The 72,089-nt window shown below is 41.6% G+C and overlaps 2 protein-coding genes and 1 pseudogene across 2 annotated transcripts in view; 1 reads left to right on the top strand and 2 right to left on the bottom strand.

Annotated features, from left to right (window-relative positions):
• The window catches only part of LOC147860262 (Major facilitator superfamily protein), a 4,370-nt gene extending 674 nt beyond the window's left edge, over positions 1–3,696 (bottom strand). Inside the window, exons 1-6 of the mRNA XM_087324748.1 lie at positions 3,508–3,696; positions 2,613–2,740; positions 2,292–2,513; positions 969–1,616; positions 676–873; positions 1–133 (exon numbers count right to left, since the gene is read on the bottom strand). The exon at positions 1–133 is cut by the window's left edge and continues 5 nt beyond it. Of these exons, the coding sequence (XP_087180874.1) occupies positions 1–133; positions 676–873; positions 969–1,616; positions 2,292–2,513; positions 2,613–2,740; positions 3,508–3,615 (1,437 nt within the window). The 5' untranslated portion in view covers positions 3,616–3,696. The remainder of the gene's footprint in view (positions 134–675; positions 874–968; positions 1,617–2,291; positions 2,514–2,612; positions 2,741–3,507) is intronic.
• A 40,189-nt stretch (positions 3,697–43,885) lies between these two features.
• LOC147860261 (uncharacterized) lies at positions 43,886–45,784 on the bottom strand (annotated as a pseudogene).
• A 12,685-nt stretch (positions 45,785–58,469) lies between these two features.
• LOC147860260 (LRR receptor-like serine/threonine-protein kinase ER1) lies at positions 58,470–60,718 on the top strand. The gene has a single exon (XM_087325005.1). The coding sequence runs from the start codon at positions 58,490–58,492 to the stop codon at positions 60,479–60,481; it is 1,992 nt and encodes a 663-aa protein (XP_087181131.1). The 5' UTR covers positions 58,470–58,489; the 3' UTR covers positions 60,482–60,718.
• The last annotated feature ends 11,371 nt before the right edge of the window (positions 60,719–72,089 follow it).

The raw sequence follows: 72,089 nt of genomic DNA, 5'->3' as shown, positions 1-72,089 counted from the left end.
TTGGTTTATTGCATCTCCCAATGCTGAAGCCCCAATAATAAACACTTTATCTGGAATACCAAATTGTTTATTCAAGCCACTCACGAGTATGACATCGGACAGAGTGATCAATGCCAGCACAATGTGCGTCCACCTATACAGTTACGATTCATGAGGATATAATTTTTTCCGGGTTCTCATAGGTCAATTTTGTTCTTATCAAAGAAGGTAAAATTATTGTAATGTATAGGTCCTACCATGCACACTTTCACATATACTGATTGAAAAGCTTTTATGGCAAAACAATTACCAAGGTAACATCCTTGTTTTGTATTTTTCACTTGTTTCATCACCGTCTCCGCCTCATCAGTACTAAGCTCATGAATTTCATTCACAAGTTCAGCACATTGAACATACGAAAAGAGCACCTTTTTGCATGCATCGATTCTTCTTTGTAAACGGAATGCTAGATGGGGGCAAAAAGGTAACCAATGCAATATTGAATAGCCTCATGATGGTTCCAGATGAATAGTCATTCTCCTAGTGTGGCTTTATTTTAGAGTTTTGCACATTAAATTGTGTATTTTGTCGGAGATACTAACATACGGAAGCTTTTGTGCTTATTAAGCACTTCACTACTCAGGAAAATAATTTGAGCACATTAAAAGTAAGTTTTCCAGGAAAGAACATACTGACCCGAGAATCTTCCTCAATGGCACATTCTTAAGATACTGGTTGTACATCAATGTTCCTAGCATCAAAGATCCCCAGCCGACAAAACGTGATGTCCCCAAGAAAGATGCATCCAAATGCAAATGATTGGTTTGGTAGTAGAACATCATTGTCGAAAGACTTGGTACACTAATTTGAGCCAAGAAGAACCATAGCATTGGCCTTGCCACATAATGCCAAAAATATATTAATTAAAAAAATGAGAGAAAAACAAGAAACATAAACAAAAAGAAGCACAAACATGAGAGACTCTTTACCTTCGGATCTCTGGTCGTTGTATGGTCTGATGGAGCTTAACAAATGTTTCCTTTATTTTTAAAATCCAAGATTGTTGTTGATCATCTTGTGATATTATTTCCGTGCTCTCTTCATTCTGTGCTTTGGCAATGTTTATGCTTTCTGGACAATGGAGCTCACATTCATGTCCTTCAGTAGCACTATCATCCTTTGCCATTTCAGATTCAACCTCCACCCAATCATCATCTTCTTTTCCATGGATTAAAGTGTATCGTTCCTCCCCATCCTTAGGCATCAACCCTTTATTTTCATCGGCCTCATCAATATTACATGATTGCAACAATCCTTTAAGAGGAAAATCATTATTTTTGCTCTTTCTATGGTCATTTACTATGATGTTAGAACTCCCATGATGATTTCTGTTAGCACATGCGTTATCCAATATGTCGACATCTGCAGTGTGCAATCTTTTGATTGCAGTTGCAAGCTTTCTTTCATCGACAAATGTGCATGTCACAAGTTGTAGCACTGGAAACATGGAGAAAAGGAGAAAAATCCTCTTTACACCAAGTGAAGAGAGAGCGAAACCACCAATCATGCTACCAAATATGCCACCTAATGCCATTGCAAACCATGACATAGACTGAAGGTCTCCAGCATATTCAGTCCTGCAGAACGAGGTCTCAGCTATACCAAAAATGCAGAACTTTCTTATATAGTCTGAATAGAACCAGTTAAATGGTTATAGAATTGTCTCTCCCTTCGTTCTTCCTTTCCTTTTCAGACATATGAATAAAGCCTTCATTATAAAACTACCTAATATCATTTCCTCCATCCAGTATAAACACATCTAGCAAGGTGAAATAGAATGCTTCCAAGAGTAATCAAAACCAGATCAAAATCCTTTTATAATGAGCTTTGTAAGGTTGTGCATAAATAAACTGTAAACCCTGTATAGATAAATACAAACACAAAAACTATGGGCAATCAAAGGATGACAGCAAAGAAAACAGAATTTCAGAAACATTGTGGTAATAATGGGAGCACGAAAAGTTATATATACCCACCCTCCAAACAAATAGTTTACCTTTAATATATACTATGCTGTGAAGAAATTAAAAGAATAGGAAAATTGAATCTGGCGCAGATGTTTGTGTAATTTTCATTCTTCCTCAAAAAGCTTATCTTTTACGAAGCTCAAAAAAGATTAACCTCCCTCTGTCACTATTCCTATCATAATGTCTATATATACACAACAATATACATGGAAGAACATGGACACACAACTTATCGAATATGCTCTCTAGTTTGAACATGTCAGACAAAAGGGAAATTTACTGAACCTCTCTTCTCTTGCAGCTTCTGCAATCATTGCATCAATTACAACATCCGCCATGGCTGTTCCAAAATTTTGTAACGTCAAAAGGCCAATCATGCATATCGCTGACATCCTCATATTTTCAAAAACTCCAAGTAAAACCCAAGGGATAAAAGAAAGAATGCTCGATAAAATAAGATAAGAAATCCGTCGGCTTCCATTGATTGGTATGCAATCTGACAAAATCCTAGCAAAACAAAGCAAAAAACAATAAAAAAACAAAATTGAGAGGAAAAGGATTTCATCAGTTCATCGATAAGAGTACAGTTCAAACCCATAGACTCACCCATAAAGTGGTTTGATGTTCCATGGCAGAAATGCTACTGTCATGGAGAATTGTGAGGCCGAGGGAGTAAGTTTAAGTTCATCTTTGAGTTGATAAGATATTGTCATCCATGGGAGTGACCTAAAACCCTGTTAATGATATACACTCAGAAGTGTACCACACATATATTACAAATCCATAATTTCATGCTTATTTTCCCTAGGAAATCATGAAGCTTTTTGTTCAGGTAATAAATCGTACGAAATTCCAAGAAGGAAACAACACATACACTATCATATGCATATGTCACCATGTATAATTGGTTCACGATGACTATCAAATCCCAATGGGCAACATTATAATCAACTCTTCTCAAACTAATTATGACGAATATAACAAAATATTCTCAGAATGCATACATATACATATATATATATGATTAATTGTATGCAATTATTCAAAATTAAGTCTATGATGAGTGTTGGGATGATGCATTGTAAAAACCATTTTGAGGAGAATCTAAGAACTCTAATGAAAGGCATATATATTTAGCTAAATTGTATCATATTATCAAATAAAGTGTGATTGTGGCCATAATTGTGATTAAATATTGATCTTAAATTTTGCAAAAAATCCAACAACATATTAAGGCGTACAAAACACATATATTTGGCTAAATTGTGTGAGATTTTCAAAAGAAACTGCAATTCCACAAACAAGAAAGTGGGAAAAATATTAGGAAAAAAGAAAAATTTCTTAAGACCATCATCAAAAGAATGCAACATATATAACTTTAATGGGTGAGTCTAAGAGATCTATACTATTTGTATGTTTTATGAGATTATTGAAAAAGGAAACTAACCACGAGAAAATAGAGAATTAACGAGTTTTATTTCTAGTTGTTTTTATGACTGACCTGTGTCCAATATATACAAGTGATGAGGATGAGAAATGGGGATCCGAAGTTGTTCGTCAATCTCTGGATCCATTTCATCGCTGATCTCCATCGCCACAACACCATCATTACTATTCTAAAGTACTTGAACTTTCATTGAACCCGTCCAGTCTCTCTGTCTCTCTCTGTATCTCTCAATGCTTTGTTTCTACTTGTGTCATATGTATACAGTATATGTATAATGTATAATGTATAATGTATAATGTATATGTATATGTATATGTATAATGTATAATGTATAATGTATAATGTATCTATATGTATTGTATATGTGTATATTTATATGTAATATGCATATATGTATACCGATTAATATGACGTATTTATACATTTAGACCTTCCTGTGTATTTGTTCATGGAAAATCTATGGTACATATAACATCAGGCACCATTTGAGATTTCAAGATACATATAAAATTGGCTCTAAGGTCTCCCAAATGCATTGACAGCTTCTCAACACATTGCAAATGATGTTTTTCACAAACCTCCTGCACATTTTATTTTTTAACGATGGTTTATCTATGGTGCATGACATCTTCGTTTGCGGAAAAAACTCAAGTGGAGTAGCATGATTTCCATGCTCCTCAACATATGTAGTGTTTACTGGAATATGTTGCTTTCATTCGAAGCTATTTCGATGGATCGAATGAAGTTCATGTTATTTTAGGCTAGTAGACACCTTGTTTAGTGCAGGATGAGCAATATTTCTTGGGATTTGGAAATTTCTACCAAAAGTTCATCGAGACTTATCCCAAGATTGTGTTGCCTCTCATACACAACTTGTACAAATGAACCGGTTGTTTACATTGACTTCAAATGTAGGCAAGGTGTATGACAACTCAAAGTGAGCTATTGTACACTTGTCTCCATTATGGTGATGCATGCTAACCTACGATAGTCTTTTATCATGAAAGTTGATGCACTCAGTTTTGGATTTGAAGTATCTCGCTGCATAACCAAGGCAATTGAGCAATTACATCTAGTCGCCTTTTTATTCATTGAATTCTAAAGTTGCAAAGATGAACTATGTTACGAGCATGACCATAAAGTATCCTGTGGTAAGTTATATTGTAGTATTCTACACTCTAATAGTTACAAGGGTCATTTTAAATACCAACTGACTTAGGGAAACTACCCTTTCCACTATTTACATAAATAGCCTAAAACCTAGTATGTCCAAATAGGATAGTGTGAATACATCCATTACTTCCCGTATTCGACACTCCTCTGTAATGGGCGTATACAAGAAAAAAACTGTAATCAAGCGAATAAAGAGAAAAGACGGATTTATGCAAAGGGTTGTTGAACAAGTCAGCTTTTGTTCGAATCAACAACATCCAGGAAGAAAAGGTCGAGTCGACCGGGGTCGGAAGAGCTAAAGCTAAATAAACTAGTCCAAAAGGGAATCCCAATCGGAGAGTCTGAAGTCAAGTCGACTATGTTGATTGTCGATTGTCCGAAACCATCCTGAATGTCCGACTCAATTGGAGTGATTCTTCGTTATGCCCATCTGGTGCCGAAGGGATCAGAATCAAGCCAAGTGATATCTCACGTCTATATGCTTCTAGGCGTTGTGCTGAAGGGTTAAAGCATGGGAATGGAAGCACTATTATAGCTAACATGTAGCTAAAATGGCCATAGCTATTTAGTTATTTGTTTAGCTAAATTTTAGTGGGCAAATCTTAAAGATCATTTACGAAATTTGTTTGATTGATTAATTAAATACATATAATTTATTATTGTAAAAGAATACGTGTGCAGAAGGAAGCGTATGCGAAAGACACAGAGTACACGGTTCGGAAGTACGACAACTCGGTAAAACGCAGAAATCACATAGAAGGAGAGGGAGAGACAGTGAGAGAGAGCATAACACGAAACTATATTAAAAAATAATTCTCTGTATATCCTCTGTACATACTTCGTGCTCGGTGAGCACCTTTTATACAAGCCCTGACTATTGGGCTGACACAAGTACTTGACCGCTCATAAATGAGCATCCTACACTTACTCCCAAAATTATTCCTTACGAGGAATAACATTCTAACGGCCTCTCAGTTTACACACCGCTACGGTCATATTGTGCGTACAGTTTTACGCACCCAGTCTACGCATTGGGTTACACACCCAATGTTGAGCTTGTTTCTCAATACTCTCCCTCAAGCTCAACTTGAGGTTCCATCTACTTTTCCCGGATCTTCGCTCCGGCCTCTCCTGGCTTCACGCCTCGTTCGCGCTCCTTGACCCGTTCGATTCCGTGCACTTCCACCCTTCCGGTCCGCTTGTCTGCTCATGTGGCCCTTCTCAGCTCCCTTGCTGTCGCGGTGTTCACGCCTCTTTCGTTGCCCTTTCCTTCGCTTGACCCTCAGTCAATTCGTAATGTCTGAATCGAACATTTCGATTGAATCGGTCACTATCAATTCAATTCCACTTTCACCCAAATTGGTTGTCTCCAATTCGTCTTCTATTTTCAGGCCCTTGACAACATTAGACCATGTCTTGGTCTTGGCCTTTACGCCCTTCTTGCCTGTATTTCCCCTTTGCTCGATTATCTTCGGCTCTTCCTTGCGATTACGGCCCATGTTTTCTTCTTCGGCTTCTTCAGCAGGCCCGAAATCGAATTCTTCATCCATCTCGGCATCGCGGTCACTGTAACCACTCCTTTCACGTTTACGCTCCTGTTGTCTCCCCCTCAAGTTCAGCGTGTCGAGGTGACGCAAACCCAGCTCACTCGAGAAATGCCGCAACTTGTCGAGACCAAGGGGCTTGGTGAAGATGTCGGCAATTTGCCGATCCGTGGGAACATACGCTAGTTTGACTTCACCAAAAAGGACACGCTCGTGGACAAAATGGTAGTGCACCTCAATGTGCTTGGTTCGGGCATGGAATATAGGATTTTTCACAAGGTGGATACTGCTGAGATTGTCACAATAGATCATCGTCGAGTCGGACACCTCCACATGTAGATCCCATAATAGGGTGGAAGCACGCTACGGTGTACCAGAAAAGTATTGTTTTTGGCCACAAAAAATGTCAGTCCTTTCGATACTATTAGTACTATTAAATAATTGAGAAAAAAAATCATAGAAAAATAAAATCGATTTTGGGGAGTGGGGTGAGTGTAGTACAAGTGTCATTTAAGACAAGGAATGGGGGGAACACGTGAGGAGATGTTCTTTCCATTTTGAGGGCTATTTTCCCCTCACGTCGTTTTTGGCACTTCTCCTCAAACCAACTCCTCTTACTCCTCTTACTCTATCCCTCTGAGCTCTTCATCTCAGACATCCATGTCAGGTTTCTGGTTTTCCTCCAATCTATGAGGTTTGTTCAGGTTTAGGGAGCATATCTCAGACATCCATGTCAGGTTTTTGGTTGAGTTGAGGTGTTCTGGTTTTGTTAGGGTTTCTGTTTTAGGACTTGAGTTGAGGATTAGAGACTGTTCTGAGGCCTCTTATAACAACCAATAGTGACTTCTTCGAGAATGATTTTCTTACTTCTTCCACCGATTGCAATTTATCTCACGGTGATTTAAGGCTTTTTCCACCGAGGCGAGGATCCTTCCACCGAATCGAGGCGACATATCACACAGATTCAAGGCTCCCTCCACCATTGGAGGTTCCTTCCACCAAATCGAGGCGGCATATCACACAGATTCAACGCTCCCTCCACCATTGGAGATTCCTTCCATCTATTTTTTCATTTTCAGTACCAAAGTTTTTCATTTTTAGAAATTTGTGAATAAAGAAATGATAATTGTCATCTTTGATCCGTAATTCTAATGTCCGAAACGAATTATTTCTCACTTTGCAGGTCACATTTAAAAACATTTGACTGTGATTTCTTAGTGTAGTCTATATAACATTAACTACTCTCGCAAGACACTTAATTTTTTTGGATAAATCTAGTGATCAAATGGGGATCCCCAACGAGAGTAAGTTGTCAAGTAACTCATGTATATCTGAAAGGACCAAGAGACGAGTGGTTCTTCACATAGTCCGTTATTTGGTAGAAATAACGAAGTGATTTGGTGAAGAGGATCGTAGGGATATTATATGTAGAGTGTTACACCATCAACGTTTGAATGAAGACATACAACGGGTACAATGAATGCACCTTCAGACCTCGAGCAAGCAGGAGGTACCCCCTATGGAGTGTCCACCCTCCTGATGAGAAGTAGGAGGTTTCCCCTTCTTCGTCAAGTTGTGCGACCAAAATCAGTGGTCTTGAGAGCTCATGTACATGTTGAACATTATGTAGTACTACTGTAGAGCCACTCGGTAGGTTAAGCACTATTGTGCCGATTCCGATTATAGGACAATGCTACGAATTTCCGACTTGAACTGAGTCGGAATGACGAGCCGAATATTGCCGAATTTGTGATCTATGAGGAGTGACCTGGTAGGACGCACCCGAATCCAAGAGCTATGTGCTCGATTCCTAAGTCGTAATAAGAACTTTTGTTTTGACTGAGTGTTCTATGAACAAAATATTCGGTTTGTCTGTCAATAGTTTGGCTAAAGAGCCGAGGAGCTTTATCATTCTCGACTTTGAGTGGACAACAATTGACCTTGATATGTCTGGGTTTCTTGCAATAATTGCAAGCTCTCGAGACTTGCTCTGGCTTTGCATATTAATCGACAATCTTCGCGTATTAATCGACGGTTCAAAAGAACTTCTCTCTCAATTGTTTGCTTGGTTGGCCGAACCTTGTACTACGTAGGCGTCGTTGGTCGAATCGTTTAAGAACGATTTTCTCCCAGCTGCTTCAATCAAAATTGAGCTTGTGACTTCAAAGTATTTTACTGCAACAATCAACACATTACACATTGTTGTGACGAAAGTTTCCCATGAAAGGGCAAGACTACTCATTAGCAACATTGCATTTAGTTCATTATCAATTGTCGTCCCCTGAGCCAAAATTTGGGAACTTAGGCTTTCATACTTGTTGATGTGTGCCTATACTGAGTCAGATTCTTTCATTCGAAGGTTGTAAAGGCACCAGATCAGAAATATCTTTGTGGTGGCGACCTTCTTTTCATAAGTGTCTGAGAGTGTCTTCCATAGTTGGAAGGCAATTGAACATGGTTGCATTGTGAAGTACATTGACTTCGACAAGTGCATCTGAATGGTGGCCTAGACAATTCGATCTAACTTTGTCCACTCATTCAGTTTGTACTCTTCTAGAGGATTCTCGAACTAGATGGGATCTATCTGACCTTTGACGATCAAATAGTCTTGCATTTGTTGCTTCTAGAAGTTGAAGTTCGAACCGTCGAACTTCCTCAAGCTCATCTCTGATGACCCAGATATTGATGTCATTCTGTGCCATTTGACTAGGCTCTCTTCGGAGTGAACTACAAACAGTGTTGGGGTACAACCCATTGGCGCACCTGATAAAAAAGCATATGCAAAAGCTTAATAACTATTTATTCGTTAATTTTACCAACATCGTCAGTAGAAGAGGAAGTGTTGCAAGCATAACAGACACCGCTAAAGCATTAGAACAACCGCACATCAATGAGCGTGTAACTCAGATTGAGGGAACGGAAGATATTGAGCGGATTGAATAACTCAACTCCCTAATGAAGCTTACGCTAAATACGAATGGCGTAGAGTTATACAATTGATGCGGCGTTTTATAATCTAGTCAGTTTTGGACATGAGTCAAATCAGCTTCAACTATCGGCGAGTTCTATCCGGAGTGACTACAGCCAATTGGCTGATTGATTACTGGATTGGATTTGGAATGGCAATTGGGTGCTAAACTTGCCCAGGGTGACTACGGTCAATGGAGGGACAAAGTCGACTGATCTTCCTGAATATCACCTAGCCGGATTGAGCATAATTAATTGCTAGTTCTATTCTGATTGTCAATTTCACAGTGCCAATCACATATTATGTGTCGTTGTCCAGGCTGATCCTGCTTTAGGTGACTACAACATCGAGAGGGACATAGCCGACTAATCCTCCCGAATGTCATCTAGCTGAATGAAGCAAGAGATGGGGATTGTTCCTGGGGTAGACTTTGCGTCGAGTGATTACGGCGAATGAGTGAACAACGTTGGATGACCTATTCGATTTTCTCCTAACCAAATGAAGCACAAGTATGGCCGTCAGATTTGGAATCCCACTTCAAGCAGTTACAATCATAGAGACAAAGAGTGGCTTACTCTAGAGGTGATTTAACACAATGAAGTGCAGACCCATGGTTGTTTCTTCTCAGGAGAATATGGTCTTGTGCGCATTGCTCGATCAAAGGTTTAGGCCAAACTAAGATCTCAGAGTCTATTATACCATAATGTAGTTGTTTAGCGAGCAAGCTCAATTGGATCCGGATTAGCTGAATAACCCAGAGACGGATCGGTATCCAGAACGGAGAACCGGATCGGTGTCCGGAACCAGGAGCCAGATCGGATTGAAACCGGTAGGCCGTTAGAGGCCTAGGGATCCAACCTAGTACGTAGGCATATTTTGGGGAGTCAGTGACAGTCGCTCGTATGAGCATTGAAGTACATGTCAGTACTTCTGTCAGTCCTTTATGGACTTGTATAAAAGTGTTCTCTTAGCACATTCTATGTACACAAAGGATTATTATTTTGGAATTGAGTTTTATGTTCTACTTTCTCTCTCTGTCTCTCCCGTGTATGCTAAATATTCTCGAGCTTCCATTGAACCTGTGTTTTCTATTCTCTATTGCTGCCCGGTTAAACCGGTTTTGTCAAGCTTCCGCATGCCAACTTTGACATGGTATCAGAGCGTGAGGGTTGAGACTCCTTTGCATCCAACAAACGTTTTCGAAGACAAACCCTAACACCCGGTGAAGAACAGTAGAGAACCAAAATGGACAGAGGTATGACAAGTTCGCTTCCCACAGAAAAGCTCGACCGGGGCAACTATGCATCCTGGTCATATAAAATGCACCAGTAACTGTTGCCCGGGGGCTCCACTATATATAAGAAGGTTGTATCACGTGCGTTCATGACATCATTTATAAACCCCTTATACGTATGTTTTTTACTATTTTAGTGACCCTTGTGTAGAAAAACGATTAATAAAAATACCCCTTATTGCGAATATATTTTTTGATAACCACCCATTTTAAATACCCTTACATATAAAATATACATGCACACATAGTTTCTATTCCTAGAAAGGATCAATGACCGTCTTTACAATTGATGACTCGCAAAATTATGAATCAACATTAGACATCATATGAAAATTCCTAGAAATGTTTCATCAAGTGCCACATAGATTGAAAACACAATGTTTAAAGTATAAAGTAATGCACACACAATTAGGAAACATTACCCAAAAACACTAGAGGTATAACATATATAAGCCACATATAAGTTTTTGTTTTTAGTTTATTGAGACGTATGAAGAATATAGAGTGATAAAAAACAATGTAATTTACAATAAAACAATCTTGAACTTGACATATATATCTCAAAAAACACACATGGAACAATCTAAAATGCATATCAATAATGAAATTACTAACAAATTAACATTATGTTTGGTTTCATGGATAGACTCATATGAAGCCATAACATTATTTTTTCTGAAACACATTGATCAAACAAATGGCAACCTACTTCATATTTCCATTTGAAATGTAAGACATCATCTATTCACACATTCTTACCCAAATCAAAATGAAATAAAATAAATCATTTTGTTATTGCAATGTCTACTTAAAAAACATATTATAATAAAGGTTGCCCTTTTAAAGACCAACTATATAAAAAGAAAACCCTAAGAAGTTCATTTTAGGATATAAATTTCATGTTGTTTCCATCTTCAACGTTGGACCTGTATTATAACCATAGTTCCTAATATTCGCGTACGTCCAAATTATTGGATGTACGCGAATGTTTGCAAACGTACACGTATGATACACGATATTCATTTGGTTTTTATTTTTATTTTTTTGGGGGTTTTTTTGGGGGGTTTTTTCTAACGCGTTATCGCGTTGTGACTCGTGAGGAGTGACGAGTCTGAGTCTGAGAGTCGAGAACTCTGAGTGATCATGAATCTGAACTGAGAATCGAGTGCGTTGAGAATCGAGAGCTCTGAGTGTTCATGAGTTGTAAGTTGTAACTAAGAGTTGACTGTAGAGAATCGAGAGCTCTGAGTGAAAATCAGATTTCTGTGAGGAGAAAATCGTGAAAATCAGATTTCTGTGAAGGACGAAACGAACAGGGAGTTGATTTCTAATTTCTAATTTCTGATTCCCGAATCCCGAATCTTGATTCCCGCTCACCTGCGGGCCGCCTACAACTTGCCGCCTTACCAATTTGTCTCGTTTTTCATATTTTAAAAAAAAATTTAGAGTAATAAAAATAAAAATAAATAAAAATATAGACGAATGGATTCCAATCATACTTGGAGCCATTTCACGCATGAGTATGATACGAATATTCACGTATGAGTATGACACGTTTGAGATGTATGGCTAGAACTATGATTATAACATGTAACAACAAACACAAGAAAACTTAATATACATAGAAGTAAATAATATCTTAAAGAAATCAGAAAATATATTTGGAATACCATAGGTTTATATTTGGTTTCTACTCTTTTCTCCTTTTCCTGTTAAAATAAAAGGCATAAATGTTAAGTTACATGGTATGTTTGTATGTGGTATGCATGTGTGTTGTATGTTATGTTTGTGTGTGTGTGTATGTATGTTCCATACATCATATATGTTTGTATGTGGTATGCATGTGTGTTGTGTGTTATGTTTGTGTGTGTGTATGTATGTTCCATACATCATATATGTTTGTATGTGGTATGCATGTGTGTTGTGTGTTATGTTTGTACGTGTGTATGTATGCATGTATGCATGTGTGTATATGTGTATGTATGTATGTGTTATATGTGTATATAGGTATTGTATGGATTGTATTGTTTGTATGTGGTATGCATGTGTGTTGTGTGTTGTGTGTTATGTTTGTGTGTGTATGTATGTTCATACATCATATATGTTTGTATGTGGTATGCATGTGTGTTGTGTGTTATGTTTGTGCATGTGTATGTATGTTCCATACATCATATATGTTTGTATGTGGTATGCATGTGTGTTATGTTTGTGTGTGTACATATTGTGTTATGTGTGTATATGTGTATCATGTATGTATGTATGTGTTATATGTGTATATAGGTATTGTATGGATTGTATTGCATGTGTATATAGGTATGTGTGTATGTATGTACATATTGTATTTTATTTTATTTAATTGCATTTTGTGTGTGTGTGTGTGTATGTATGTATGTACATATCGTGTTATGTGTGTATATGTGTATGTATGTATGCATTATATGTGTATGTAGGTATTGTATGGATTGCATTGTATGTGTATATAGGTATGTGTGTATTATGTACATATTGTATTTTATTTTATTTAATTGCATTTATTGTATGTATAGCATTTATGTTGTGTGTATGTATGTTCCATACTACATATATATGTGTCCATATGTATATTGTATATTCTACACGTGTGTGTGTATGTATTGTATTGTATTCCATGTGTATGTATATATGTGTGTACATATTGTATTGTATGTATGTGTTATATGTGTAAATGTGTATGTATGTAAGTGTATATATGTGTATATAGGTATGTGTGTATGTATGTACATATTGTATTGTAATGTATTAATTTCGTTTATTGTATGTATTGTATGTATGGCATGTGTGTATGATTGTATATGTTATGTGTGTGTGTATGTATGTGTAAATGTGTATGTGTGTATGTATGTACATATTGTATTGTAATGTATGTCTGGCTTGTGTGTATGATTGTATATGTTATGTGTGTGTGTGTTTATGTATTGTTGAGAATCAAGCTCAACTTGGTCTAGTGTGTGAACTCACCTTGAGAGTGAAGAGACACTCCAATGGTCAAAAGTCACCATTATGTCACCACTTTGTATTCTAGCATTTAGTATGAGTCATAGAATCATATTCTATGACACATAACTTATGAGCTTTCACATTCCCCATGCTCCATGAGTCTTGTAGTTAATGAAGAGAGAGGGTGACTATATAAAGCACCCTCCTCCCACCTTGTATATGTTGTGTCTTTCTCCTTTGTTAATATACTTAACCTTGCGTATACTCTGTCTGTTTGTGTCTCTCTCTATCTCACACACACACACACACACACACACACACACAATTCACACCTATTCCGCTTCACAAGAATCCATCTCTTAATTCTTTACATGGTATCAGAGTGATCTGGTAGGTCGATCTAGCCCATTCGCCTCATCGTGATCGTGTGTTGTGCTCCACGCCGACGACCAAGAACCGGCTCATCGTTATCGTAGGTTCGCTACATAGCTCGCATTCGAAGAGAGAAGAAGAAGAAGAAGAAGAATCGACATAATGAATACTCAAATGGGGAGCGCTCTCCCTACTGAGAAGTTGGATCGAAACAACTTCGCATCTTGGGAGTACAAGATGCACCAATACCTTGTCGGACAAGGCTATTGGAGCTACATCAAAGGAGCGCATGAAGACTGACCCGCCGAAGCGGCTCCCGGATACGCGACATGGGAGCAAGCCGCAAGCCGCGTGATGTATTGCTTGGCGACATGTGTTCACGATCACATGCTCGGCTACATTCGCGAAGCCAAAACACTGAAGGAGGCATGGGAAAATCTACGAAAGATTTTCACGGCAAACACGATCGCGAGGAAGCTTCAACTCTGCCAAGAGTTGAGCAACATTCAACAAAGGGACATGTCCATCACGACATACACCTTGAAGATCAAAGAGCTTTGTGATTCGCTCGGCTCAATAAGCGTAAATATCGATGATGATGAGATGGTTCAAATATGCCTCGGCGGCCTCGCACCATAGTTCAGCGCAATGCGAACCGCCGTTCTAGCACGGGAGAAATCTCCCTCCTTCTTCGAGCTCCAATCAATGCTATTGGTCGAAGAAAACCACGTGCGTACAAGGAGCAATGAGTCAGAAGGCCACATGCTCTACACGCACTCGAACAAAGGAAGAGGACGCAGACAGTCGAGAGGCCGATTCGGCCAAGGACAAGGCGGACGAGGTCCGACCTACGATAACAACTCCCAATTTTGGCCGCAAAACGGAAGCCAACAAGGAACCTTCGCAAGAAGGGGGAGCTTCCACTCCGGCCCGAGCCGTCAAAACGCAACCGAATGCGGATATTGCGGAAAGCTCAATTTTCTGGCCGAGAACAAGATGCAGAGGGAAGCGAGGGCGGACAGGGAGTAGGGTGAGGCTTGCTCGCTCGCTGCTCGCTGTTCGTTCACTTGCTCAGATGAAGAAAAACTGTTTTTTATTTTTTATTTAAAATTTTAAAAAAAAATAGAAAACGAATATATTTATATGTATTCGCATTCCTATTCGTATGGATTCGTGGGGTAGGCCCCACGAATGCGAATATTTCAATCTATGTATATGACAATGTACATGATACAATGTATATGAATGTGTGATGGTAATATATGCATATGCAATGTATGTATGTACATGTATGAATGTACATGTATGAATGTACATATGTGTATATATGTAATATGTAATGTATGTATGTTTGTATGTGTAACAATGTATGCATATATGCATACATGAGTGTGTGGATGTTTGTTCATAATATTTATGTATGTGTATGTATATATGTATGTATTGTAGTTTGTGATGATATGTATGTACATATGTAATGTATGTATGTATGTGTATGCATGTATGTAATGTATGTATATATGTGTATGGATGTATGTTTGTAAAACTTATAACATTGTAGGCATATGTACGTATATATATGGTGACATGTGGAATATGTATGTATGTATATGTATGCATATATATATATATATATGTCAATATACATGATTCAATGAGTATGAATGTGTTTGTACTATGTGCATAATATGTATGTATATATCCAATGTATGTGTGTGTGTGTGTGTGTATGGTCATATGTATATAAATGTATGAATGTATGTACGTGTATATATGTATATTTTTGGGATATTTTCATATTTAGTACATATGTATATGGCTTTGTATATGGATGTATGTTTGTAATATGTACGTAATATACATACATGTATCTAATGTGTGTGTGTGTGTGTGCGCGTGTGTATATATGTAAGTATTGTGGTTTGTATGGTCCAATATAATCTATATATATGGTGATATGTAGAATATGTATGTACATATGTAATATGTCTATGTATGTATCTACATATATATGTATATATGTAATGTATGTATGTGTAAATTTGTATATTGTGTAATAGGTATGGATTATATGCTATGTAATATCTAATTTATTTATGTGTAAGTATACATATACATATCTAATGTGTGTGTGTGTATATGTAAGTATTTTGGTTTGTATGGTTCAATATAATCTATACATATATATGGTTATATGTGGAATATGTATGTACATATGCAATATATCTATATATGTATATATGTACTTTATGTATGTGTAAATTTGTATATTGTCTAATAGGTATGGATTATATACTATGTAATATCTAATTTATTTATGTGTGTGTGCACGCGTATATATATATAATATATGTAACTTGTTTGTAAGTATGAAGATTTGTATATATATAATATGTAATCTTAGGTATTAATATGTATGTGTATATGTATATATATATAATATAATAGATCATTTATTTTTGTATGTATATATGCATCTATGTATGTATATATGTATGTCAATATATATGGTTGATTCTAATCTGTATGCAATATGTAATGCATGCATGTATGTATGTGTATGTACATATTTACATATGGTAATATATATTTGTACATATATTTATGTTTAGTCATATACATATTCATGGATATAGGTATATATGCATTTGTTATGTTTGTGTGTGTATGTATGTACATATTGTATTGTATTGTATGTATGGAATGTGTATGCATGTGTATATATATAATATGTAATTTATTTTTGTGTGTTTGGTTTGTATATTTGCATTTGTATATAATTGTGTGTATAATAATATACATGTGTAATATGTAATATGTAATTTTTATGTATGTATTATGTATATATGTATGTCAATATATATGGCCGATTCTAATATGTATGTAGTATGTAATGCATGTATGTACATATTTACATATAGTAATATATATTTGTACATATATTTATGTTTAGTCAGCATGCATGTATAAATTGGTGTAATGTATGTATATACATATTCATGGACATAATATTTGAATGTAGGTATATAGGATACATGCATATGTATGTATGTATGTATGTATGTATGTATGCGACTTCAAATTTGAGTATTGTTTGCATAATATATTCTTTACTGTCTCATTAAAATATCTAATATTGAATGGGCTTATGTAAAAAAAAAATCCAACATAATTGATAATACCCTTATGTAAATATATATTCAAATCGATACAAAGACGGCCTGAAAACGAGATGGAGGAACAGGGAAGAGAGAGAACGCAGCAGAGAGCCACCTCAACGACACAACAGGGGAACTCTAAAGAAGCAGCCCCGCCAACAGAATCTGAGGAGCGGCCTCTACCGATCGTATTCTCGACAGAAGAAGAGGCTGAATTCAAATCAGAGATTCAGCGCCTAACTCAACTCTCGGTGATCTGCAGAGTGGTGGGAGCTCGGCCGAATAGAGGTGAGTGTAAAGATTTATTACAAGCATCTATGCATGGATTAATTGGTAGAATAATAGATGTCCAATTCATGGGACGAGGATTTTATCATGTGGAATTGGATACAATCGAATCAGTGGGAATAATGTTGGAGCATAGTCCTCTTGATGTAAGAGGTGCCCGTGCATTTGTGATGCCTTGGAAACAAGGTTTTAATCCGGTGGAGGCAATACGGAAAGGAGATCGGATATTTCCGTTAACGATTGTCTTCCCGGGATTACGTAAGGAGTATTTACCGATGCTTGAAGCAATAGCTTCAAGGATCGGAACTGTAGTGAGGGTCCAAGAAAGTATGGCTATGCGATTAAGTAAAATGTCAGGATTTCCGTCAGCCCGAATCTTGGTAGAATCACTCGAAAACTTACCGACAAAGGTAAGGCTACCAAATGAAGAAGGGGATTTTATAGAACAAAAGGTGGAGTTTGCCGGGCTCCCTGGACAATGCTTCTATTGTCGGCAAATGGGACATTTAGCCAAGAATTGCCCAAGGAGAAATATTAAATTGGGGGAAAAAAAACGTTGTTGCGAATATTGTAAACAAGAAGGGCATGAGGCAAATAAATGTCAAGAGAAACTAGCCTCAGATTGTATGGGTGTACGGGCACAAGGGGAAACAAGAGACACTCAATGGATAAATGTAAAGGCTAAGCATGGATGCAAGACACGTACGGTGCCTATGCAAGAGACGTGTCTCACCCCTAATGCGTATAATGCATTGGACATAGAAATTGATACACAAGAACAACCAACATCCACTACTGAGATAAGGGGGAAAATTGTTAGTACCACCCAACCAAATGATGGATGTGTCAAGGCAAAAACATTTCGTTCAAAAAGAACAATACAATCACAAAAATTGGATAATGCGATCACAATAAGAACATGTGGGATGTTGAAGGAGGATACCGGAAATGGTGGCTTTTCCATACTTGATTATGCAGCCCCCTTTGGGCATGAGTTCACAAAACATTTGGGTGTTAAAGATGTTCATGAACCCAATGCAATAAGGATCCATGTTTTATTTAGACAAAAACAAGTGGAAAACTCATTGGTCGGTTATTCCTTTCCATTATGTGGTTATGAGAGAAATGACATATGGAATCAACCGAATGTTATGTTGGCCATGAGAGGACAAGTTTTGTATTTTGCCAAATATGTGCAAAATCCTCAATTGGGGGAAACAATATTGAGGGGGTTAGAGAATGCAAGTTGTTTAGTGGTTCCGTATTTGGATGCAATGAACCGCAAGCATGTTGTATTGGATGTACCTTCCGATATATTGTTTGATTTTGGATATGTTTATATTCATGAAGATGATGTGCCGGAAAGCCAAGCCAAGGCTCGGGCCCATCATCATTGGAGATTCATTAAAGAAGGTTGTGACATACTCAAAAGCCAAATGGTGATTATGGGAGATGGGGGTGGCGTAAGCTCCGTGGAACCATCCTCTAAGACTCGTAGGATCGGGTCCGGTTCGGCCTCTAACAATTGTTGATGAGGCTCCTCACATGGAATGTTCAGGGCTTGGGAGGTCCCTTATACCGAAGATATAGAGGTAGGTTAAGGCAGGAATTACAAAAGTGTCTCACGAATGGATCGTTGGACATTATGATGTTTCAAGAACATCATTTGAATGAGCAAAGAATAAGGAACTATGGCACTATATTACCTGGTAGTTGGGAGATGTTTTGGTCCCCGGCTATTGGCACTAGTGGTACACAAGGCGGGGTGTGTATGGCAATTGCACATCATTGGAAATCAAGTATTATATGCAAAGAGATCATTGTGCCAGGACGAGCACAATATATTGTATTACAAGATTTACATACAACTTGGGGTTACTTGAATATCTACGCGCCAAATCATGCATCGGCTAGGAAACACTTTTGGTGTGAAATTACAAATGCATTACCAAATGTGTCTCATTGGTGTGTTGCAGGGGATTTTAATATGCTTGAGGACCCAGAGGATAGGAAAGGTGGGAGTGTTTCAACAATTCATGGGGAGGAATTAGCAGTATGGGAACGGATGTGTTTGAAATTGAGTATTTTTGATGCATGGCATATGCCTAATGTTTATAGATCTCAGAATTCCTTGAGTTTCTCACGTTCGGATAGGAGAATAGCTGGAACCAATCTTTCAAGATTGGATAGATTTTATGTGGGGGAGGCCTTTGTCTTAAATGGGGGAAATATCACTATTATGCCAGGCACAACTTTCTCTGATCATGCTCCTGTTATATTGAGAACCTTTGGGCAATCGAAAAGGGAGTCCATACGATTTAGGATACCCGAAAAGGTAATGTTACATGATAGATGGTATAATCAAGTGACAGATATTTGGCAGAACAAAGATAATATGGATGCTCCCATTACAATCAAAGTGGCTTGTGCTTTGACGGAGATATCACAATATTTTGCGTTAAAATCAAGATCTGAATATATGGAATATCTGGAGAAGGAAAGAAGGATGAGGGCAAGATTGATATCTTTGCAAAGATTGCAACAGGGTCGACCAGAGTGTGCGTGGATAGCTTCACATCTTGAAGAAGCCCGAAAACAAGTTCAACATATGGAAGAATGTCGTAGTCAATTTAGGTATCACAACTCTGCTTCAAGATGGACGCAAATTGGGGATAGATGTACAAAACAATTTTTTAATATTAAAGGCCCCAAAAGAGTCTCTAATGTAACCTGTTGTTTGCGGAATGAAAATGGCGAACTTGAAATGGATCCAAATGTTGTGCGGGTAATTGCCACGAAATTCTACGCTACCCTTTTGTCAGAAGAGCCTATCTCTGAGGAGATAAGCCAAAATAGAATGAAGGTCTGGGCGGAAATTCAACCCAAGGTTACTCAAGCAATGCAAGATTCATTGTTGTCACCTATTACAGAATTGGAGTTGGAACAAGCGCTACACTCTTTATCGGACAATAGTTGTCCTGGAGTGGATGGACTTACACCTAAATTCTACAAGAAATATTGGGGGATACTGAAGAAAGACTTAAAAGATGCTTACCAACATATGTTTGAAAGTGGAGAGATGCCCATGTCGTTATCTGAGGGGCTTATTTATCTTATACCTAAAACAGAAGGAGTTTCAGAAGATATTCGTAAGTGGAGGCCAATCACCCTCTTGAATACTAGTTATAAGCTATTTGCAAAGTTGCTTAGTTCTCGGTTACAAGAGGTATTACCAAAGATAATTCATGTATCGCAAACTGGTTTTATGAGGGAAAGGAGTATTATGGATAATGTTTTTACATTTTGGGAGGCTACTGCAGTAGCGGTAAAAAACAAACAAAATCTAGCCGTGTTGCTTTTAGATTTTGAGAAAGCGTATGATAGGGTTGACTGGAATTTTTTGGAAGGTACTATGCATCACTTAGGCTTCAACACGGCATGGATTAAAGGTGTTTCTTGTCTTTATAGAAATGCACACAGTCAGGCGTTGTTGGCAGGTGGAGTAGGACCTCGTTTTAACATTACTCGATCAGTTCGCCAAGGATGTCCACTTGCACCATTTTTGTTCCTTTTGTTTGCGGAAGCAATGCATGCATTTATATCATCACAATCTATAGGCTTGCGTGGTTTGGCAATGCCAATGCATGGACAAGATATATTGGACTCGGAATTTGCAGATGACACTGCATTATATGTGGATGGGACTCTAACGAATTTGCAACAAGTACAAGGGGCTTTGTCACAGTTTTGTATAGCGGCTGGAGCTAAGTTAAATTGGGAGAAAACTGTTGCATTTTGGGTAAGCAAGGAGCCGCCGCCTTGTTGGGCACCGCATCATACTTTCCAATGGACTCAAAGAGGAGTTGCGGTTCGATATCTTGGAGTGCAGGTTGGGATTGATTTGGTTCCAGAATTACATGCTGCACCATTACTATTAACTTTGAGGAAAAAATTATTCTTGTGGAGTCATGCTAAACTATCTTTGGCCGGTAGAGTGATAGTTGCCAACCATGTGCTACTATCTACGGTGTGGTATATAGCCTCATCTTGGATCTTTTCAAAATCGTGCATTGGACAAATTCGAAGGCTGGTTAGGAATTTTATATGGGCTGGGGAAGATAAGAGTCATGTAAGAGCGAAGGTGGCTTGGAGTACATTGATAACCCCAAAACAATACGGTGGTTTGGGGATTATAGATCCATTAGACCAATGCATGGCCTTGTTAGCAAAACTAATAATTCGTGGCCTTTTACCAGGACATGCTCCTTGGAAGCAATTACTTATGCAAAGATTGTATAGTTGTGCTCCGTCGATGGGTGGATTATGGGCTGATAGCATAAGGTGGATTTTTATACCAGACAAGAAACATGTTATGTCTAGGAATTGGGAAGACAAATTTTTTAATGGTCTTCTACGAGCATGGGAGCATGTACATAAAGGGTAGGAACATGGTGTACCAACATGTGAGGAGGAATACTTGAGACAAAACTTAGTGTGGAATCCGAATATGCGTTTGCCATCAGGGCACATGTTGGGGTCCCGAACGCGATTGGATTGGGCCAAGCTCGATGTAGGGCTAGGAGCGTCCGTTGATGCATGGAAATCATTTCATACTCTGAATATAAATGACAGATCAGAATTCTTGTCTTCCTTGAGAGGGGGGCTGATTATGTGGGACCAAGTGTTGCGGGCATGACCATATAATATCCCGTGGTAAGAATTTACCGTAGTATTCTATACACGTGGATAAGTGTGAGGGTTAAATGAGAGTGTAAAGAAGGGGAGGATTACTTTTAATCCTCGGGATTGAGACAACCCATTAGGTCAAGTGTGAACTTGCCTGGGGGCCTTGGGTATCGCTATAAATAAGAGGCCTAGCTACCCTCATTTGATCATCTTTTGACTACATCGAGACTCTGCTCGTGTGGTGGGTCAACTCTTGTAGCGAGCGCGCCAGCACCAGGTACGACTCGACGCCACGGTGGTGGTATGGGACGCCGATCGAGGCTCGAGTCCGTCTCGATCCCTTCGCTCGGGGGTGGTCGGGTGGATCGGCACCCTTCTTTCTCTTTCTCCTTTCTATCTATATTTTCATTATCCTTATCTTAAGCTTACATTAGTACTATGATTTATAATATTTGGTATCAGATTTTTTTACTAATGTTTCTTTGTTTTTCATTTGTCTTTTGATTGATGCTGATCGATCATTGTGCGGTTGGCCTTGATCCAGACAACGATCAACAAAGAACTTCGGTAACTCTTTCCATATTTTTTTTTCTTTATTCTCTCTTCTCCCATCTAATCATGTGTTTAGTTTATATGTAATTTTTTTCATTAAATCAATGATGTTGTAGTGGTCTTTAATTGATTATCTAAAACGTTTACATATGTGCACGAGGTCAATACCTCGTTTGACATATTAATAATATGTGATGAGTGTCGTATGCGTACGAGGTTAATACCTCAATTACGTATTACGTTCACGAACATATGTTACGTTTGCGTATGAGTTTAATACCTTAATTTGTTGTAAACGATATGCGTTTGGTCTCGTATGCGTAAGAGGTCAATACCTCCATTGCGTATTACGATGATCTCTTATTTGTGGATGTTTCGTGTGCGTAGAGGTATATGCCTCGATTACGTATCTCGATCACATCATTTGTGGCTATTTAATATAACGATATGTTTAATATAGGCATATGTGGTCACATATATACGTATTTGATCGTATATATGTGAAAAGTAAACATATGTGTATATTCGTTATTACGTGATTATGTCGAAAGTTGTCATGGTCGGGAAAAGGATGTTGGTGGCCGTCCTCACATTTTTGTGAGAATGGCGTTGTCACCATTCCTTTTTCAACAATTTTTTATTGTTGACAACCCCGTTGATGACCTCGATTTCGTTACGTAAAGAAACGCAATAGCCATAATGATGTTGAGTACGTAGGGCTTGACCCACTTCAAGTGAGGTCGCTCCAATGACGCGCGTATCCAACATCCCTCCCTCGTTACATGGATACGATGCCACCATGAGCTCGTTCTTACGAGAGGCATTCGTAATGACGTGACCATGTGATGGCCCACGTGAGCCTACTACGAAACAAGGGCTCATTTGGCTTCACCATTAGGTTGCACTTTGGCGTATGCCATCGTAATTACGAGACTTGAGGTTAGGTAACGTACCAACATAGTTTTAGTAAATGAGGGCGAAATAAGGACCCTTGACATATATGTTCTTTTAAAAAAACATATATGATCAATTGCCTCGCATATCTCTTATACGCATCAAACATTAAGCATTCGAGAAGAGCAACTTACTTGGTTGGCTCAAGTGTTTAATGTATTTGTTCTCGAGGTCTCGAGTTCAAATATGACCAAGACCATACAACATCCTTGATACATATGACTATAACACATGTTTAGACTTAAGGTCTAAGTGCACCTCGGGGTCCTCGTAATAGGACTTAAAGAGCCGAAACCACATATGTGGGCACCGAAACATAGTTTATTATTAACATTTTTTTCGTGTATAAACTATTCATGACGCGAACATACATGGTTGAGCCTCGGGGAGCCACCATGAAAAAATCGATATAGAGATCAGGGAAAGACATTTATTTGTCACCCCCATGGTTTTTAAAACACCTTTGTGTCACCATAGTAACCTGATCTTGAACCTCATCTCATACGTCTAGAGGGGTATTGACGTGAGATAATGATATCGATTAATGCTCGCCCATGATATGTTTACATCACGACAAGATGTTATGACTATATCTCTGACCTTATCCTATTTCTTTTCCAGAAATAATCTTAAATGGCTCAAATTAACGACCCGATGTCATCCGCTCAAGCGGAAGGAACTCAAGGGAATCCTCCTGGACAAATGTCCACTGAGATGTATTTGGCACAAATAACCCAATACCTTAGTTTCACCGCTCAACAGATGACCGAACTTCGGCAATCTCAGAGTGCTCTTGAGGCACGTGTCATTAGTCTACAACGTGAGACTAATAGACCTGATGAGCGACAAGGTGAACCATCATTTGTCGTTAAGCCATTTACGGGAGACAAAAAGGAAAGAACCGAAGAAGCAATCTGCACATGGCTGGGACGATGGGAGTCTCATTTTGAGCTCTATCCCACGCCAGATAGTACGAAGATTGCATATGTCGGCCGAGAACTCGGGGGTAAGGCCGCCGCCTGGTGGCGTGGCCTCCGTACTATGGGGAAATTGCCCGATACCTGGACAGATTTTGTCACGGTTTTTAAGGGCCAATTTCTGCAACCTCCCTCTCGAACCGAGGCAGCACAAGCTTTAATGAACCTCTCTAGCAGGAAATTTTCCTCGCTAGAGGACTATGTTCACCATGCTAGAACCCAAATCCAAAAATCGGGTCTAGAAGGGGACAATTGGTTGATAGCTTGTTTTGTCAATGGCATCCCCAATTCGGACTATCACTGGATAGTGCACGATAAGGATCCAAAATCCTTCGAAGAGGCCGTTGAAATAGTTCTTCGCTATCAACGCACTTCGAAGAAGGACCATAACAAACCCAACGAAGCGCCCGGGACTAAGCAGTTGCAATTTGTTGGGAAACGCAAGACACCCAACGAATTCCTGGATCGCGATTGTAAGCGACAACATCCTTTTTGTGTATTCTGCAAAAAGAAGGGTCATACAAAAGATCAATGTCGAAAGCTCCAACGGAAAGAGCACGACAACAAAGCTAAAGCTGCAGACCATAAAGGTCAGATTCCTAATGTCCTTCAGGTCTATACACATCATTTAAGTAATTGTCAATGTTCTTTCCCTCACTATGTATTGGGTCCCAATGATTTACTACGTGCAAACGGGTATATCAATGGATCTCCCGTACAATTTTTATTTGATTCGGGAAGCTCACACAATTTTGTGAATGATCGTTTGGTTCAGATATGGGGAATCCAACCCACCGTAAGTGATCACACCTACACGGTGCACTTGGCTGATGGAAGAGTACAATACATCAACGGGGCGATTCATTCATTAGGAATTTCTATTGATACTTATATAGAGGAAGTAGACTTCCATGTAATGAATCTTTGTACCACCGATGTAATACTGGGTTATCCCTGGTTTTATAATAAAAACTCTTCTTTATTTATTGATTGGGTTCATCATTCCATTTCTTTTGTACTGAACGATTGTACGCATTTTATTCAATGTGTAAAAAAACAATCCCTCTCGATTGTTTCCTCGTGTCCATCAATATCCGAGTTGTCTTGTTCTACGTTATTTTATTGTGTACTTGATCCGGACATTCACGTTTACAATATCGATAATGTCCCGATTCAATTAACATATTTTGAACAACAACAACTTGATGAAATCTTAAATGATTTTCATGATGTTTTTCCAAGTGAACTACTTGATGGGTTACCTCCTAAACGTAATATAGACCATCGTATAGATATTGTACCTGGTGTTGCACCAATAAGTATACCTCCGTATCGCTTAAGTCGATCCGAAGAAGATGAGGTATCTAAGCAACTCAAGGACTATTTACGAATGGGTTATATATGTTATAGTAAATCTCCATGGGGTGCACCAGTTCTCTTGGTTAAAAAGAAAGAGGGCACATGGCGTATGTGTATTAATTACCGACGCTTGAATAAAGTGACGATCAAGAATTCGTATCCATTGCCCCGGGCTGACGATCTAATTGACCGTCTCCAGGGAGCTCGGTATTTTACGAAACTTGATCTCCGTACTGGCTACCATCAAATACGAATAAGTGAGGACGATGTTCCTAAAACGGCATTTCGTACGCGCTATGGCCATTACGAGTTTTTGGTTATGCCTTTTGGTTTGACCAATGCTCCGGCTACTTTTCAACAAGAAATGAATGACATTTTCCGAGAACAACTTGGAAAATTTGTCGTTATTTTCTTGGATGATATTTTAGTTTATAGCCGTACATTACAAGAACATGCTAGACATGTCCGCTTTGTTTTACAAACATTGCGTGACAAACAGTTTTATGCGAAGATCTCAAAATGTGAGTTCTTCAAGAAATCAATTACTTATCTAGGACATCTCATAACCGAACGAGGAGTTGAAATTGATCCTTCTCGCATTGAGAAAATCAAGCTTTGGCCCACTCTTCGGAATATTCGAGAAGTTCGATCATTCCTTGGTTTTGTGGGGTTTTTGCGAAAGTCTCTTCGTAATTACTCCCAATTGACGATGCCGTTTACTGATCTTTTAAAAGGTCAAACGCGTAAGTCTACAAAACCTATTGTGTGGAATGCTACACTAGACCTTGCCTTTAAGGAACTCAAGGACCTGGTTTGCAAGGCTCCTTCACTTCTTTTACCCGATCCTTCAAAACCTTTTGAGGTTGAAACCGATGCCAGCGATTACGCTATAGGTGCTGTCTTGTATCAAGATGGTAAACCAATAGCATTCGAGAGTAAGAAACTTGATTCTGCTCAATGTCGGTATACCGTTCAAGAAAAGGAATTATTTGCAGTTATACATGCGCTCAAAACATGGCGCCATTATCTTTATGGAAATCACTTTGTGGTAACTACGGACCACGAGTCCTTGAAATATTTTTGTGACCAACAAGACCTGAAAGGTCGTAAGGCACGATGGGCTGATCTCATCCAGGACTTTGATTTTTCCATACGATATCGTAAAGGTTCCATGAACACTGTCGCTGATGCACTAAGTCGCATCCGTGAAGTTAACACGCTTAGCTTCACTGAAATATCATCAGATCTTTATGATCACCTTCGAGGAAAGTATCCTGATGACAATTATTTCGCAAAATACTGGGCAAGAGTTGAGTCTGGAACAGACACCACCACATCCTCGAAGGAATACTTCCACATTGCTAACGGTTTGCTCTACCATAATGGGAAGGTTTGTGTTCCAGATTTACCCGAGGTCAAAAAGAGGATTCTTTTTGAATGCCATGATGCACCCTCAGCAGGGCACCCTGGAATACATCGTACACTCGTTCTCATCTCCACTCAATTTTATTGGCCTAAGATGCGTCCTGACATACATAGCTATGTGACTAAATGTCACCAGTGCCAGGTTAACAAAGCCGAGCGACTTAAAGCCGCAGGACTTTTACATCCCTTGGACATTCCCAATAATAAGTGGGAAAGTATATCCATGGATTTTATTGTTAGCCTTCCTCGCACCCAAAAAGGTCATGATGCCATCTGGGTTGTCGTTGATCGACTAACTAAAATGGCCAGATTTATTGCTACTAAAACCACGGTAACAGCTCCTGAATTGGCTTACCAATTCGTTGACGAATTGTTTCGTTTTTATGGGTTACCGATGGATATCGTGAGTGATCGAGATCCAAAGTTTACTAGTGACTTTTGGACACAAGTCTTTAAGAAGTTAGAAACTACGTTGAGCATGAGCTCCACGGATCATCCTCAATCTGATGGACAGACAGAACGAGTAAATCAAATTATTGAGGACATGCTTCGAGCATACGTTGGTGCAAAACCAACAAAATGGGAACGTTATCTCCCAATTTTGGAGTTTGCTTATAACAGCTCCAAGCATACGTCGACGGGATATAGTCCTTTTATGTTGATGTATGGTTTTCAGCCACGAGCCCCGATTGATGTTACTATACATCATGATGAGTTGCGAAGTACGCAAAACTTTCTTCGGGATATGCAAGATATGTTGCATATTGCACGAGATAATATAAAAACAGCTCAAGATAGAGCGCGTTTTTATGCCGATCATCATAGGCAACCTCGTGTATTCAACCCTGGACAGAAGGTATTTTTACGTGTACCTCACAATTCTAAGACATTGTCTACGGGTAAGTGCGCTAAGTTAGCCCCACGGTTTTGTGGACCTTTTACAGTCCTCAAACGCATTGGGTCATCAGCCTATCGTCTCGCTCTTCCCGATGGTGTCGGAATTCATCCAGTCTTTCATGTGAGTCGTCTAAAAGAACTTCTAGGTTCTGGCGACAATACAGTTACGACTGAAACTCTGGTTACTTCTGAAGAATTATCTTCTAAACCACATGTACCAGAAAGAATTCTCGATGTTAAAACAAAAAAATTACGTACTAAAGAAATCCGAGAATTCAAAATAAAATGGATGGATAAATCAATAAAAGATGCCACATGGGAACGCGAAAATACTCTTAGAACTAACTTCCCTAACTTTCCATTGCAAGAGTGCAATGTTTTAAAGAGGGGGAGTATGTTGCGGGCATGACCATATAATATCCCGTGGTAAGAATTTACCGTAGTATTCTATACACGTGGATAAGTGTGAGGGTTAAATGAGAGTGTAAAGAAGGGGAGGATTACTTTTAATCCTCGGGATTGAGGCAACCCATTAGGTCAAGTGTGAACTTGCCTGGGGGCCTTGGGTATCGCTATAAATAAGAGGCCTAGCTACCCTCATTTGATCATCTTTTGACTACATCGAGACTCTGCTCGTGTGGTGGGTCAACTCTTGTAGCGAGCGCGCCAGCACCAGGTACGACTCGACGCCACGGTGGTGGTATGGGACGCCGATCGAGGCTCGAGTCCGTCTCGATCCCTTCGCTCGGGGGTGGTCGGGTGGATCGGCACCCTTCTTTCTCTTTCTCCTTTCTATCTATATTTTCATTATCCTTATCTTAAGCTTACATTAGTACTATGATTTATAATACCAAGTGCAGTCAGTTTTGGGGCACTCTGATGTTACGATATGGTCCTTTAACCCTCCCAAGTGGGAAGGAGCATTTACGAGGCTTCAAGTGCTAGTGGGGGTAAGGGGACATTTGTCTTGCGGACGATGTCAAGACTATGAGGTGGAGGAAGATGGCAGTATAAGTAGTGCAACGATACAAACAGAGATCTTGCAATATGCTACATTTTCTAAAATAAGGGTCCTTGCTTATGACGGATCTAAGTGGCTCATCGACCCACAAGTTGAGGCGGTCAAGGAGCATTGGAAACTGAGAGTTTTTGAAAAGAAACCTTTGATAAGGTTGCAATGGGATCCGGGAGAATTTTGGTGGAAAGATCCGTTTGATCGTATGGGAAAAAGGTATGGTTTTTTTCAGTATTCAGTTAAGATGGGACGACACATTTTGGCAGCTCAACGTAGGACTACACCACGAGCTAGTCAATTTTGGAACCACCAAGGGATCACATCGGAATTCCTAACAAAGTTTTGGGGAACATTATGGAAAAGGAAGCAAGATATGAAAATAAATGTCTTCCAATGGTTAGTAATACATAGAGCATTGCCAATTGGCCAATGGTTGCAACAATCAGCTGCACCGACCGCATGCATCTATTGTTGTTGTCAGATGGAGACATTGAAACATTGCTTGTGGGAATGTCATGCTGCACAGCAAGTTTGGAGGCGAGTGTTCCGAGTTCTTGCCTTTATGTTTAGGGATTGCAGTTTTTCGTGGGGTATGGTAGTATGGGCCACAGTGGCACAAGTGGTGTGGCCATATGATGCATGCCCAAATGACACGATTATTAGAATTCAAAGAGGAAGGATAATGGCGGTGCAACAAAGTCAAATGGAGGCTCCTTACATGTTAAAGACAATGCAAGAGGTATGGGAGCTACTATGCACCACCACAATGTGGTTTATTTGGACTGCTAGGTGTTCTAAGGTGTTTGGTAATACTACTATTCATCCAGTGGAAAGTACACGGAATGTCTGGATGGAGATGGTACATACCTTGAAAGGATAGTATGAGGATATTAAAGGTGAGACAGATGTTGCAGTGTTGCAACGTCTCGAATTTATTGTCTATTGGAAGAAGACCCCTTTTCTCACAATACAAAATTCAAGACCTAAATGGTGCTTAGCGCCACCAGTATGGTTGTTCCCACCACCAATCACATAACTTGGTTAAGGAGTGGTGGAGTGTTGAGGGATGGGACCTAAGGAAGAATGCACCAGATCAATGGTAGCTTGATGGTAGGTCAATTTTTTGTAATGTTGTTCATAACTAATGAAAGGATATTTTTCCGGAAAAAAATAAATAAATAAATAAATATATATATATATATATATATTCAAATCTTTATTAATACCCTTATATATATATATTCTGTATCTCACTGATTAATTAAAATCCCTTTTGATGAACTCACATGCTATCATACAAATTTTGACAGTACCTGTTGGGGCATGGATATTGGAGCTATGTGGAAGGAACCAACGAGGTAGCACCGAAGCCGGCACACAAAGACTTCCCGGTATGGGAGCAAGGAGTGAGCTGAGTATTGTATTGCCTCGTGTCTGGTGTGCACGATCAAATGCTTGGCTACATCAAGGATGCAAAAATGCCAAAGGAGGCTTGGGAAAAATCTACGGAAAATTTTTGCCGCAAGTACCACAGTCCATAAGTTGCAGCTCTGGCAAGAGCTGAACAACATCCGGTAGAGAGATATGTCGGTTACAAACTACACCACCAATATTAAGGAGATTTGCGATGCACAACGATGGAAGAAGACGAGATGGTCCAGATCTGTTTTGGTGGTTTAGCACAACGGTACGAGCCAATCCGGACGGCAATTTGCACCCGAGAGAAGCCACCGTCCTTCTTCGACTTACAATCCATGTTGATGGTCGAAGAAAACCACGCGAGTCGGTCGAGGACCACTCAATTAGACAATCAAATGTTGTATACGGAGGCGGATCGACCCCATGGGCGTGGAGGACGAGGTGGGTCGGCACGCAATGGAGGTGGCCGGCAAGAGTAGAACCAAAGGCATAGAGACGGTGCCGACAGTAGTTTCGGACCCTCCACAAACCGGTAGTCGAAAGCCGACACGGAATGCTAGTACAATGACAAGAAAGGCCATAGCGAGAGTGAGTGCTGGAAGAAGCATGCCGATTCGGATAAATCCAATAGAGAGAGCGAGTGCTAGAAGAAGCATGCCGTTTCGGATAAATCCAAATCCAGCAAGGCCGGACAAGGGAACCGACAAAGCTCACACTACGCAGAAGGATCGAAAGGATCCGGAACCGGGAAGACCGAAAAAGGGCGAGTCTTCGTGATGAAGCACAAGGCGAACTTGATGAAGAAGACCACTTCCGGATCGGAGGAAGTATGGTATGTTGATTCCGGAGCATCAAACCACATGACGAGCCACGAAGAGTGGTTCTCGTTTTTGGAGAAACCTGAACAACCGGTGTCGTGAAAATCTATCACCATGTGCGGATCGTGAGGCGGAACCGCCGGGGTTATGGACGGGAAGGAAATAGGGCTCACACACTGTCGTGATGTTCTGTGTCCAATGGGAGAAATTGTGAAATAGTGTGGCTCCACACACATTATACAAATGATTATAAATATAAAAATTAGCCTAGGGTCTGATGACATTCAAGTGCATATAGAAGGGTGCAAGCAAGATTTGAACCTTGCACTTCTAAGATAGGAAGCAATTATCTTACCACTAAAGCTACTACTAAGTGCTTTAGATTTTGTATATTTCCTTCTCATATTTAGTATTCTATAGGAAACAAACATACAAAACCGTGTACACAAAACCATGGTTTTAGCCTATGGTTTTGTGCATGCGACAAGGAAAACCGTGTGCCCGAAAACCATGGTCAAGCCCATGGTTTTGTGCATGTTAGAAGGATAGATAAACCTATAAAAAACCTCGTAAGGCTTGTGTAATGGGGGGGGGATCAATCAATGGATGAATCAAACAATCTACGAATCAATCTATGTATCAAATCGAAAATTAATAATAAGAAAACTTAGTGGTGATGTGTATCTATCTATCTATCTATCTATCTTAAAAACTTCCTCAATTTCTGTTTCTCTCTCTCTCACTCTAACCACATTAGTGCGTCATTTCAGCCGCCCATCATCCATAACCACTAGCGGATAGAGGCTCGGTGCTTGTCCACGCTTGTGACGTGCACATCCCGATGTTTGGCACGTGTGTCACGCGCCATGCGACAACGCACAACACAAGGAAGGCTTACACAAACAAGGCACGAGTATTCTAACGTGTTTGTGAAAAGGAGAGATGCATGGGCAAGCCTGAACCAACCCCTAGTCACAAGGCAAACGAATGCACGTGAGTAAGGCTTAAACACGGACACATGAGGAAAAGACTTACTTACACACACGAGAGACAAAGTTTTGAATGCCTTTGTGAAAAGAGAGGTGCATGGGCAAGCCCGAACACTCCCTTGTTACAAGACACGTGAACACACAAGGAAAAGGCTTACTTACACACATGAGAGACAGAGTTTCGAATGCCTTTGTGAAAAGAGAGGTGCATGTGAAAAAACAAATTGAGGGCATGAAACATAATTTTAAAAAACATGAGGGTACATGATAGAATTTAAGAAAACTAAAGGGCACCTACAAAATTTCGAAAACTCATCAACCTAAAAGAAATGGACACGATCAACAAATAACTTACAAAATCAACAAAAGGAAGATACACATACACAACGTTTTTGGACCCATGATATCAATGTTCGTGAACTGACAGAACGGGAATGTTCGTGTCGATGAAGATTCGTTGACCGACGGAGATGTTGGAGTCAAGCGCTCCGATCGAGGGAGTCGATCGTTGGGAGGACCGATGGAAGTTCTAGTCGAAGAAAGATTATGATCAATGGATGTGGGATCGACGTGCAAGGCACTCTCCCACGGGCATACCATACTGTGTTACCATACGAGATGTACGGGTGATTGATAAGTGTGATAAGTGAGGGTGAAAGATGTAATGTGCTGATATGTATGTGTAATGTTATATGATTATGAGTGTGAATGTAAGTGTGTGTGTGGTGGATACAAAGAGGTGTGAGTGAGTGACTAGGTGTGAATGCCCAAGGGGACTTGCACCCTTGTGTATCTACCCTTTTGTACCTATTTAACCCCCCTTATGGGGAATGAATGAAGACAATGATCATTTCTCTCTCTCTCTCTCTCTCTCTCTTTAACATCTTTCTCTCTCTCTCTTCCCCCTTAACGTTGAACCCCCTTGGGAGGGGGGTGGAGCCATTTTAGGCACCACCCCCCACCCCTTAATGCTTGTCTTGTTCTTCATGTTCTCTCTCACCATCATACCATTCATCATCTCCACTATTACACCATGTCTATCTTCATTATCAATCATCATTATCATTATTAGTAACCCTAACCCTAAAAAGTATAACATTTTTCTTCCACCAAGCATCCTTTGATCGGAATGTCATCTAAGAAGGGCATTGTGATATCATGAATACAATCCTTTAACACTTTGTTCATGGCATTCACCATGTGGGCTACGGAGTTTGTCACACCTTGGGGTAAGGTGCACATCCTTACCAACCCGATCGATGTCCTCATTGTTGTAATGTCTCTACTATCGACTGACAATTGAAATTGATCATAGCCCGAGTAGAGATAACCAATGGAATAGATCGATCTTCCCGCAAAGGCTTCGGCAAATTCATCATGCTTGGACCAATTCCGGCATTTCAGATCGTCACCTTGTTGATGGGTTGGAGATCTTGAATAAAGCGTAAGGACCCGTTCTTCTTCGGTAATGTAAACCATCTATTGGAGTAGGGAGCATTGGACGGCTCAAGAATTCCCATCCTAACCGTTTCCTTTAGAAGCTCAATCAACTTCGGAATGTGAGCTCTTGGAACTGGTATCGGCTTGAGGTTCCAAGGTACATGCGGCACCGTAAATATCACCATCAACTCTATCATCTTCGGGTTGGCACATCCGATTTCTTGTGGAGAGAAGGCGAAGGCTTTCCCATGTCTCTCAAGCATCATCCTAAACCTTTCTTCTTCTTCGGGGAGAAGGAAGTCATCCTTCCCGACTTGGAGTTTCCCTCTTGATTCATCGGAGAAGGTATGGCCTATCCCTTTTGGGTCTCTAAGACTTGGATCCTTGGTAACTTCTTTCATCCTTTGCCAACTATCCTCCGGTAACGGAATAGCTACCGGCTTGACCTTCTTATCTATTGATTTATATTTTGTGTTTACTTTGACCAACTCCTCCATGACCCCTCATCGGCATTCGTTGAGGGCTCGAGTCCACGATACTCTCTATTTCTACGATTGTATCATTAAATGAGGCTTTCTCCATGACCCATGATATGTTGTCTTATTCTTTTAACATTCCTTGTTCTTTTAGCCAATGTTCAAAGTTTTGAACTTGGTGTTTCTCTCTCTCATTGATTGTATTCATCCCACACGCACCATTCAGTGCTAAATATAGTTTTCCTTCTTGCTTCTTTCTTCTTTTCGGGGACTTACTTTTTCTCGGACTATCTTGGTCCCATTCTTCAATAGTCCATGTTAAAAATCCGAGGCCTCATCTCTGAGGCTATCTCGGTTCCTCTCATGATTAGCTCGCACTGTCAAGAATTGAACCGACTTTTGACCATCAAGACTCTTCACCCGAGCGAATGTTGCTCCACTATCGAACACCTTAGTCTCCATCCTTGATGATGTTATGTAGGGTTGCCCAAGAATCACCGAATGGGAAGCCGAATCTTGCACAAAAAAGTGTTGGTTGATCTCTACATCCCTGATTGTGACTTGAATGTTGGGACATGCTCCATAAAGATCTTCTGTTGCCTTCGTCGTCACACGAATCTTCCATCCATGGTTCGTGTTGATAGGCCATCTTCCCTTCTTGTAGAAATCCATCGACATGAGGTTAATCTTTGATCCGTGGTCTATAAGAGCCACAACTGTCTCTTTCTTCTCTCCAATCTTACCCGGAGTTTCCATTGTTGCGCTCACCCAATGGAGTCGTGTACAATGACTGTCCACTAGATCTTCTTCTTTCTCTTCCGTTCTTGCCATAGTTATGGCATTGGTTGTCACCTTTGTCGAAATTCCCTCTTCCTCATCCGCTTGTTGTCTTTTACATTTGATAAGATCGAAGATGGTCTCATGGAACTCCTTCTTTGCAATTCCAAGTAGTTCTCTCAATGTAAGGTCAATACGGCTATCAAGCACTCTTTCTTCAAGAACCTTCCTTAAGTTAGTTGTTTCCTCAATATCTGACCTTAATTTGTATGTTGGCATCGATCTATCCTTCCCCTTCTTGGTATTCTCTTCAATGGGTTGAGTCGGTTCCTCAACTCTCTTGTTTGAGCTTCCATCTTCTTGACGTGTGGTCTTGATCATCTCTTCCTTCTTCTTAAAGCTTCTTGTGTCATGTTTCTTAGAAGGGCCTTCATCTAGATCTGTCCTCTTCCGCGTCTCATCCACAAACACTTCGTGGGTTTCGCATATGACCTCTGCGGAGATCGTGTTGTTATCAACCGGATCCGCCCATCCGGTAAGGTCTCATACATGAAGGTTGCCTAGCTTTGCATCATCCGAATTAATCTTCCCTTTTTTTTCATATTCAAGGACGGTCAGCCAAAACCCCGTTCCCGGTTTAATCATTCCAGGCTTCTCCTTCCCGATTCTTATACCGGTGGATGCAGCATAGTGTATAGCTTCGACGTGGCTTGTATCAGCCTCATCCATGATTTTCTTTAGACCCCCCATACCGAAATTCACTTGCAAGGGCTTCCGAGTCTCACTTGAGTGTACAATGTTGCCTTCCATGTAGACGAGGTTTTGTCGAATTGCCTCTTGAAGGCTAGCACAATCTTTCCTTGCATGATCAACACTATAACACCATACACATCTATATGGTTCTTTCCCCTTCGGCCCTCGACGACTCATATTAGCTAATGAAAACACTTCGAATTTTCGTGCCAACTCTTCAATGACAGAGTTCTCCATTGCTCTTTTGGTCGGCTCAATTTGCTTTGTCATCTCAGTTGCTATTGGAGCCTTCCTTCTTTGGACTATCGGGCCCACCATGTCGGAATCATCTAGCCAACAACGACACTTGTCAAATCGATCACATGCTCTTCTTACCGCAACCTAATCCGTTATGAGACCATTGGGTTGTGCTTCGTCCTCTAATAGACTACCTAGTTCTCGTCCATCTTTTGCATCCACCGCCTTTAAGAAGTACAAAACTTTATCTCCTTCGAGAAGTGTTTGGTTGGTTCTCAGGAGACGGTTGTACATTTGGTCAAATTCGGTATACACTCCCGATGCGTTCATGTTCTTCCCCTTATTCTCGATCCACTTCATCAACGTATGACCAGTCATCCTTGATGCATCTTCAAGCATATATTCAGCCAAAAGTGCCCTTTCAAATCCCACCCATGTTCTTTGGGTGGCTTGAATCTCCCTTATACGGCCTTGTAACCCAATTGCTACGACATGCTTGAAGCTTGATATTTGATTCTCTTCGATGACATCACGTTGTTGCATCTTCGTCTTGTATGTAGCGAGAAAATCCGTAATGTTTCTTCCACCAAATTGGCCCGCTATCTCAATGGTTCGGTTGATGGCCTTGTCTAAGCTTACATCATTATCTCGAGCTCTCATCTGCTTGATGTAAAAGAATACGTTGTGCAGAAGTGTGTGTGAAGACACAGAGTACACAGTTCGGAGGAATAAGACAATTCAGTAAAACACAGAAAACGCAAAGATGGAGATGGAGAGGGAGAGAGCAGACAACATAAAAATCTAATTCAAAAAATGACACTCTATTGTGTGTGTGTGTGTGTGTGTGTGTACTTTGTGCTTAGTGAGCACCTTATATACAAGCCCTGACAATCGGGTTGACACAAGTACTGACAGTACTTGAATGCTCATAAATGAGCCGACTACACAAACTCCCAAACCTATTCCTTTACGAGGAATAATGCTCTAACGGCCTCTTCAGTTTTCACATCGATGCTGCCCTGTTGTGCGTACTTTTTCACGCACCCAGTCTACACATTGGGTTACGCTGCGTACTTCGCACTAAATGTTGAGCTTGTCTCTCAACACTCCCCCTCAAGCTCAACATGAGGTTCCACTTGCTCCGCCGGATCTATACTCCGGTTCCTTCTGGCTTCACGCCTCGCTCACGCTCCTCGACCCGTTCGATTCCGCGCGCTTCGACCCTTCCGGTCAGCTTGTCAGCTTGTTCAGCCCCTCTCAGCTCCCTTGCTATCGTAATGTCGGCGCGTCCTTCGCTGCCCTTTTCTCCGCATGGCCTTCAGTTGATTCGACATATCTGAATCGAACATACCAATTGAATCCAACTCTTTCGATTCAATTTCACTCTCATCCGAGTTGGTTGTCTCCAATTCGTCCTCAATCTTCTAGCCTTTGACTACATCAGACCACGTCTTGGTCTTGGCCTTTACACCCTTCTTGGCTGTCCTCGACTCTTCCCTACGATTGCGGCCCTTGCTTTCTTCTTCGGCTTCTTTAGCCGGTCCAAAATCAACTTCTTCATCCGATTCCTCATCACGGTCACTTCCGTCGTGATGAACACCTCCGCTCCTTTCACACTCTTGTTCCTATTCATCTTCCTTTCTCCCCCTCAAGTTTGGCATGTCGAGGTGACGCAACCCTAGCTCACCCGAGAAGTGCCGTAACTTGTCGAGACCAAGAGGCTTGGTCAAGATGTCGGCAACTTGCCGATTAGTCGGAACATGCACCACTCCGACTTCACCTAAAAGGACCCGCTCGCAGACAGAATGGTAATGCACCTCAATGTGCTTGGTATGGGCATGGAAAATGGGGTTCTTCGCAAGGTGGATACTGCTGAGGCTGTCACAAAAGATCGTCATCAGATCAAACACCTCTACCCGCAGATCCCGTAATAGCCGTTTGAGCCAAATGACTCCGCACGTAGCGATAGTCGCCCCTTAATATTCGGCCTCCGTGCTCGACAGTGCCACTGTCGGCTGCTTCTTGCTGCTCCACGCAATCGCCGCACTTCCTAACAAGAAGGCGTATCCGGATGTGGATTGACGATCACTAGTGTTTCCAGCCCAATCGGCATCTGTGTAGCTGACTAACTGTTTGGCTATGCCTGCTCGATATAGCAACGCCATGTCTTTTGTGCCGCTGACATATCGAAATATCCGTTGTGCACACTGAGAGTGTTCGGCCGTAGGCTACGACATGAATTGACTGATTAAGCCGACCGGGTAGCTAAGATTCGGCCGAGTAATCATCAAATAGATAAGGCTCCCGACAATCTGTCGGAACCGTGTTGGGTCGCGCGCCTTGGTTGAATCTGGGCGAAGCTTCACGTTTCTATCTAGATGGGCTTACAGTTTGCCATCCCAAACTTGAAGAGCATATTCAGCGCGTAATGACGTTGGTTGATCAATATGCCTTCGGGGGTACGGATCACTTCGATCCCGAGGAAGTAATGAAGGTCTTTGAGATCCTTCATTTCAAATGATGCCACAAGCTGAGACCTCATTCGACAAATTTCGTCCAGGTCGGCACCAGCGATGACTAAATCATCAACATATAATAGGAGACTAATCGGTCTGTGTTGACCTTACCGAACAAATAGCGAAGAGTCTGATTTCGACGTCGCAAAGCCCATCCTACGCAGCTGTTGCGTAATCTTCACGTTCCAGGCTCGCGGAGCTTGCTTAAGTCCGTACAATGACTTCTTCAGTCGGCAAACCGCCGAGGTGTTTCATTCAGATAGAAATCCAGGGGGGTGTATCAGGTACACCTGTTCCTCAAGATCACCTTGCAGGAACGCATTCTTTACATCCATTTGATGTAAGTGCCACCCCTTTGCTGCAACTACGACTAGCAAAACACGAACGATGGTCATCTTCGCGACAGGCGTGAAGGTCTCATCGTAATCGATGCCGTGTTGCTGCGCGTAGCCTTTCGCTAGCCTTGTATCGATTGACGGAGCCGTCGATATTGTATTTCACTTTATACACCCACCGACATCCGATCGGCTTCACACCCTTCGGTGCGTCAACCAGGTCCCATGTCTCGTTTTGCGTTAAGCCGCGCATCTCTTCCTCCATCGCGGCACGCCAATTTGCATCTCTCGCCGCTTCTGCGTAGCTCTCCGGCTCACGCACTTCCACCACTCGTGTCATATACGCATAATGGTGCGCCATGTATTCATTATACCTGTATCTCTTTACGGGGTTCTTGAGGCGGGTAGATCGGCGTAATTTGTGATTACCCGATTTCACGACCTTCTCGGCTACAGTCGATCTCTTCCGTGGAGGTTCTTTTTCAATTTGCCTGTAGTCAGACGCACTCCGATCTGACTCGGCACTGCCGATGTCGTATTCCAACATTTTCTTCTTGCCTTTTTCCTTGCGCGTAAGCCATCTCCTCGGCTTCCTGCATGGGGAATGCACGACCGAGTCTCCACTACTCGCCGTCTCATCATCTGGTTAGCCATCTCGGCCAAATCCCTCATTCGGCCTGCTTAGCCGAAATGAGATCAGACTCTCTCTTAGAGCTTCGACGTCCTCATCATGCAGAGGCATTTCAGCCTCGCTGATTTCTTCTTCAGAAACCGGAATGGAGTCATGAGGTTCTGGAGGAGAAGGCAAGTACCACGAAACAAACTCGTCAAATATGAAATCGCGGCTTACGCGTACTTCCTTTGTCTGGGGGTTATAACACTTATACCCCTTTTGCTCTTCTGAATAGCGGACCAAGATACATTTCTCGGCCTTGGCATCTAGCTTCCTCCTCTTCTCCTTCGGCCCGTGCACATACGTGATGCTGCTGAAAATCCTCAAGTGTGCCAAATTCAGTTTCTTTCCGAAATACAGCTCATGTGGCGACACTCCTCCATTAGTAGAAGTTCGATTCTGCAGGTAGATAGCCATCTTCACGGCTTCGGCCCAATAGAATTTCGGCATATGCTTCTCTTCAAGCATTGCCCTGGCCGCTTCTTCAATCATCCGATTCGTCCACTCTGCTCCGGCGTATATGATATAAACGAGAATTCGCGTCGAATTCCCTCCTTCTGTAGATAACTTGTGAATTGGTCAGAGAAGTACTCCTTCCCACCATCGGACCGTAGGCATTTGATCTTACGCCTTGTTTCCCTTTCTGCAAGGCTCTTAACCTTCAGGAAACATATGAAGACTTCGCTCTTCTTCGTGATCGTGCATACCCACGTGTGCCGAGTGAAGTCGTCGATGAAGGTTACAAAGTAACGGTTTCCACCGAGACTCACGTTCTGTGTCGAACCCCACACATCCGAATGGATCAAATCCAGCGAAATTTGACTACGATTACGCTCATTGGGGAATGGAAGTCAGTGTTGTTTTCCCATCTGATAGGCTTCGCAGACTTGGCCACTCCGGCCACGAAATTTCGGCAACCTGAAAACAATGTTCCTCGTCTGCATTTCATGAGGCCGTGGGAAATTTACGTGGCTGAACCGCTTGTGCCATAGGTCGATATCTGATTCGACCTTTTGTCCTTTCGTGTACAATGCGGTTCCGGCTTGATTAGTGTCGAGGATAAACATCCTCCCTTCACGGCGCCCTTGCGCGATTACTTTGCCTTCCTCTTCTATGAAGCAACCGAGATGCGTGAATCGAACTTCCATTCCTTGGTCGACGATCTGACCGATCGACACTAGGTTCTTCGTTATTGTCAATACGTGCAACACGTTCATGAGTTTCCCTTTCTGCCCAACGTGGCTGAGAGGAACTTTGCTGACATGTTCGATGGTATGCGGAGTGTCATCTCCCGTTTCGACCACTCCTTGTGATTCCGGTTTCTCCAGGTACGAGAACCATTCCTCGTGACTCGTCATATGATTTGACGCTCCGGAATCAACATACCACACCTCGCTTGATTTCGAGGTGTTCACGGCCATAGAATTGGCCTTATGCTTCATTACGAAGGCTGGGCCCGATTTGTTTCCGGCTCGTTCAGAGCCTTCTGTGTAGTGCGATCTCTGACGCCTCTCTGCATCTCTTTAGCTCGATCCGGCTTTGTCCGGATCGGCTCGCTTTTTCCAACACTCGCTCTCCTTGTGGCCTTTCTTGCCATAGTACCAACAATCCGGCGCGGTCTTCTCTTGCCGTCTTCCGGCGCCGCCATGACTCCCCCTGCTTGCGGAGGGTTTGGAATTGCTTCCGGCATCTCTATTATGTCGTACATTCTGCTCTTTTCGGCTGCCTCCATTGTGCGCCGATCCGCCTCATCCACCACGAACACAGGACCTATCATCCTCCATGTAAAGCATCTTGCCATCGGCGTGCACACTCCTCAGTGGTAGAGTACCGCCATGATAAGGCGTAAGCCATCGGTTCAAATCCGACAAGGGGCTGGTCAAACAAAGATACCATAAATAAAACATCATTTATATCGTTTCGAGGGAAGTCGCTAAACCAGAGCCAGTATGAGTTACGAGGGAAATGAAAAAAGCCTGCTTATGCAAAAAACTAAGGATGTTGGCACAAAATGAGTTATTTCGCGAGATACTACGAGAGAGATTCCCTAAGAACAATGTGGTTCTAGAATACAAGATAAAGCAACGAGGACAGTGGGAACAAGACCTTTTGGTCGACGCACCCGCGTGGTTTTCTTTGACTGAAGCTCGAAAAACGAAGGCGTAATCTCCCTCGTCCAGACTGTTGTTCGGAAAGGTCCGAACTTTGACGCCAAGCCACCAAGACAAACCTACACCATTTCATCTTCCTCGACGTTCACGTTGACGGAGGCAAGAGAATCGCAAATTTCTTTGATCTTGGTGGTGTAATCAGCCACCGACATATCTCTTTGTCGTACATTGCTGAGCTTCTGTCTGAGTTGCAGCTTTCTGGCCGTTGTGCTGGCGGCGAAAATCCTTTTGAGATTTTCCCACACGTCCTTCGGCGTCTTGGCATCCCGAATATAGCTCAAAAGCTGATCACTTGCGTAGAATGTGAAGCAGTACAACACTCTTCTTAATGCTTGTTCCCAAGCCGGATAGTCCTTGTGTGTCGACTCGGGTGCCACATTGTTTGCTCCTTCGACATAACTCCAGTAGCCATGGCCGAGCAGGTACTGGTGCATCCTGTAAGACCAAGATGCGTAGTTGCTTCTGTCAAGCTTTTCAGTCGGAAGTGAGCTTCCCATTCCTCTGTCCATAGTATTGTATTTTTCTTCTTCGAAAGCAAACAACTTCAACCCTATTTTGTCACAAACTTTTCTTGTCGGTTGCAGAGGACTTCAACCCTCACGCTCTGATACCATGTAAAAGAATATGTTGTGCGGAAGCGTGTGCAAAGACACAGACTACACAGTTCGGAGGAATAAGACAATTCAGTAAAACACAGAAAACACAAAGATAGAGAGGGAGAGGGAGAGAGCAGACAACAGAAAACTCTAATTCAAAAAATGACACTTTGTTCTCTGTGTGTGTGTGTACTTCGTGCTCAGTGATCACCTTATATACAAGCCCTGACAATCGGGCTGACACAAGTACTGACAGTACTTGAATGCTCATAAATGAGCTGACAATACAAACTCCCAAACTTATTCCTTTACGAGGAATAACGCTCTAACGGCCTCTTCGGTTGTGCGTACTTTTTCACGCACCCATTCTACGCACTGGGTTACGCTGCGTACTTCGCACTGAATGTTGAGCTTGTCTCTCAACACTTGACAATAGCCACCAACTTCGCCACTTCATCAACTTGGGTGTTTGTCGAAGAAGCCATCTTCTAACCTTCTATTTCAAGCACTTGATCCTTCCTACCACCTCTTCGCGTCGGGTTCACCACTTTATTATGTCGTGAAAATCCGTCACTATGTGCGGATCATGAGGCGGAACCTCCGTGGTTATGGACGGGAAGAAAATAGGGCTCACACACACAACACAAGGAAGGCTTACACAAACAAGTCACGAGTATTTGAACGTGTTTGTGAAAAGGAGAGGTGCATGGGCAAGCCCGAATCAACCCCTAGTCACAAGGTGAATGAATGCACGTGAGGAAGGCTTACACACAGACACACGAGGAAAAGGCTTACTTACACACACTAGAGACAAAGTTTCGAATGCCTGTGTGAAAAGAGAGGTGCATGGGCAAGCCCGAACGCTCCCTTATTACAAGACACGCGAACACACAAGGAAAAGGCTTACTTACACACACGAGAGATAGAGTTTCAAATGCCTTTGTGAAAAGAGAGGTGCATGGGCAAGCCCGAACACTCCCTTATTACAAGACATGCGAACACACAAGCAAGGTTTAGACACGGGAGACACAATTTTGAATGCCTTTGTGAAAGGAGAGGTGCATGGGCAAAGCCCGAACGCTCCATTGCCACAAGTCGCACGAACACACAACCAAAATTTACACTAACATGCAAGACACGATTTCAAACGCCTTTGTGAAAGGAGAGGTGCATGGGCAAGCCCAAACGCTCCCTTGCCACAAGTCCCACGAACACTCAAGCAAGATTTACAGTAACACGCAAGACACGAAAGTTTGAATTTTGTGAAAGGAGTTATGCATGGGCAAGCCCGAAACGCTCCCTTGTCACAAGACACACAAATAAATAAGCACAAATGACAATAACGTATAAGACACATAAGTTTGAATGCCTTTGTGAAAGGAGAGGTGCATGGGCAAGCCCAAAACGCTCCCTTGTCACAAGACACACAAACAAATAAGCATGAATGATGATAACATATAAGATACGTAAGTTTGAATGCCTTTGTGAAAGGAGAGGTGCATGGGCAAGCCCGAAACGCTCCCTTGTCACAAGACACACAAACAAATAAGCACGAATGATGATAACATATAAGACACGTAGGTGAAACAAAACATTAGTTTATTACAATATAATAGATTCTTTTATAATAGAAGGCATCAATAACATGTTGGACAAAGTCCTTTCCAATGCTAATGCATTCATCCAAACTACCATTTTCCACATTACCATGAAACATATTCAAGTTGAAATCACTATCTTCATTCTCACTATCAAGACCACTTACTAGTCTTCTTGATCGTTTTGTTAACTCTTTTGGGTTTGGAATTGGTATAAACTTCAATGGATGTGAATGAGTAACATTATCACATCCAATATATGTGAGTATGCCATCTTTCACATTATCTAGAAAGTTTGCAAGAAACATAGACCCGGTGCCAAATGTTTCACAAGATAAATATCGTCTTCGAAGTTTCTCATGGATGATATCCAAGTGAACACCAAGCATAGTTACATCCATTAATTCCCTTTGGAACTGCTCATATAATTTATTTAATTCCACAAGAATATTTGCCAATAGGTGTAACATAAATTGCACTTGGAATATAGTAGCATACTCGTACCATTTTTTCTCATGTTTTTCCCATTGTTCTAAAATTGCAGGCATAAGTGTAACTAGTCTCTCCATTACTTGGCCTCGAGATAACCATCTTATGGAGTGAATTTTAAGCACATTCAAATCACCCTTACCATGTCGTTTCATTATTTCTTTTAGCTCCTTGTGTCTATTAGTTGACTTTCCCAACCAAGAGTATACTTTATTTGCAAATGCATCAAGGAAGCTAAACACGTGCATGAGACATTATATATGCATCTTTTATGGCAAGTGCTTCACGATGTGCAATGCAATGCACTCCCAAAATATTAGGCATCATGGATTGAAACTTAGAAATTGCTCCATTGTTCTTACCTACCATAGATGATGCCCCATCACTTGCAAAAGCCACTAGTTTTTTTAAATCTAAATTGCTCTCCAAAATGAATTCATTGATAGTATTATAGATACCTTCAGCTTTCCCATTTTCCACCGGAAGAAGACGCACAAATTTACATTGTGGCTCCCCTTTGCCACCTTCACTTAAGTACAAGACATAGATAATGAGGTGTTTTTCCAATGTCTGATCGGTGCTTTCATCAATCAAGATGGAGAAAAATGGACTACCACGAATTTCATCATACAAGAGTTTTCTTGTGTGGTTCTTAATAGCCATTAAGAATTCTCTTGCAAATTTAGCATTAGCATAAGCACCATATTCATTTGAGGCAGGGGCATTTGGAGTACCAAGTTCTCTTTGTAACTGACATTGTTTTACATATTTCTCTAATGGAATATCATTACAAGCATAAAAATGAATTAATTTCATGCATAAGATTATCCTCTCATTTTCTAAATGCATGATTTCTGAAATTTTGTCATCCATTGGGCCTTTCACATTTGCATTTTCCTTTTGTATCTTTACATGATACATAGCACTTGCTATTTCATGGTCGGATGACTTAGAATGCTCATTCAATGATGACAATTGCATGCTAAACGATCCACCATCTATAAAAACATTATTCCTTCTCGCATCTTCACACCACATGCATTTTATTTTTTCATCACCTAATAAGGACTTTGTCAAATATGCCCATGGGTAGAGCAAAGTCCACTGGTTTCTCCACTTTCTTTTTGTTTTATTAGAAGAAGATGTTGACACATTTACATTTGTGACAACCTCTTCATCATTATTTGGAGTATCATTAAGATGTGCTTTCTTGCAAAACACACTCTTAATAGAAGGTTGGTGTGATCTATGTTTTCTGGGGCAGGACATACTCTTGAAACTGAGAGAATTCACAAACCAAGAAAAAAAACAAAGATGAGATGGGCAATAAAGGATAGTTTCCACTTTAGATCTTCCAATCTATCAAGAAAAAAACGAAGAAAGATGAAGGCTCACATTAGCTTACACGCACACTCTACATCGGATTAGCCTAAACCCACACTTTTGGTCCTCGAATTGCAAGACTATGAAGAAATGTCTAATCTGAAAGTCAGTAGCCTATAGAGTATCATGAAGAGGAGGCAATTGAAGTGGTTCATAGTTTCAAACACCTCAATGTTGCCATACCTAGTCAACACACTTGGAATACACGGTGAATGGAAACCACACAGATTCATAGTATGAAATTGAGAGCATGTGGCACTTGCGCACAACCCAAAGATGGGAGATTCTAACAATGTCATTTGTATGCATGCATCACATAAACCAAGCATGCTCTTACACACATTTATGCAAACAATGTTGTATTTCAGACATGTTATCAACTATGACTGCAAACGCTTCTAGATATGATCATTCCTTTTTTGAGAATAGTGGCCTAGCAATCAAAGTGCCTAAGATCAAGTTCATGGTGAGAAGCAATGTCTAATCTGACAGTCAATAGCCTGTAGAGTATCATGAAGAGGAGGCAATTGAAGTGGTTCATAGTTTCAAACACCTTAGTGTTGCCATACCTAGTCAGCACACTTGGAATACATGGTGAATGAAACCACACAGATTCATACTAGGAATTTGAGAGCATGTGGTACTTGAGCACAACCCAAAGATGGGAGATTACAACAATGTCATTCGTATGCATGCATCACACAAATTCTGCTTTACAAAAAAGGTATGGGAGGAAGCATTTCAGCAAGCTTGTGGAATGAAACAATGAAAGTATAAAAGATATTTCACTGCCTTCATTTAGGGGGTTAAGAGCACAACCCCAGTACATCTAGAAACGGGAAGAAAGCCAATCAAGTGGTGTGAACTTCAAAGGGGTTATTCCAAGAAAATATCGAAAGTAAGGATGACAACATGAGATTGTATCCTCAATGCAGAACGTGAGACCATGTTTTACTCTACGAGAGGTCATATGAAATGGAGATAAGCCAGTCATAGATCTAAATTTAAGTGCTATTCCAGTTGCATTTATACTCAATATTAAGAGAATTATTGGGGGGGCTGGCCAATGCCCAAGCACAAAATACATCCAAACATGAGATTAGTTTCTTGAAATAATTTGTGATCTCTCACCGTTTGTTAAGACAAGAATAGGGGAGGGCAGGAGGAGAGACATATAGATTGATTTGTCATATTATTGCCACCCATGATGACCCCCATGACTATGGCCACCCCTCAAATAAGTGGGGATCGAACCCGAGTCAAATAAGCGAGGAATGCATTCGAGCGAGAAAATAGAGAGAAATAGAAAAAAAGAAGACAAATACATACCTCAAAGTGGTGGCAAATAGCATATGTGCAATCACCGAGATACGACAGGGAGCATTGAGTAGTGAGCGTGCTGGGAGCAATTGGCAACGACCAAGGAACAAGGAGTAGGAAGCGAGAAGGAGCAGGGAGTAGGAAGTGAGAAGGAGCAGGAAGAAGGAGCAGGGAGTAGGAAGTGAGAAGGAGCAGGAAGAAAGAGTAGGGAGTAGGAAGTGAGAAGAAGGAGCAGGAAGAAGGAGCAAGAAGAAGGAGCAGGAAGAAGGAGCAGGAAGAAGGAGTAGGAAGAAGGAGCAGGAAGAAGGAAAGCAAGAAAAGAGAAAATAAGGGGAAAACAGAAAAGAGTGGGAAAAGAGAAAGAGGAGGATTCAGGGCTTTAGAAATGAAACATTGAAAGCATAGTTATTACTAATTAGTCACGAGTCATGAGTAACGACTCACATTATACATAATACATATACAGTTATACTATTATAAAATGTACATACTACAATGTACATTATAATAGTATATGTCTTTGTAGTATCATGATTCATGTATGTACATTTTATACTATGTACATATACTACAATCTACAATATACATAGTACATATTACAATATTAAATATACTATATATAATATGTTAGGATCTCGGTACCTCCGGATGGGATACGGAGTACCCGGCAATGGATGATGCAGACCCGGTGAGAACCGGATGTGGAGTACCCGGCAACGGATGATGCAAACCCAGTGAGAATTGGATGTGGAGTACCCGGCAATGGATGATGCAGACCCGGTGAGAACCGGATGTGGAGTACCCGACAACGGATGATGCAAACCCGGTGAGAACCAGATGACGAGTACCCGGCAAGGAAGATCCGGTGAGAACCGGATGTTGCAGGCCTGGTGAGAACCTCTCGCCGGATGAAGGGACATATATGTAGATATGTTTTTGAGAGCCCATTGGGACTATATCTGTAAATAGTCCTAATGTCATATTAGTATAAATGTGACCTAGGGCAAACAGTGTTAAGGATTTTTTATTCCTAATAGTTGTTATTATCTTCATATATTGTGATCAGGTGTAACGACTGTACATAGAGAGAGAGAGAGAGAGCGATACAGAGCATGTCTCTGTTGTAACCGCCGCCAGGCGAAGATCGTGAGCAGGAGGTCGTTGCCTCTGTGCTCCCTGTTGTACTTATTGGCATAGTGATAGTTTGGAGTCTGTGGACTCCCGTGGTTTTTCCCTCTCAGGGGGGTTTTCCACGTTAACATCCTGTGTATTCTCTATCTATTCGTGTACTTACCTCCATTCCCATTTCTTCTGTGTTCGATTGTCATCAAGTGATCTACGCTTCGGTTGTGGCTGGAGATTATTCCGCACATTTCTTGACAAAGTGGTATCAGAGCAAAACGACACTGAAAAAATGGACGATTCATTGGGAGGCATGTTCAAGGTCACCGGCTCCAACTACTCAGTGTGGAAGTCAAAGATGAGGGACATGCTCGTGGTTAAAGATCTTTGGTTGCCGGTTCAGTTCGGGGACAAGAGACCGGACAAAATCGATGCCACAATGTGGGAGGTGATGCACATGAAGACAACGGCGTACATACGGTGCTTCATCAACATGAGTCTATACAACAACTTCAATGAAGAGAGCAAGGCTCATGAGCTCTGGGAGAAGATCAGCATTATGTTTCAAAACAAAAATGCAGTTAATCAGGTTTTGGTATTTCGGAAGCTAGTAAGACTCCGGTACCAAGATGGCTCCAGCATGGTGGAGCACACGAATGCCTTCTAGGGGCTGATCCACCAGGCAATATCATTGGAAGTACCTCTCGCCGATGAGGTACTAGCACTACTCTTTCTCGGTTCCCTCCCAGATAGCTGGGAGACGTTGGTTGTTACTTTGGGCAACGCCGGGCCGGAAGGGAAACGGTTATCCCTAGCAAGAATGAAGTCGAGCTTGCTAGATGAGGAGGCGCGTCAGAAAGACAAGGATACGAGCTCCGACTCCAAAGCGCTCCTTACTGAATCAGAACACGGAAGACAAAGGAACCATAGTCCCCAGAACCGGGAAAAGTCGGGGACACGGTCAAAGTCAAGGGGGAGGCCTACTTGCTTCTATTGCGGCAAGCTGGGACACTTCCAGAAGAACTGTCAGCACTTCCGAAGAGACAAGGAAACCGACGGTACCGATTCGAAGCGGACACCGGAGGGGGCCGGACTGGAAGGGAACGACGGCAATCACGGCAAGTGAAGAAGAGTTGATGCTCATCATCGAGGAGAGTGAGTTGAACCTTGCCGGCGACGAGACAACGTGGGTTGTCGATTCCGAAGCGTCGTTCCACCTTACCCCGGACCGGAAATACTTCTCATCCTACACAGCTGGTGATCACGGTTGTGTCCAGATGGGGAATGAAGGTACATGCCGAATTGTCGGCATAGGAGACGTGTGGTTGACAACACCAACTGGATGCAAGTTGATGTTGAAGGATGTCCAACATGTTCTAGAGGTTCGACTGAACCTGATATTAGTCGGCTGGCTAGATGATGAAGGCTACACGGGTAGCATCCGGAACGGAGTCATGAAATTCAGCAAAGGGAGCCTAATAGTGGCTCGTGCCCGGAAGGTCAACACGTTGTACCTGATGAATGCCCGGTTATGCTCGGAAGAAGTGAACGTGGCTTTCAACACTGCCGGTGAGCTGTGGCACAAGAGATTGTGTCACATGAGCGTGAAGGGGATGAAGAGGCTTGCCGATGACAATCTCATTCCGGTGAAGAACGTGCATCTTGAGAGGTGCACCGACTGCCTAGCCGGTAAACAAAACCGGACCTCCTTCCATTCAAGGCCACTAATGAGACGTAATGCACCATTGGAGTTGGTGCACACCGATGTGTGTCAAGTGGACATGAAGTCCCATCCCAGAGCGCAGTACTTCGTGACGTTCATAGATGACCACAGCAGGAGGTTGTGGGCCACACCGTTGAAGACGAAGGATCAGGTGTTATTCATCTTCAAGGAGCTCCACGCAAGAGTGGAAAGAGAAACCGGACGGAAGCTGAAGGCGGTTCAAGCAGATAACGGAGGGGAATACCGTGGGCAATTCGAGGAGTACTGCCGCTCGAAGGGAATCCGGCTCGAATTTACCGTGCCGAAGACGCCGAAACTAAATGGGCTAGCCGAGAGGATGAACCGAACCATAATGGAGAGGGTCTGGAGTATGCTAGCACATGCTAAACTACCCAAGACCCAAGACGTTTTGGGCCGAGGCGCTATCGACAACGATGTATGTGATAAACAGATCACCCTCAGTGCCCTTGGATGGAGACACGCCGCAAAAGGTGTGGACCGGTAAGGAAGTGTCCTACTGGCATTTGAAGGTGTTCGGGTGTCTCCCGTATGTGCATGTTGCTAAGGACTGGAGAGGAAAGTTGGATCCAAAGACCCGACCATACATATTCCTTGGATACGGCGAAGATGAGTTCGGCTACCAAGTGTGTTATCCGGTTGACAAGAAGGTTTTCCGAAGCCGAGATATTATCTTCATGGAGGACAAGACTCTTGCTGACTGGGAGTCGGAGAAGAAGATAATGAACGCCGATGAGATTCGGACCCGCCCGGCTAAGAGCCGGTTGAGACTCAAGGAACCAGCCGGTTACGGTGAGGATACCGAACCGGCAGAAGAAGAAGTAGAGGAAGCTGAAACCGGAACCGGCCAAGACCCTGAATCGGATTCAGATGAAGAACAAATAGAGGAGCCGGTTACCGAAAGCCAAAGACGGAGATATCCTCTCAGAGAGAGAAGGCCCCCCCGGAGATTTCCGGATGCAGAGCATGTGCTGCTGATCGATGAGGGGGAGCCAGAAAGCTTTGAAGAAGCGAAGGATGACACCCATAGCCGCAAGTGGTTGAGTGCCATGTAGGACGTGATGGATTCCCTGCATGAGAACCACACGTATGAATTAGTGGAGTTGCCAAAAGGAAAGAGGGCATTTCGAAGCAAGTGGGTGTACAAGTTGAAACCGGGAGATGCCGGCAACCCTCCAAGGTACAAAGCCAGGATCGTGGTGAAGGGGTTCCAGTAGAAGAAGGGCGTGGACTTCGATGAAATATTTGCCCCGCTAGTAAAGATGACTTCCATCCGGACAGTGTTGAGCATAGCAGCAAGCATGGACCTCGAGGTAGAGCAGTTAGACGTGAAGACGACGTTCCTCCACGGCGACCTCGAAGAGGAGATCTACATGCAACAACCGGAGGGATTTGTGAAGAAAGGGAAGGAGCACCTGGTTTGCCGGTTAAAAAAGAGCCTCTACAGATTGAAGCAAGCTCCCCGGCAATGGTACCGGAAGTTCAACTACTTCATGACCGATCAAGGGTACCACAAGACGCAGGCCGATCACTGCGTATTTGTGAAGAAGTTCGAAGGTGGAGACTTCCTGATACTCCTCTTGTACGTGGACGACATGTTGATCGTCGGACGAGACCAAGTCAAGATACAGATGCTGAAGAAGGCCTTGAACCGGACCTTCTCAATGAAAGACTTGGGTCCGGCAAGACAGATGTTGGGGATGCATATCATCCGGGACCAGCCAACGAAGCAATTGTGGTTGTCACAGGAGAAGTACGTGACAAAGGTGCTTCAGCGGTTCAACATGCCAGATGCGAAACCGGTCGGATCGACACTTCCGGCAAACTGCAGGTTATCCGGTAAGCAAAGCCCGAAGACGAAGGCAAAGAAGGCGGATATGATGAAGATACCATATGTCTCTGCCATCGGGAGCCTAATGTATGCAATGGTATGTACCCGACCGGATATCAGATATGCAGTCGGAGTGGTGAGCCAGTTTATGAGCAATCCCAACAAGGAGCATTGGAATGCGGTAAAATGGATACTCCGATACTTGAAAGGCACCTCAAGTATGTGCCTCCAATTCGGCTCCGGTAAACCCCAACTTGACGGTTTCACCGATTCGGATATGTTGACTGATGCGGATACCAGCCGGTCAACATCCGGATATGTCATGACATATGCGGGGGGAGCTGTTTCGTGGCAATCGAGGCTGCAGAAGACGGTTGTGTTGTCAACCACCGAAGCGGAGTACATGGCGGGTGTGGAAGCCGGCAAGGAAATACTATGGATGAAGGACTTCATCGAAGAGATAGGGATCAGGCAAGAGGAATACCGGCTCTATTGCGACAGTCAAAGTATCATCCACCTTGCGAAGAACGCAACGTATCATTCCAGGACGAAGCACATCCAGCGGAGGTACCACTGGATTCGGGAGCGAGTAGAAGACCGAGAGTTTGTGCTGATGAAGATCCACACGGAGGAGAACGGGTCGGATATACTGACCAAGGTGTTGACGCCTGACAAGCTAGACGCATGCCGGAAGCGGATCGGATTGACGAGGCATCCCATGCTGGAGTGAAGGGGGAGTTTGTTATGATCTCGGTCCCTCCGGATGGGATACGGAGTACCCGGCAATGGATGATGTAGACCTGATGAGAACCCGATGTGGAGTACCCAGCAATGGATGATGCAGACCCGGTGAGAACCGGATGTGGAGTACCCGGCAACGGATGATGCAGACCCGGTGAGAACCGGATGTTGCAGGCCCGATGAGAACCTCTCGCCGGATGAAGGGACATATATGTAGATATGTTTCTGAGAGCCCATTGGGGCTATATCTGTAAATAGTCCTAATGTCATATTAGTATAAATGTGACCTAGGGCAAACAGTGTTAAGGATTTTTTATGCCTGATAGTTGTTGTTATTATCTTCATATAGTGTGATCAAGTGTAACGACTGTACATAGAGAGAGAGAGAGAGAGAGAGATATAGATCATGTCTCTGTTGTAACCGTCGCCAAGCGAAGATCGTGAGCAGGAGGTCGTTGCCTCTGTGCTCCCTGTTGTACTCATTGGCATAGTGATAGTTTGGAGTCTGTGGACTCCCGTGGTTTTTCCCTCTCGGGGGGGGGGGGGGGTTTCCATGTTAACATCCTATGTATTCTCTATCTATTCGTGTACTTACCTCCATTCCCATTTCTTCTGTGTTCGATTGTCATCAAGTGATCTACGCTTCGGTTGTGGCTGGAGATTATTCCGCACATTTCTTGACATAATATGTATTATGACATTATACAATGTCATATATATATATATATATAATTTTAGCATGTCATTTGACTTGTATAAATTTTGGGCGCCTTTCACATGAAAAATGAAAATTGTAAGTTTATATGTCACATGACGGACATTTTTATTGGGTGTGTGTTTTTGACGGGCAAAATGGCCTTTGACAGGCATGACACCTGTCAAATTCCTGCCCTGCTAGGGATGATATCAGGGTGTGCAATGTTGGACTTTTCCATGCTAAGGTGGATTGCATATATCAAGTCAATGAATCCAAATGCCTATCATATATCAAAAAAGAATAACGTCATGGAGAATATGTTATCAAGGGCAAGATATGGAGGAGAAAGTGACATACTGTCAAAAGCTAAGGTGCTACTCTCAATTTCTTTAAAACGACGTCACAAAGTTGGGTGCATGCTTGTGAAATGTGAGTTGGACCACCGGGATTTGAACTTGAGAGGATGGGTTGCTTACTCAACGTGTTGTGTTGAGAGGTTTTGTTTTAGTGCTTTTAGACTATGTATTCATACATAAAATTTGTTTATGAGAAATTTTTACCACATACCAAAATAATAATTTACATACCTAGCAACCATTGTTCTACTTAATTTACATACCTAGCCATCATTGCTCTACTTTCTCGTCCATTACAAGATTCAAACCTCTTACCTTCCACTCCTTGTGTAAGCTCTCAATGAATAAGCTTAAGTCTTTCTATTATTTTTAACTTCATCTTGTCTCATGACCTTCTTTTCATACTTCTGCCTTGTATTTCAATCTTTTATATATACATAGTTTAGCTCATGTGCATTCCCAACATCATGACAATAGCCCAAGCAACTATTGAAGAACAAAATGTGCAAATGCTTAACACCCTCAATGAAACTGAGTATGAAGGGGAGTGGCTGCAAATTCATGAGCTCAATGACGGCGGACATTTTGTGGTCTAAGGAGGAAATGTAGAGAATCCAGAAGAAGGCATAAACGTACTTCCGACAATGTGGATATCTTTAGAAGCACCCATAGAAGAGGATGGAAATGACACTGAGAGTGGTTTTCAAGAAGGTTAAACATATGACTCTTAGTGTCCTATAGTGTGGATATCTTTGGAAGCACCCACAGAAGAGGATGGAAATGTCATTGAGAGTGGTTTGCAAGAAGGTTAAACATGTGACTCTAGTGTCTAAGTTCCATGAAAGTTCTTGGGCAGGTCAAATGGGTAGTTTGACAACTTTCGAGAAGCCAAAGGATAAGTATTGGTGGCCAGGAATATAGAAGGACATTGCCCATTTCATGGAGATGTATAAAAGTTGCAAGCACAGTCAAATATACAACATAGACATTAATTGCACCCAACCTAACTATTGGCCATACACTTCAAGTCGATTATCTTGGGTCTTCGTCTTAATTGTTGAGTTGTTAGATGTGTCAGCGGCTTTGGAGGAACGAGTTTGGTTTGTTGGCTCTTTGGGTATGGAAGGAAGTGTAATTGGCATGAGGATAGTACTTCAATACAAGGCATCATTATCGTTGGATGTAGGCAAGGCATTTTTATGTTGTGGAAGGAAGTGTAATCAGCATGAGGATACCACTTCAACACAACGCATCATTATCGTTGGACGTAGGCGAGGCCTCTTTGACAAGGCTTAACTTAGACCCACACCATAGATCAATTTCCAATCCCCTTCTCAATATTTTGTGGCCAAACCTTATGTTTATTTATCAAATTGACATTTATTTTAACATATGGATCACTTGAACCACATTAAAGCATCCTGTATGTCTTCAAGTTTTCTCTCAATTTGCTTAATCCTTATTATGAGAAGGTCTTCATGACTCACTTCTTCCTTCCATGGCATAGTGACTCATGAAGTAATCATCCATTCAATGGGCATGATTGGCTTTGTCCATCCATAAGTTCAATTGGCATGAATCCAATTGCAAAACTATAAGTTGTCTTGTCCACGTTTAAATCATATGGCAAGAATATTGACCCCACCAATGAGCCATCAAAAGAGTTATGGTGCCAAGGGGTTGCTCTCTGAGTGGCTCAACAAACTCATTATAATAGTGAGTAGTGTCAGATCGATCTTTGAGGGTCATAAAGGTAGGGTTGTTGATAGAGTCATCGAGGGCAATTGGTGGTGTATCATGAGGGGGGTGAGAGTTTGATTGAACCCAGATGCCCTCTAAAGGATGGCCTCAAATACGCTTGGCTTTGTCTCATCGAGAATCTTTGAAAGGACAAATGGAATATGTGGGGACAAGAGGTGTTAGATGAGATGGGTGAGTTTGAGGTATGTTGAAACTCCTAGTGAACATTGGGGGTTTGACATTGGTTCGGACAGGTTGTGCACATGCATATGGTATGGGATGTGGATTCTTAGCTAACGTAGGGTATGTTGCATCTAGGACATGGTCATAGAGGGTGTGGATGCGAGGGGAGTATGGATAGCTTGAGGTTACCTTAGAGGATATGAATGGGGGGACATAGTCTATTGGTGAGCGAGCGAGTAATACCTTATTAGGTCGGAAGGGGGGTTAACATGTTGGGGTGAAGGATAGATGGGGTTAGACAAAGGGCATGCCAAGGGGTGGGGAGGTGTATGTGCAACTTGTAGGAAAAGGAAGGGAGTTGGATTTGTGATGGAGAGGTGTACACTTGTGGGAGGTCCAACTAGGACTGAACCACCCACAAGCAAGCTCAAGGTGACATGATTGTTGGAGTGACATTGGTTGTTGGTTGTTGGTTGTTGGAGTATCATTCGTTGCGCTTCTTGCATCTAATGGTAGTGTTGTTGAGCCCTCTATGGCAATCGTCTTTGCTTTACTTCCAAGGACACATGTCAAGGGGTCACTGAAAAGATATCGCACCAAGGTTGCCATTTTGGTTTTTCAATGGTCGCAATGCCAAACAACTACTTGGTTGGGCCCATTATGAGTGATGGCTCCTCTAGAGCATAGAAAAAAAGTTGAATTGAAGGAAAATTTGCATAACATACAATATTTCACATGTTTCTTTCTTTTTATTTCTTTTAGTATAGTAAGTCTTGACCATGTTCCCTCTTTGAATGTTGTATGAATGGATCAAACACTCACCTTACCATACATCATGGCACATATTTTTCCCTAGTATTTTTTATTAGATCCAAGTGAATTGTACCATGATCCACCTCTTTCATCTAGAGTTTTGCACTTGTAAGTGGAAAGGTGTAATGTTGGGTTTTATACATTGTTAACGAAAGATGTTGACGATGCATAATACAATGATAACTTGTCATTGACAAAGCCGAATATAATTCACATGAAACAAAATGATGGCGTGTTATAGATTGATCCAAGTAATGTTTGAATATGAGTTAGGTGACACATACAACTCTATCTCTCTCAAATGTCAACATCATGACCATTATACTATGTGTATGTGTACAGTGGCATTCTTATGCGCGTACTTTATTGTGTACATGGAATTTGTATGGAATATTAGGATAATATTTCCCGTTCATTGAGGGTATATATGTTACTTTTTTCTAAAGCTATTCGACAAGTAAAACCTAAATTGGACATTTGTTTCAATAAAAGTATATTTTATCGCAATAACACTATCAAGAATATTGGAGTGTTAGTGGTGTTAAAATACAAAAAATGTCAAGTTATGTATAACACTTCTGAGTATGGGGACAAACAGAAACTTGTCTCTATATAAAGCTTAGTGTACATAATTAACTCAAATACCCCATATTAGACCATATGTTGGAATTTTCCGTAACTTAACAACTAGATTAATCACAAGGTGACCTAAAAGAATGGATTTCAGCAGAAATGTAACAAACTTCAATAGAAATTGGACAAATTTTGAGATGCCAGATGAGATTGGTCAAGGTGGTGGTTGATTTGGTGATTGTTAAAGTCTAGCATGTAGAATTATGCTACGTTGTTCATTTCGCATACTTCCCCTAACTAACCACCAACGTGATAACAATCTCTAGTGGATATTAGTTAGAGGGCCCATATTTGCCTCTTCAGGTTTTTTACCGTTATACGTACATGATCTGCACAAAAGGTCGCATTTGACCGCCATTTCTGTGTCGTCTTTGAAGCGTCATGTGTAGCGAGTTAGGGTTCGGATGGCGGTGATTCGAGGGACCTTTCTGCGAGTGCATGTCCGACACTACAACATGCCCATGGATTGGAGGAAGCTCGGGGATATCTGGTTCATCTCTCTCTCTCTCTCTCTCTCTCTCTCTCTCTCTCTCTTGGTGAGGCCATTAACCCAAAAATAAAATAATGAAGGGCCCTAGGAAGAGGGAAAACGACACTTTTAGGGATTCCCTGTACATAAAAAAGTCAAATCCCTTAGGGCTTGACCGGTCAAAGGATTGACCAAAAGTTGGCACCTTCAAAGGATTATATATAATTAATAATAATAAAAACCGCCTACGATTTATTCTATCAAGACCTACGACAATAAAATCAATAAATCAATCGATAAATAAAGAAATAAAGAAATAAAAAGGAAAATAGAAACAAGTACAAATGCAAAAGAAGGAAAGAAAAATAACAAAGTAACTTACAAATCCCCCCAGAAGAAGAAGGAAGAAGAAATCAAAGCAAACGGAATAAATAAATAAAAAATTTATTTACAAATATAAATATATATATATATATATAATATATGTATATAAATTGTCTCATCTCTTTGTCTCTCTCTCTCTCTTTTTCTCTGCACAGAGATAGCGACACAGAGTTGTAGCATAGACAGACGATACAGAAGAATAAAAGCAAGCAGAGAGAAAGAAGCAGTTAGGGAGATTTCTGTGGCGTTAACAAGGGATTAAATTTTGCCTCCTTTTTTTTGGTTCCTTTCGTTTTGGCTTCCATCTGTCTGTCTGTCTGTCTGTCTTATCTGTTTATATCTCATTCTTTTCCATTCTCATCTGTCCATTTCGAGAGCTTTCCATTTAAATCTCTAAAAGAAACAAGAAGGCGCTCAGCGGCCTTTCGTCTCCCTCCCTCCATCAGTGCAGGGGATCAAATAAGTAAATAAATAAATAAATAAATAAATAAAATTGGAGCCCATAGGAAGGAAGGAAGGAAGGAAGGAAGGAAGGAAGGAAGGAAGGAAGGATCAAGGTCTCCATTTGAACTGCTGCGATCGATCGCCTCTTCTTCAACATAACATTAAGCTTCTCCACAGATATGGTAACACTGTTGTTGTTCTGTGTTTCTTCCTATGCTCTCTTCTTGTGTATTGCTCTGCAAGAGGGGTTAGTGATGGCCCAAGAGATGGATGCCTTACTCAAGCTCAAAGAAAGCTTCCATAACCGCGCGGGCCTGTCAAGCTGGACCATCACCATCACAAACTCTTCATCCAATCCAAAGTCATATGATCCTTATTCACACTGCAAAGGGTGGAAAGGGGTCACTTGCGACAACACAACGTTGAACGTTGTCGAGATCTCGTTGTCGGGTCTCGTCTTAGGTGGCTACATCCCCACCAATCTCTACCAGTTTCGGTCCCTTACGTTCCTTGATTTGTCTCGGAATCGGCTCCAGGGCGGGATCCCCCCAGACGGCTGGAACAACCTCCCCAGCCTTCAATACCTGTATCTCCATAGGAATCGTCTCACCGGGCACATCCCACCGCAATTGAGCGAAGCAATCAGCCTCATGCGGATCGTGTTGAAGCACAACAACCTTGACGGCCCCATCCCCGGGGAGCTCTTCGGCGGCGCAAACTTGAGGAACTTGACACACTTTGAAATCGATTCTAACAATATCACGGGGGCTATACCCAATGGTATCGGAGCGAGCGTTTCTCTTCAATCCTTCCGCGCCTCCTATAACCGGCTCAATGGGACATTGCCGGACAGCATCGGGAACCTGAGTGCCCTCCGTGCATTCATGGTGAACAACAATCGGCTCTCGGGTCAGGTGCCGGCATCGCTCTGGGTTCTTCCGAACTTGACGATATTGAATCTTTCGTATAACGATTTCACAGGGCCAGTGTCAACGAATATTTCAAGGTTCAACGAGTCCTCGTTCCTAGGGAATCCTTCCTTGTGTGGACCCCCCCCTTTGGAGAATGTGTGCCCAAGTGTGGCACCGCCCAAACCACCCGCGGTCGATCATGAGCCTCCGAAAGCACTTGACCGTGATAATCATAGGAAGGGAAAACAGAAGAACCAACAAATAATTGTAATCATAATCGTGGTTAGTGTAGTCGGAGTTGCCCTCTTGGTCCTGGTGTTTGCACTTGTATATCGACATCGGAGAAGGCATCCTATGAATCACGAATTGAACAATTGGTTTGGCTCCGGCATCGATAATGTCAAGACACAAGGTCAATTCATTGCATATCGACAAAGCTTCAACAAGTATGCATATGACGAACTAGTGGCCAATGCAGGCCACTTCGACACTGCGCATGTATTGGGGAAAGGGAGATTTGCGACGGTCTACAAAGCTATCCTTCCCGATGGCATGGCAATGGCCATCAAGGTCTTCAAGCATGCCAAGATGCACCCTAACTTTGAGAAACACTTGGATGGTCTCGCACTTCTCAAGCATAAGAACCTCCTCATCATAAGAGGATTTTTTTCAAGCCCTCACGAGAAGGCGATTTTATATGATTACCTTCCGATTGGCACACTCCAGGAGCTCCTCCATACTGAAGGCAATCAAAGGAAACATCTCCTCGATTGGCCTACTAGGCATAAGATAGCCTTGGGTGTAGCCCAAGCCATGGTCTATCTCCATGGGAACAAAGTCCTCCATAGGGACCTCAAGTCCACCAACATTCTTCTTCACGACACATTTGTCCCAAAAGTGAGTGACTTTGGGCTCATTCAGATCGTCTCCGACAATAGTGGTGGCAATGAAGTTTCTACACACGACTATGTTGCACCTGAGGTTCGTGTGCTTGCCAATTCTAATCAAATCAAGAAGAACTTTACTGAGAAATCAGATGTGTATAGCTATGGGATGGTGTTGTTGGAGCTCATCACAAGCCAAAAAGCAACATCAAAATTGAGGGAGAATGTAATGCACATGGATAAGGAGGGAAGGGGTCGGGATGTCATGGATCCCTTTGTCCTTCAATCATGCCTTTGGCCTGAATATATCGACAAGGCCCTTAGTTTGGCCATCTTGTGTGTGAGTGAATCCCCTAGCTCTAGACCTACAATGGTCGACTTAATATCTATCTTGGATGGACTTTGTCCCATCCTATCCCCACTTAAAAGCCCTCATTCTGATTCACCATAGAGGAAGGTCTGTATAAACTAGCAAATTTCACAAATTCGTCTTGGATTCTTATTCTTTCTCCAGGGCTACAATATGTACACACAATGAGAAACAAAATCATCCAATTGATAGAATCCCACATTCATTCATGTAAGTATCTCATGTTGGAATAAATTTTTAGATGGATCATGTCATTCATCTCAAGTTTGTGCTCTCTTTAATAAAAATTTGTTGGGAATAAAGACCCATTTGGATCAAGGCATGCATTAATGATCCATCAATACCATGTTTGTCAAGGTAGTTTTTGGGTAGCCAATCAACCACCACAAAAGTTATATGACTCTATTTGGGTAGATGAAGATTAGAAAATTTATCAGATATCAGTTTATGAGCATGGTTTTGTCATTTAGTATAATTGTATCATTTTGAGGACAATTATCGAAGTAAACTTGTAAATCAAGTATTTGGATATATAGTCCATGCACTTGTAGTGAGTACCCAATATATTGGACCTTGAAGATCATCAATAAATGTTGGATATCGAGCATCGCGATGTCCAACATGTGCAAAATCATTACAAAAAGCACACATATGTGAAAGGTGTAACCCTCAAACTTTAGAGGTGTTTAAGATTGGACAAGTTTCAAAGTTATCAATACATTCCTATGAGCCATTTGCAATGTTGAAACAAGTTGGAGAGGGGAATTTAGATGTTGTGACCCTCAAATTTTAGAGGAGTTTAAGGTAAAAGGTGTATCATTTGATGAAGGTGTGAGCCTCAAATTTTATAGATGTTCAAGATTGGAAAAGTTCCAAAGTTGTCAAGACGTTCCTATGGGCCATTTGCAATTTTGAAACAAATTGAAGAGGTGAATTTTGAAGTTGGATTTACCTTTGTATAATAAGCTTCATCCAAACTTTATGTCCAATCATTTTAAGAAGAGTATTTTGAGGGGTTTGAACATACATATTGGTTTGGGAATCTCAAACCAAAATGCCTAATAAACATACCAAGTTAAACTAGATGCAGGAATATATGATGTACATGAAAAACAAACATGTCATGGTATTTATCATATGTTCCTCATGAAATTGTGGGGTGATGGTGAGTCAACAACCACTAGGAAAGATATAATTACCCTTTGCCAAAAAGTTTCCAGAAATTGTTTCCTAGATCGACCACATTTCATCAAGGTTGAGATAATGTGAAGACTAAGATAGTCCTAGCATCATATTTGTGCATTATGTGCTGACTTAGTTGCCAATATATAGCCCTCAAGAAACATCAGGAAAAAAGCTAGGGCATGGGGGCAAATGACCAAATAGTGGATGGTTAAATGTAGAGTCATGACTCATATCACTGTGTGTGGTTGTTTGTCATTTGTCCCACCAAAGGATTATAGTTCTAGCAACTTTTTTCAAAGGTAAACTCATTTTAGTATGCATTCATATATGTATAATGCATAAGTATGGACAATTCAATGTACAGGTATATGGGTTCATAGACTATTTAGAGATTGACTTGTCAAAGTAGTTAATATTTTAATGTCATGATATTCATTTTATAGTCAACCTAGCCACGGGAAAGCTCTCCAAGATAATAAAAGAAAACATATACTTTTGTCTATCATACATACACATTACATTTCCATACTCTAGTTCTTGTCACGTCCATATGGGATTTGGTGCAAGGCTATAACTACTTCATGCCTACCTATAATTCACCTTGTTGGCAATCAACAAGATAAATTTAATGATGCATCAATAATAACCTGTTGGTGCTTGTTCAATAAGGGGTTTAATTATAAGCGATTCAATTATTGCAAGGAATTGATGATCATATGTTTATTGTGAAAATTAACATAGAGTAATTTGTGTTATTAATTGATATGTTTAGATTAACATTGAACCCTTCCACATTAGAGAATGCCCAATGAATATTCTTTTTCTTATCATATTAAACACAAATAGAACATGTAATAAGAAATTGCATGGTAAAGCACAACATGAAAGGTTTGCATTTATACATCATACAAGACATTTTAACAAATTTGATTTAAGAAACTATTGCTTCTAGATTCCAAAGAATTGTAAAGCACAACGTGAAAGGATTGCGTTTATAAATAATACAGGACATGCTAACAAATTTGATTTAAAAAACTATTGCGTTAGATTCCAAAGCTTGTCTAATTGAAATTCTTAATAAGTCGTCGTGGTGATATTAGTTGAACCTTTATAATACTTAAACTTTTGATATTATTAGTTTGAGACAATACATACTAGCATTTTCTTGGCTTTACCGTTTACGAATCATTTTTCATGACGTAGGGTTTGAAAATAATAACATTGGCTTAAGACAAAACTAGCAAATGTGATAAATGATTAAAAAGACAAGATACACATTGGCAATCTCAAAAAAAAATGCAAACCCTCTTAACCAACCAACCAATTATGTGAAAATTGTCGCTGATATGCTTCTTCACGCATACCCCATTCGACAAGTTTTGTGCTTATCTAATCGGGTATTATTGCTAACCTTAAGGAAATGAAAACCCTAAAGAGAATATCAAATGATCTAATAAGCTTTTTCATGTTGGCCCAACTAGACATTGTTTTTATTATCTTTATCGTTCATTGTAACTGTAGAGCACATATAGTCCCCACAACCTAGGGACCATATAAACTTTAAAATTTTCACATCATGGAGACTTTCATTTTTGTATTGGGCATTGAAACAATGTCAAGAAAACAACTTTGACCCTTCTTAATACATAGTGTGCTTTAGAAGGATATTTAACTAACAATACCTTAGTACAAGGGAATACTGGATTGCTAAAAACTTACATGTGAAAGGTTATTTCTTCACAAAGGAACTCTAGATGCACAAATGATTGGACATTTAAATGGAAAAATACTTTTATACCTAAATTATTTGACTATTATACCATTTTGAATAGAAAAGGTTATTTCTTCACAAAGGAACTCTAGATGCACAAATGATTGGACATTTAAATTCAAAAATACTTTTACACCAAAATTATTTGACTATTATATCATTTTGAATAGAACAGCTTCCTTGAAATAGATTATGCACATGCACAAATGAGGAGGTTGGTTTTATCAAACAAGATTTGACACATTTGCAAATCCAATACAACATAAAAAATGGTGATTGTGTGGTTTAATCATCAACGTAGTGGAATGCTCATTCATAACTTCATATGAAGACTACTCAATGGGCGCCATATTAGATTTAAAGAGTTGGAAACTTATCCCAAGACAAGAAGTGTTGACAATCATTTTGCCCTAGACACCATGTGTCACAATTATGTTGCGATAATGTGTTGCATTTGGGGGGTATGATCTAACCAAGGACACATACTAGATATCAAGGGAGAATGTGCCTAACATTGCGACTCTTTAAAAGAACTGTAAAGAATCGGGTATGATTCTTGTGTAGCGGAAGAGATGTGTGTTATGTGTATGTGTGAGAGGAATTAGAGGAGAGAATAGAGAACACAAGATAGATAGAAAAAGGAATACTCAAGAAGAAGGTGTATATTCACAAGTAAAGTAAGAGATACAAAAATGTAGCATTACAAGGAGTCACAACCAACTTAGTATAAAGTAGGAGAAGGGTGCCTTATATATAGTCACCCTCTATCTTCATTAACTAACTACAACCACCACTCTCTCTTGGGGAATGTGATAACTTATAGTCATGGGGAATATGTAACTCATTAGTTATGTGTCATAGAATATGATTCTATGACACATAGTTAATGTGTAGTGCGATAGTGGTGTGACTCTTGACCTTTGAGTAATCATAAATTCTCAAAAGGAGTGTTCACACATTGCACTATGTTGAGCTTGATTCTCAACACGCCCCCTCAAGCTCAACTTGGGTCGGTTCCTTTTGATTGATGTCCTCTTCGACAGGTATCCAGTTAGGACAATCTCCGGTGTCTGCTTCGGCTCGTACCCGGTTTGGACGGTATTCGTTTCTCACTTTTATTCCCCCTCAAGCTTGACAAGTCAGAAATCGTCAATCCAAGGTTTGACATGAATTGTTGAAGCTTGTCAGCTCCTAGGGCCTTGGTGAAGATGCCAACTGTCTGAAGATTCGTGTTGATGTGTAGAAGATAGACATCTCCAGCTTGAACACGCTCTCGAATGAAGTGGTAGTGCACTTTGATATGCTTTGTGCGTGGAACACCAGGTTCGGAGCCAGATATATACTGCCCATGTTGTCGCAGTAAATGGGAGTCGGATCCTTGATGGGAACGCCCAAATCCTTCAAAATCCTCTTGAGCCATACAGCTTCACATGCAGCTACCGCTTTGCCCCTGTATTCGGTCTTCATACTCGAAAGTGCGACGCTAGGCTGCTTCTTACTACTCCAAGATATTGCTCATCGATCATTGATCAGCTCTGTAGCCGTCCCAATCGGCATCCGTGTACCCTTCAAGTCGAATTGGTGTGGTTGATGTGTAGAGGATGTCGTAATCCATTGTGCCACTCACGTATCGTAATACTCGCTTAGCACAATCGAAATGGATATCTCGCGGAGTTTGCGTGAATTGGCTAAGGAGGCCGATAGGATAGTTGAAGTCGGGTCGAGTGATCATGAGCTAGATGAGGGTCCTGATCAGTTGTCGATATTGAGTTGTCTCACACTCGTTTGCGCTAGAGTCGACATATAGTTTGATGTTTCAATCGAGAGGGGTTGCCACTAATTTGCAGTTTGTCATCCCGAACTTGTATAATAAGTTGAGAATGTAGTGTCGTTGAGAGATCATAATGCCGGTCGGAATTCGAATTACTTCGATGCCTAGGAAGTAATGAAGTTCCTTCATGTCTGTCAACTCGAATTTGTTGGAGAGGAGGGATTTCACCTTGTTGATGTTGACTAAACTTTCTCCTCCAATGACCAAATCATCCACGTATAGGATGATGACAATTGAGCTTCTAGAGTCATTTCATACATAGAGGGAGTTGTTGGATTTCGACATTCGAAAGCCGATTTGATGAAGATATTGCGTAATATTCGAATGACAAGCAAACGGTGCTTGCTTGAGGCTGTAGAGAGGCTCTTGAGTTGGCATACGACTATCTGATGAATGCTAGATTCGAAGCCGGGTGGTTGTACCATGTACACCTCCTCTTCTAATTCGCCTTAAAGAAAGACGTTCTTGACATCCATTTGGTGGAGGTGCCACCCTTTCATCGCTATGAGTGCGATCACGGTCCGCACAGTCATCATCTTTGCCACCAGGGCAAATGTCTCTTCGTAGTCGATTCCATCCATCTGTGCGTATCCTTTTGCTACTAGTCGACCTTTATAGCAGTTCACGGAGCCATCAGCGTTATACTTCACCTTGTAGATCCATCCGTAGCCGATCACCTTCTTGTGTGGTGAGTGGGGGACAAGATCCCATGTCTTGTTTTTGGAGAGTGCTTGCATCTCCTCATTCATCGCTTCAACCCATCTGGGGTCCTTCACGGGTTCGGAAAACGCTTCCGGCTCCTGTACTGTCGCTACCTTCATCATAAATGAGAGGAATAGCGCCGAATACTTCTCGGCCACAACCGAGTCTTGAATCACTTCGATAAGAGTGCAACACAGGAATGGGAATAGACGTGCACACAAAGAGAGTACACGGGATGTTTACGTGAAAAACCCTGAATGGAAAAAAACCACGGGAGCCCACAGACTCCAACTATCATTATGAAAGAAAAAGGGCACAATCAGAGACTCGGAGGCAACGACCTCGAGCTCTGTTTCTTCACCAACCAGGGTTACAACAGAGTATTTCTCTATATCTCACACTCTCTCTGTTGCTCTCTCTATACAACAATATATCAACAACAACAACTACGTCCAATAAAGTGATTGCCCTAAGTCATAATTATACTTATATGAACTTAGGGCTATTTACAAATATAGCCTCAATAGGCTCACTCAAAAAACATATTTATAGATATGTCTCTCTTCTGGTTCTCACCGGCTCTCTTCCGGTTCTCACCAGGTCTCCTCCAGTTTCCAGACCTCTTCCGGTTCTCACCGGGTCCCATCCGGAGGGACTAATTTCCCAACAATAAAGGCGTAATGGTACGCCATATAATCATTGTAGCCGAATCGGCTTACGGGGTTCTTTTCACGAGTGGATTGGTGGGGCTTCTCGTTTGCGGATACTAAGGCATTCTTCGCTCCATTTGTCTGGATGTCAAGGCCTTCGAATTCACTATCGAGGGAGTAAATCAATTCGTTGCCGTCGAAGTGATCGTCTTCATACTCTAGCATTTTCTCCTTCCCTTTGTCTAGCGTCGGACTTGGTCGAGATGTGCTTTGATTGCGCAGAGGCTCTTGTGGCCCACTAAGCCTTGTCATAATCGGGCTTTCTTCAAACATCCGTGTGAGCCGATCTTCGGCTTCTATCTCTATTTTGGCGGATTCCGGGTCGAGCGGAATTGGAGTTGAAGTTGACTCTGGTGCATACCCGGATGGGGACTCGTAAAAAACGACGTCTCGACTTATTCGAACCTTCCGAGTAGAGGGGTTATAGCACTTGTACCCCTTTTAGTCTAGTGGGTATCCTACGAGGATACATTTCTTCGACTTTGGGTCAAGCTTTTGTCGCTTTTCGTTGGAGATGTGCACGTATGCAATGGAGCCGAATATCCGAACATGTGATCGATCCAGCTTCTTCCCGAAAAACTTCTCATGCATAGTAAGTTTGTGCACACCCGATGTCATACACCGATTCATGAGGTATACGGACGTGTTAGCCGCTTTTGCCCAATACGATTTTGGTAGATGCTTTTCGTTCATCATGGCCCGTGCTACTTTGAGGATGTGTCGATTCTTTCATTCAGCTACACCGTTTTGTTGAGGTGGGTGTCAGCATGAGAATTCCCGTTGTATTTCTTCCTTTCAGAGATACGTCGTAAATTCGTCGGAGAAGTACTCTTTTCCTCCATCCGACCGAAGACATCATACATGTCGGCCCGTGGCTTTCTCAACTTCATTCTTAAATTTTTGGAAGTGTTCGAACACTTTGTTCTTTTGCCGCATGGGGTAGATCTAGGTGTGCCTGGAGAAGTCGTTGATGAAGGCCACGTAGTATCGGCATCCACCGAGTGTAGCCGTCTAAGCCGAACCCCATACATCGGAACGAATTACGTTGAGTACGCCTTTCCTCACGTTTTTCTCCTTCGGAAATGGGTGCCGATGTGGCTTGCCGAATTGGCAAGCGGCACACACCTTCAATCTCTTTCTTCGTGAATGTCGGGAGCCCGATGACGAATCCTTTTGATTGCATTGCCTTGAGCTTTTGGAGGTTGACATGGCCAATTGGCTTGTGCCATAACTCTATGTCGGAATCTGCTTTCGTGCCATTTGCGAACATGGCCGATTTCATCTCGTGTGAGTCGAGAATGAACATTCGTCCCTCTCTTCGTCCGCGAGCAATGAGTCGGTCCTCTTTTTCGATGAAGCAACCACCTTGATTAAATCGTACTTGCATCCCTTGCTCAACAATTTGGCCAATGCAGACCAAATTCTTCGTAATGGTTGGTACATGCAAGACATTTTTAATGAAAGTTTGATTACCTTCTTTGCCGAATGGGACATTGCCGATGCGTCAAATCGGATGCGTAGTGTTGTCTCCGGTTTTGACATAGCCGAGTTGGTCTAGCTCTCAAAGTGTTGGGAACCATTCTTGATGAGATGTCATATGGTTCGAGGCACCGGAGTCGACGAACCATATGTCTTCCGGACTAGATGCGTTATTCGAAATAGAAGCCGACATAGAATTTGCTTTATGTCTCATCACGAACATTTCACCATGTTCGTCATAGTCGGAGTTGGTGGCGTAATTGGTGAGTTGTCGGCTTGTCGAAGCCGACTCACATATCTTCGTACGCCAGTCTTCTTTGTGGTGACCAATTTTTTTGCAATATCTGCATTCGACCGAGTTTTGTCCGCTTGGACCGGAATGGAAGCTCCCCCTTCTTCCGAAGGTTCCTCAATGGCTTCCGTCTTGGTGCCGAAATTGCGAGTTGTTTTCGTAAGTCGAACCTCGTCCGCCTCGTCCTTGGCCAAATCGGCCTCTTGCTTGGCCGCGTCCTCTTCCTCCGTTCGAATGTGTTTAGAGCATGTGGCCTTCCGAGGCGTTGCTCCTTGTTCAAACATGGTTTTCTTCGACCAACAACATGGATTGAAGATCGAAGAAGGAGGGCGGATTCCTGTCCTAATACGATGGTCCTCATCATGCTGAACCGTGGTGCAAGGCAGTCGAGGCATATTTTCACCATCTCATCATCGTCCACATTGACGCTTATCAAGCTGAGCAGTCGCAAAGCTCATGATGAACATATCCCTTTGTTGGATGTTGTTCAACTCTTGGCGGAGTTGAAACTTTCTCGCGGTTGTGTTGGCGGCCAAAATCTTTTGTAGATTCTCCCACGCTTCCTTTGGCATCTCGGCTTCTCAAATGTAGCCGAGCATGTGGTCGTGAACACATGTCACCAAGCAATACATCACTCGCCCTGCCGCTTGCTCCCATGTTGCATAGTCGGCATATTTTGGGTCGGGTCAGTTTTCTTGTGCTCCTTTGATGTAACCCCAATAGCCTTGGCCGACAAGGTATTGGTGTATCTTGTACTCCCAAGATGCAAAGTTGTTTCGATCTAGCTTCTCGCTAGGGAGAGCGCTCCCCATTTGAGTATTTATTGTCGATGAAGCTTTCTTTCTTCTTTTCCTTCTCTCTCGAACACGAGCTATGTAGTCGCAATATGATAGCGATGAGCCAGTTCTTCTTGAACGTCGGTGTAGAAGACAACACACGCAGATGGGTTAGATCGAGCTACCAAACCGCTCTGATACCATGTAAAGAATCGGGCATGATTCTTGTGTAGTGGAAGAGATGTGTGTTATGTGTATGTGAGAGGAATTAGAGGTGAGAATAGAGAACACAAGATAGATAGAAAACGGAATACTCAAGAAGGTGTATATTCACAAGTAAAGTAAGAGATACAAAAATGTAGCATTACAAGGGGTCACAACCAACTTAGTATGAAATATGAGAAGGGTGCTTTATATATAGTCACCCTCTCTCTCTTCATTAACTAACTACAACAACCACTCTCTCTTGGGGAATGTGAAGACTCATAGTCATGGGGAATATGTAACTCATTAGTTATGTGTCAAGAATATGATTCTATGACACATAGTTAATGTGTAGAGAGATAGTGGTGTGACTCTTGACCTTTGAGTAATCATAGATTCTCAAAAGGTGTGTTCAACGTTGCACTATGTTGAGCTTGATTCTCAACAAGAACCTTAGAGAATAATACTTATTGGGCAAATATATAAATAGCTAAAATGTAAAAGAACTGTACTTGTTTTTGGAATCTCAAGTTAAGCCAGAGGTCTCTAAGTCTCTTATATCTTAATCTTTCTCATTAACCTATCTAGATCACCCTAAGCTTATCTAATCTTTGTAACATCTTCAAAAGCTTGAGTGGATGCATGTATGTTAATGGATGAGGAATGGAATGACTCGGTTGATAACATTCCTTTTGTGATTTCTTAATGTTTACTTCATATTCTTGGTTTATGAATAATTAAGGATTTAAGTTAATTCTATTGAACGCAAGTAATATGTCGCATTTTAAGAATTGTTCGTCCAAAAGAGGCACAAAGTAGGTCATTTCACAAAAAGGGGTATCACATGCGTAAAGATTTTTGAAAATTGAGTCAAAATATATTGATTTATACCATGTCCAGAAATTTAGGGCTTTCCAAAAAATGCCTAAATAATCGTCATGTGAAACTTACAAAAGAATGTACGAAATTTACAAAAGAACTACCACTTACATTTGTACATATTCGTGAATCACCATCTTGATGTAAAGTACAATATTTGCATTTCATATGTCAAAACTATCACTTCCCAAAGATACACCTTCCCTTTCAGACCCATCCGATGAACTAGAAGAGCTTTGTGAGGTCTCATCCTCATCATCACTAGCAACCAATGCATTGTCTTCATCCAATTGCAATCCAAAGTCACCGTGATTATAAGACATACTCCTTGTTCGTCTCTGTGTTGCGTCATGAGGCACATAAGGGTTCTTCTCTTTTATTATCTTGATTGTGGTCTATCTTAGATGGCCTGTTTTGGTCAAGGAGACGTCATAGACTAGTATGTCTACATTATCAAGTGTCAGAGTAGACATGCTGGATAGATTCTTTCTTCTCCACTTTCTACTTGTGCCTCCGACATCCTTAACCATCTCTAAAGAGTACTTCCCAATAAATGCATTTGGGGAAGAGGTATGATACCAATGAACCACAATGGATTGAACTTGATTGCCTTCTTCATCCTTAATAATTTCGGTGTGTAAATAAATGAGGAGCAAGAGTGACTGAGATATAGCCGAAGGACTATGTGTGTGTGTATGTATGCACGTAAGGTAAAACAAAGAGAGAGAGAGAGAAAGAGAGAGCTTAAGACAGAGATAAAAGACTATAAATTACATTAACCAAAATACTTCCAACAGTAACTAAGTTACAAGGAGTTGGTTTAAATACCAACTAAGTTAGGGTAAGTGCCCTTTCTACTATTTACAAAACTAGCCTAGTATGTCCATGAGCTAGTGTGAAACCTATTACTGTGGGAAGTTGAGTTCGACTCTCAACACGCCCCTTCGAACACAACTTCCATCTGTTGAAAGAGTTGTTTCAGTTCGGTCTTCGGAATCCGGCTTTCGGCGATCGTAATCCTCGAACTAGATTGTTCGGCTTTTTGGCTTCGTGCTCGATTCGATTAACTATGTGTTGCGTACTTACGTATCGTTCTCTGTTACGTCCATGTCGCCTGTAGTACTCCCCCTCAAGCTCGACAATGTGGATGTCGTGAGACCAAGGTCCGATGCGAATTGCCCGAGCTTGTCGACTCCTAAGGCCTTCATAAAAATATAAGCAATCTGGAGGTGCGTACTAATATGTTGTAGATCGATGTCTCCAGCTTGTACGCGCTCACGGATGAAGTGGTAGTGCACTTAGATGTGTTTAGTCCACGCGTGGAAGACAAGGTTCCGAGCGAGGTAGATACTGCTCATGTTGTCGCAGAAGAGGCGAATTGGATCCGTAATGGATACACCCAGATCCTTCAATATGCACTTGAGCCATACGGCTTCGCATGCGGCGACTGTCGTGTCCTTGTATTCGGTTTCCATGCTTGACAATGCGATTGTCGGCTGCTTCTTACTGCTCATGGTCAAAGATCTCTGGTTGCCGGTACAATTCGGGGACAAGAAACTAGACAAGATTGATGCCACGACGTGGGAGGTAATGCATATGAAGACGACGACATGCATTCGGTGCTTCATCGACATCATTGTTGAGATACAAGCTCAACATTGGCCGGATCGGCTGTGCAAGCCGAGAACCGGATCGGTTGGGACCGATCGGTTAGGCCGGACTGGTGCGTAAAATGGGTGCGTAAACCGGTACGCAAACTAGAGCGTAACGAGAAGCTGTAGCGGTGCGTAAACTGCAAGGTTGTTGGAAAGATATTCCACGTAGGAATATATTTTGGGAGTTAGTGCAGAGCTCAGTTAT

Source organism: Azolla caroliniana, unplaced genomic scaffold (assembly GCF_043228905.1).
Source record: "Azolla caroliniana isolate FFs.n. ecotype wild unplaced genomic scaffold, voAzoCaro1.0.p SCAF_9, whole genome shotgun sequence".
Lineage (NCBI taxonomy): Eukaryota > Viridiplantae > Streptophyta > Polypodiopsida > Salviniales > Salviniaceae > Azolla > Azolla caroliniana.
Note: the sequence above shows the minus strand (reverse complement) of the source record. Positions and strands in the feature narration are given on the sequence as shown.

Coding starts and splice junctions, on each gene's coding strand:
- LOC147860260 (XM_087325005.1), top strand. CDS start 58,490: ATGGCCCAAGAGATGGATGCCTTACTCAAGCTCAAAGAAAGCTTCCAT.